Genomic DNA, 71,411 nt, shown 5'->3' with positions numbered 1-71,411 from the left:
GATACAATGGCAAGCTTCTTCACACCTCATTTCAAGGGTTATCTTGACAATGTTGAGTTAAACACTTATAGCTCATTTTCTAGATTAAACACTAGGTTCACAAGCCCATAAACATGTCATATGCTACCACTAGATCATTTCAAACATAGAGGAAAGTGGTACCATACAAGCATCAAATTTATTTGATTTTCATGAATGAGCCCAAGACATGTGAGGAATGACTAGCTGCACTACAAGTCCTTAGCAATGGATGAATGACATGTCAATCAACTTTACCTTGCTTTGCTCGAAGAGAAGGCATGTCACATATATGGGGGTGCATCAACACATATTTGAGAAGTCAAGTATGTTCAATTCATTCCTTAGCTTGCAAAACATCTTCTTATCAAGTGGCTTGGTGAAAATATTGGCAAGTTGATCATCGGTGCCCACACTCTCAATGCTAATGTCCCCTTTTTGTTGATGATCTCTTATGAAATAATGGTGGACATCTATGTGCTTTGTTCTTGAATGTTGAACCGGGTTGTTCGTAAGCTTCACGGCACTCTCATTGTCACATAGCAATGGCACTTGTTTGAACTTGACTCCAAAGTCACTCAAAGTAGCCTTCATCCAAAGTAATTGAGCACAACAACTACCGGCCAAAATGTACTCCACTTTGGTGGTTAAAAGTGCTACACTATTTTTCTTCTTTGATGACAAAGACACAAGTGATCTTCCCAACAATTGACATGTGTCCGATGTGCTCTTCCTCTCAATTTTGCATCCCGCATAATCGGAGTCCGAATATCCAACCAACTCAAACTTTGCTCCCTTAGGATACCACAATCCAACATTTTGTGTTTGCTTCAAGTACCTCAATATTCTCATTGTTGCCTTCAAATGACTTTCTCTTGGTGAGGCTTGAAATCTAGCACACATGCATACACTAAATATCACATCCGGCCTTGATGCGGTCACGTAGAGTAGGCTTCCAATCATAGACTGATACATCTTTTGATCCACCATATTGTCACTAGCATCACTATTCAAGTTTCCATTTGTCCCCATTGGTGTACTAATTGCCTTTGCATCATCTATTCAAACTTCTTGAACATGCCTTTGATGTACTTGCCTTGACTCACAAAAGTTCCATTCTTCATTTGCTTGATTTGAAGACCAAGGAAGTAATTAAGCTCTCCAATCATGGACATCTCAAACTCATTAGCCATCATCTTTCTAAACTCCTTACAAAAATCTTGATTGGCTGATCCAAATATGATGTTATCAACATAGATTTGCAACACAAACAAGTTATTGTCTATCTTCTTGGTGAAGAGAGTGGTGTCAACCTTGCCCATTTTGAATCCCTTTGAGAGTAGAAAATCTCTCAATCTCTCATACCATGCTCTTGATGCTTGCTTCAAGCCATACAAAGCCTTTCTTAACTTGTAAACATTGTTGGGTTTCTTCTTATCTTCAAAACCAGGTGGTTGCTCAACATACACAAGCTCATTGATGTACCCATTGAGAAATGCACTCTTCACATCCATTTGATACAACTTGATATTGTGGGCACAAGCATAGGCTAATAAGATCCTAATTGCTTCCAATCTTGCAACTGAAACATATGTTTCTCCAAAGTCAAGACTTTCAACTTGTGTGTAACCTTGAGCCACTAATCTTGCTTTGTTCCTTACTACTATCCTAGCTTGATCTTGCTTATTCTGAAAGACCCACTTTGTTCCAATCACATTATGATCCTTAGGCCTCTCAACTAACTCCCATACTTGATTTCTTGTGAAGTTGTTTAGTTCTTTATGCGTAGCATTTACCCAATCAACATCCTTCAAAGCTTAATACATCTTCTTTAGTTCAATAGATGACACAAATAAGAAATGCTCACAAAATGATACTAATCTTGATCTTGTTTGCACACCTCTTGAAATATCTCTAATTATGGAATCCAATGGACGATCTCTTGCAATGTTGGTTGGTTGGAGCACGTGACTTGATTGCTTGCACTTGGTTGATCATTTGATTGAGATGATGAACTAGCCACTTGTTGTTGATCTTGCACTTGAGCACCACTTGTACTAGTTTGATTTTGATCTTGAGAACCACTAGCTTGCACATTTGAGTTAGAGAGCACTTGATTCTTGTCATCTTCAACATCAATCACCTCTCTAGGCCTTATATCACCGATATCCATCTTCTTCATTGTATTTGCCAAATAAGTGCCCTTTATATCATCTAGATTCTCATCTTTATCTTAGGAACCATTGGTTTCATCAAATTCCACATCATGAACCTCCTCAAGAGTACCGCTAGCCAAATTCTAAACTCTATAAGCCTTGCTAGTAGTGGAGTAACCAAGCAAGAAACCTTCATCACACTTCTTCTCAAACTTGCTCAATCTAGTTCCTTTCTTCAATATGTAGCATTTACAACCAAAAACCCAAAAGTATGCAATATTGGGCTTTCTACCATTCAAGATCTCATATGGGGTCTTCTCCAACATTGGATGATAATAGAGCCACACTACTACATTCAGACTTACAACAAGCGATTCGTAAAGCCCATCACTAGAGCTTTTCGGTCTCAGCAGTAAGCTATTAGTGGTGATGACATTCTCATTACAGGAAGTCTGCAATTGGCGGTGATAATAGCTTATCACAGCCGATTCGTATTACCAGCCGGCGATGATTTGAATTTTCAAAATTCCCAAAAACGGGCCAAAAATAGCAAAAAATTTTGTTTCTCCTGGGAAGCCCCCCACTAGCTCCAGCTTCATGGTACCGGGAAGTTGCTCCAGCTCCAAATCCACGCTATTTTTCATGGTACGCAGCGCTGGGATTCGAACCTGAGATCTTTGTTCTTTGCTTCTCTAACCACTCCACCCCTAAGTCACTTGTGTCTATATAGCATATCTATTCCCCTAGTATTCACTTTTCTGGATTTAAAATGAATATTTAGAACCCTAAATGGCTTCAGAGGAAAAAGTCATAAGCCACAAAATTGTTGTTCTAATCGAGATCTACAACTTTGATTTTGGTTGTTTCGCCATCCGAGGCCGTTTAACAAATTTCAATTTCAAAATGTCAAAATAGACTGTTGGGACCCCAAATGATTTCAAAAGAAAAACTCATCAACTACAAAGTTGTTATTCTCATCGAGATCTACAGCTTTGGTTTTGGTCGATTTTCCATCCGAGGTTGTTTGAAAATTTTGGTTTTTAAAATTTTAAAACTTCAGATACAAATTTAAGACTATAAATGATTTCTAATGAAATAGTTGTCAACTATAAAGTTGTATATCTCATCGAGGTCTACAACATTGGTTTTGGTCATTTTTCCATCTAAGGTCATTTGTACAATTCAAAAATTTTGAATTTCAAAATTTGAGCGCTTGAAAAAGAATTCTGGGACCGCAAATGGTTTCAAATGAAAAGTCATCAACTATAGATATAAAGTTTGTTTTCATTTGATTTTATTAAAAAATTATGAATTTTATTATGCTACAACATGGTTATCACCGTCGTATCATACAACAAGCTGGCGATGAAAAACATCTTCACCGCCGGTTCATATTGTAAGGCGACAGTGATGAGGAGCACATCATCACCGCCGGTTGGTCGTGCAAACCAACTATGATGATGGACTATCACTGCCGGTTGGTAATATGAAGCAGCGGTGATAGTTATGAACTAGGACGTTGTTGGTATTTATTAACGCACACAGATAAATCCACAAGCGCACGGATACCGCTGTAGCTTTCACTCAGAAGTATTCTAAGTATCGTATCCACTGGGAAACGTGTGAGACTAACTATAACAGAATCGCCCAATTTATACAAGATCAATTACGGTTGTCCCCGCTAACACGTTGACACGCGCATACTTTCACTTATATAACCCCGTTAGTCCGCCGAGTGTCCTGAAAGACCTCGATAAATCAACATCACAACCAAGATTACGTGATTAAGCAAATACACATCACATACGCAGGGTTGCAGTGGAAATAATATTACAAATGGGTTCACAAATAATAGTACAAGTTTGGGTTTAAAAACCGCTTAGTGAAAACAACATAGCTTTCAAATGATTACATTAATATAAGTTTCAAATATATTGCTAGCATAAGTGACATCCTCAGACAAAAGCATATAGATGAGAACTAAACATAGAATCACCGAGCCCACTGGCGGTTAGCCACCATCTTCAGCAGGCCAACAACTTCACCTACAACATGGTGGGATAAACCCTAAGTACTCGAATGTACTCAGCCAGACTTACCCGTCGGAAACCAAAACAAATGACACCAAGGATTATGCAAGGCTTTATCAGTGGATCTAGCTGGACAACCTTTTTGCATAAAAGCTTGAGTAATCATTAGCATTATTCACCTGTACTAGCAGTAACTTTTAGTCATTACCTACCATCTATATTAGCACCTGTACTAATCAATCACTTGATTAAGTTGCAAACAATAATAACCATATCAGGTATTTCATGGCTCATTATCATTATCATCATCATCATCATCATCCTTTAACCATATCTTTAAATTTAGTGAATCTACGTTGCCGCTGCTCAGTCAAGTTCTCACTATCCGGGAGAGATGACGATTCGAATCGATTCCAATCCAGCTGGAGGGGTATTCCTAAACACAAACTCTGCTTCCCCCGTCAGGGTCGCAATCAAGTCACCTTTGGCACAATTCAGGAGTTGCGAGTCCGAACAGATCGGCATTCTTAGAGAATCACTCTGCCAAGGTTGCTTGGGACTCTAACCCGCCTTTGACTTATGCCAATGGCTCTCCACACATCCTTACTACCTCCAGAATGCGCGCCACTGCTCGCGTTCCCGGCCTAAGTCGAGCTACTAGGCTTTGTGGTCAGAACGAGTTATCCAGCCAGCTAAGTGTTAGGCTGCGTTCAACATGACATGAGGACATACAGCGTATCGGTCCTTAAACAACACAGACGGGGATAGATTCACACCCAAGACCTCCATGCCTTGTTGCTACACTACTGTCATCCTGTCTGGTCTCTTTTTCATTATTAACACATGGTTCTTTTCTATGATAGCAAATATAGTCAACCATGACCAGAGCTCATCCTACATCTCGCAGGTGACAGGAAATCACCCGACTTCTACCGGTCTATGCATAGTTAAGCATCATTCGATCCTACACTTAATTAGGATTCATAGGATTTTATCTGGCCTAGGTAAGGATATAATGCAACAATTGGTTCCAACCAATTCCTATACTTAATGCATCATTAACAATAAAAGATACTTAAGATATTTGTAAAAACATGGGAGACTTAGAATGCTCCGGGGCTTGCCTAGGATCCAACACAAGTCAGTTCAGTTAGCTTGCACCGTCTTGGTGACATCTCCGGTCCTAGCACTTGCTTAGTCCTTCCATCTTCGGGATAGATCCACCAAACTCAATCTTCGAGTTCAGCTCCACATCACATCCTTCACGTGGTTCATCTAGCGTACCAAAATGAGATGCAAGATGCATGTGTATGAATGTGATGAATGGTAACACAAGATGCATCACATAAGCATTCAAGACAAACACAAGGTTATGCAAGACATAGACACCAATAGCTATTTAACTAACATCACACAACTAACTATAGAGAGCAAGCACATCAAGCATGACACAAGTTTAACAAGGTCACAAGTATCATAACTTGACCATCAACAAGGGCATAAGCCACACTTAGCAACACATGGAGTAAACAACCACAACTAGCATATGTCTATTTCTGGACTGGAAACAACAGCTTCATGTTTGGATCATAACTAGAGTTATACAAATCCAATAGCCATACAACAAGACATTCTGGAAATCTTATGGAATTTTCTACAATTCACCTTTAATCATATTAGCATGATTCTCTAGTTAACTAAGTCAAATATACCCATTTATAGAAACAGGTCCACAATTGACAGAGAGCAGCCATTTCTGAAACCCAACTTTAAACAGGCATAACTCACAAACCACAAGGTCAAATACCACCAAATTTTAACAGCAGCTATATACATGAATTATCTACAACTTTGTTATTATCACCAAAATCTTATTCCAAAGCTAACTAGGTCAAACATGCCAATGTTTCAGATCTGCACCGAACTAGGACAGAAAAGTAGTAGTAGTTTCAAAATAGCATAACTGGAGTTACAGACATCAAACAAGCATGAACCTTAGCTTTATAGAAATATTATTAAATTATCTAAAACATGTTTATTATCATCACAAGGTGATTCCACCATTAACAAGGTCAATCAAGCCCAATTAAACACCTCTGTCTAGACTTGGACAGATTCTGCCATGTAACTTCAGACAGTTGTATCTAGAGATCTAGATCACCAAAAAGGGTGTTCATAGACATTTCGGAAATCTCAACAAAAGAACTACAACTACTCAATTATCCTCTATGTGTGATTCAAATCCTAACTAGATCAAACACTAGCATCTTTCAGATCTGCTCAGAATACAATCAAAACCTGACAGAAGACTTAAAAGTCATGTAACTCCTAAACTATCAGGCCTATGGTCTTACAATTTGAACACAAGCAATATTATGAAATTTTCTACAACTTTTGTATTCACTACAACCATAGCAAACATCATTTACACCAAGAAAATAATTGCACAAGCAAAACTACAAATGCAGCCCAACAGCAGTGGTACAGAAAACTGATAGGAACTTCAGAGAAGCATAACTGGAGTTCTAGACCTCCAACAAACATGAACCATAACTTTTTAAAAATATTAGGAAGTTACCTACAACTTTATTATTCTCATATTAAGATGATTCTACAGTTAGAAGGGTCAATTAATCCAATAATTGCATCTCTGTCCAAAACATAGATAGAAACTGACATGCCACTTTAAACAGCTATAAATGGAGTTATACATGTCCAATAAATGTGGTTATAGACTTTTTAGAAATCATAGAAAATTCTAAACAACTTTGTTATAAACACATAAAGCTAATTCTACCATTAAAAAGGCCCCACAGTACCAACAAGGCAACCCTATCTGGGTTTGGACAGAAACCGCTACAGAGATTTAAGCAACTATAACTCAAGATCTACTTAACCAAAAATCATGATATTTAGCTTTTTGGAAAGCGTAATAAAAGTAATACAACTCATGTATTGTCATCAAGTCATGATTCATAACTTAACTAATCCAATTAATTCAAACATGCAGACCTATTCAGAATAGGAGCAAAGCAACACATGGCATTTGTTATTTTTGTAAATCTTAAACCATCATACCTAAACTCCTGAAATTTTTACCAGAAATCAACCATCCCCTTAGTAGAACTCCACAATAATTTCACATTTATTTGAGCACAATAACTGCAGTTATGAAAAAGACAAGACACAACTATTATTAAGAACCTAACTGCACAAATTGATTTTCACAGCGAAAACTTTAAACTAAATCATGCAATATTATAGATCTAGTGCATAGATAACTTAACAAGGATTCCAAAAAGTCCTCATTTACTATTTTACAATTTGTCTATTAATTATTACGATTTTCCAAAGTTTAGCACAGAATATGCATAAAAGGAAAAGATAAAAGAAAAACACTTTTACGTAGGGAACCCTAAACGTTTCACGAATCGAACAAGCCCAAGAAGGTAAAATCTTGTCTCTGGCTATTTTACAAGTGGAACCTTGATACTTGTTTCTATTTAGACGTTAGTCCTTCACTCTTTCTTCTTCACGGAGTCACAGCAGAGCACGACACAGGAGGTCGTCGGGCCGGCCGGTGAGGTTGTCGTCCGTGGCGGGGAAGAGATGCAGGAGCATGTTGGAGGCTGCCACACCTACACATGGCCCAAGCCCGGCCAGCCATAGCTGGCTCTGGCCTGGCCACGGGCGCTACCCGCCAGCCGCGACGGCGGCCTGCTGTAGGTTGGCTCCGGCCATTGCTGTGGCCAGGGGAGCGGCGTGCCATGGTGGAAAAGGGAGAGGGGAGCGGCGGGGTGGAGCGAGAAGCAAGGCATGGCGCAGCAGAGGGGCAAGGCAGTGGGTGGGAGGAGCTCTGCCACTTGGCAATGGTGACCATGGCCATGGCGAGCGGTTGCGCGACAGTAGGGCGAACGAGAGCCCTGGGAGAGCACGGGAGGCCAGAGGAAGCGAGCGTGAGTGAGGAGGGAGCATGGAGAAGCTCGAGCGCTTGGTTTGGAGAAGCAAGGGCATGGGTGCACACGTCGGCGATGGTGGGGGCGAGCTCACGCATGGCTGCCACGCTTACGGACACGCGTCGCCCATAGAGACAATTCAGTGAACAGGTAGCGTGCGCCGGAGTGTCCGACGTGTGGCGCGCTTTTGGGCCAGATGTGGGCCAAATCAGCTATTGGGCCAAAAACGAAGTTTGCTCTACACGGCCTGTTCTACGTTTCTTATTTAAGGTGCCTGATCATTTGAGCTCTGTAACAGCGGGTAATTAAGCCTCAATATGATAGTGTCAACATGTTGATAACGGTCACGGGAACTCGCCTTCGGAGGTCAAAACTCGGTGCAACTTTTTGTATGCTCTTCTCCATAATATAACCTTCAACTTTTATTTTTGGACCAACTCAAGTTGCTTAGCAAAATTTGGAGAACGCGGGATGTCAATGTCGATGTCGGTGAATTCCGGACTGCAAACACTGTCGGGTTGATTTCAGCTTTTCTTTTAGACTTTGAGCCTTGTTTTGATCCATTTTGAAACCGAATCATGACTTGGTATTTTAAAAAAGTTTGTTATAATCAAACTTTTATTCAACTTTCATTTTTGGTCAAACCTCATATCTAGTCCAGAAGTCAACTTTATTTCTCGGTCAACGCAAAGCCCTTTTTGATATAGAATCTAGGGTTTCCATTATTTTTGGATATTTTCTCCACCTTTGCTCAACACGAACCCTTCATAACTTTTGTTGTAGAGTTCAATTAGAGTCATTTGGGCCAGGTTTCAAGGTTTGGTTGACGATCAAGAATTCCATTCACTTTATAAAATAATTCAAGCAAGGACATAACTTGTCATTTCATGTGACTTCTTGATTCCAAACTTCACAAAACTTTTCCATGGATCAATATAGATGGATATTGATGTGAGACACATGAAAGAAGTACATCCAACATTACTCAAGCATACTTTTTAGAAAGGACAGCATGTAAGCAATGGTGCATGGTCCAAGTTTAAGTGGTGGCTCATTTTCATATGTTTGACCTAACATCTCCATCACCACTTAACATGCCATGGTTGAGTTTAAACCCATTGCTTAACTGGTGACAAACACCTAGGGTGTTACAACCCTCCCCCCTTAAAGGAATCGTGTCTTGAGATTCAGGACGAAAGACTTTTATGGAAGAGAGACACGTTACTAGTTTCCAATATCAGCGATAGCTTTAGGCTACTTAGCTTCAAGCATCAGAGGGACCAAATTGGTCGAGACAACTTTCTATACTTGTTCTTTGTAGTAAATTTTTGTCAAAAGAATTTCCTTCATTGGCTTCCATAAAGCATTGTAACATTGGGAGGAATCCAAGATAGCACTGTCCTGCGTACTTCATCCTCGATGTACGAAGAGTGATACAAGCATAGACCAAATACTTGTAACATCTACTTCCCTAGTGGATATAGCACAGACCATATGTACTTTGCACTAGACCGCAGTCTGTTGATGGATATTCCTTACAACGGTGCTATATTTGTTCATAAGGTTTGAAAAAAAATAGTTCTCTATTAAAGTGGCTTGAGCACAACTTTCCATAAAGGATGTGATCATAGATGCGGTAAACATCCTTTGAGGGTATGAGAAGCTAGCTAACCAATATCCAAGCTAGTTGTAGCGGTGCAATCACTCAGATGTCAACTGATGGAAAGCTACATAATGTTCCATGTGTGCAGTGCTCTTTCTCTGATAACAACACTATATTATCTAGGTCCGTTGAGTGAAGATGAAGGTGATAGTTGACTCTGACTACCCAGCAATTTTGATGCTCATTAGCTAAGGGAACCTTAGAATCTAAGTGGCAACAGGAATCTGGGTTAAGTTGATGCAACCTCTTGGGTAAAACACATGGAAGGTACCAAATGACAAGGCAACATTGGAAAACCTTGCCAAGGATGATGGATAGCGAGGCCTAGAGTATAATAACAGTTGCAAGTATTTCCTCAAACTAGGGAATTAGTTCACTACTATGCATTTTGAGTATGATTCTCCTTCATGGTGCAGTTGCACAGCAAGTTGAGTTGACTTGCACTATATCAAAACCATCTTTGTGGAACTACTTTTGACATTGGGGCTTTATTTCTAATGTCAGTCAATATCTCCAAATCACAATTTGAAATCTATTGTTTAACACCTTTCAAATTGCTTCCGATTTGCAAGGGTACAAATTGACTCGTAGAACACCTCGATTGCTCAAACATTGTTGATAGAAGAGGCCAAGAACAAGGTACAAAGGGGTCCAAGGAGCCTTCTTTAGGGCATCTAAAGGATTATCTGGTAACAATTATTGACCGCATTACATACCTTGGCATCAATTGCAAACACAACTTTCAAATGCGAAGGATGATCGCAGTCACAAAGAAATTACAGATTCCATACCCTTTTGTTTTCTGTCCATCTCACAAACTACTACTCCATTATGCACAAATTTTCGTGGGCATGTAGATCCATGGGTCTTCTAAGTACGCACCAAAATTTAGCTCAAACGGACACCGTTTGACTATCCAAACAATTCATCTACCAAAACTGCTCTGTTCTGAAATGGCAGCAAACCGAGCTGACAAGACATCTCTCAAATCCGATGTTTTACTTAACCAATACTCAAACCAACTTAATACATTGAAGGGTCCTAAGCGAGGAATGAGATCACCAAGTTTGGGGCTAATCCAACCATGTTTGAGTCACTAATTGCCGGCTTGAAGATAACCAATTTTAGTGTCGCAAAAGCTGGATAGATTTCTTGTTCTTCCTTTTCTTTGCTTCACACATTGAGGTGTGTGTTCTATACTCTCGATCTCTTTGTATAGCAGTAGTAGCAGCTCTTTTCTCTGAGGATGTAGACTAAGGTTTTCCATATGTGGTTCTCAGGAAACAACTTAAATAGTTTGATTTAGACACCAACTTGATGACGCACAAGCATTGGGCTTGTGGCTATGTTTTCAGGACACAAAGCATACTCTTCATGGAGGGACTATCCTACAGAGATAAGGGACCATTCCTATATATCCTTCGGCACTTCGTCCACTAGAGTCCGAACACATGTGTTAGTGGCACCTAGGGGCACAAAGATGCTGACTGAAACTAGGGATGTACTTTCACTAGCTCCTTACATAGCCAATACAACATCTTGTACTATCTGTGTGATTGTCCAAGATGGAATTGACTTGATAGCACAGGTTTTGGAAAACAAAGCAGTAGTTGCATTGTTAAACGGCTTGCTGTTACATTGCTTAAGCTCTATGAGACATAGCCTTCGTAATTAGCAAAAAGTTGTCACCTAGCTGGAGGTTAAGCTTCCGACTAGTAACTAATCAGTTGTCTCTCAACACTACAAGTTCTAAATCTTCACTCTTGCCAACATAGTTGTGATTGACGCATAACAAATGGTCGCCATCGAAGTCAGCAGGCAAGGGGTCACACTAGAGATGGTTGATCTCAACTGTGCGATCTGCATGCACATAATGATCAAGACTTGGATAGCCAGGTCATAATCATAATGTGACGTTCGATTCTTATCCGACTAACCATTTGTCCAACATTAAGTGTTGTGTGCATTTTTGATCCAATGGGGATGACATAAGTTGCTCACTAGATGACTGACATCATTACAGGGACAGTCACGTAGAGTCACTTATCTACCATCTCTTGTAGTCTGTTAAGTTCATATCGGTGACCTGTTTTTCAAAGGTTATCCTTTGGACGACTCTAGAAGGAAACTCTACTACTTTTGGTCTAATATAAGGATCTTCCGATTAGATATGGAGAGATAACCAAGGAAGAGCTCACATGAAAATAACACATCGGTGCAGTTCTGCAATGGATCATGACTAGAAATCTCGATACCAGCGTGTGCCGAGCAGCACACCCTTGTGTGTGCACCCACAGGAGGCTCTCGGTTTCGTCACGGCACCATAGATCGCTAATCGTGGCACCATTACTGAACATACAACCCACAAGAATTCTCACGGGGCATAAATTTCATGGCATAGAAGCAAGCACCATGCTAAGGAGGAATAGCAAACCAACATAGTCACAAGGTTAGGAGTCAACAAGGAGGTGATCTGAAGATCAAAACATAGTGCAAGAGAACATAGCTTAATTGCCGAAGACAACTGAGCAGGGGACTCTTGCATAATTTCATATACGTCTTATGTCCACCAAAGTGTTTACCGAATAAAGATTAACATGAGATTTGGTCTTGCTAAGCAGCAACATGAGATCAAGACTGATAAACATCCAGAGACTTGAAAGGGTTGGAGGCAAAATAAACAAGATTCGAGGGATAGAGCCAAGGCACTGACTAGGGATTCAGTTGATAAAGCAATGACATGAGCTACGAGGAAAAGGTTCCAAAGCCAGGATAGACAACGATTAGTGTTGCACTAGATCATCAGTAAAAGAAGGAGCAATGAGATCTAACAAGGATTTTTGTAGTAGGGTCCTCCCACATAGGAGCGGGACAACCACGAAACATGCAAGCATTCAAGGGAACTAAGCTTGGGCCTAAGGTAAAGCAAAAGCATGGATATAGGTCTTCGAAGCGCAACGTTCAAGGGCTAGCAACCACATGTATAGGCTCAGGTTCCTAAGAGAGAACTTAATTGGAGACAACAACCATGAGATTATCAAAACTTGGACGTTGTTCCAGGATAGTGCTCTTCAACACTCATAATCTTACCGAGGACAAAAGGGTGACAACTATGGCACTACCTAGATAACGAGCATCCACACATATATCCTGTTCTTAAGCGAGCATTTCGAAACACTCAATCCAATTAGCTTAAGCGACTATTACTAAGCACAAAGCTTGCACCTAACAAGTACTCACCTACAACAACACCACTACACACAAACATGCGAACATGGTGGTAAGGTACTGTTATCTTTTATTTCCTTTGGAAGCCAACATACAAGATGAAACTAATCACACACTACCTTCAAGCATAGCTATTCAAGCGGCATGGAAGAAGAAATTTGTCTAGCTTCACACAGGGAAGATAGTAACATCACATTGATCACAAGTTACTCAGTATTAGAACAAAGTGAGGGAAGCATATTTATGCACAAGCACAATCATGATGCATGCTTGTCCTATTTGTCCTCACAAAATTGCCAGCCTAAAGTGGTAATCACGTTCTATGTCGGTGGCATAACACGTACTCTCTCGATATATGGCTAGTCGTCAGCTATATTTAATCTACACATTTGTGGTTAGCGTACCTGCAGGCAAATTCATTGCAGCCCATCCCCACAAGAGATAAATAAGCACATAATGAAAGTAGTAAACTAAGATAATCTCCATATATACATCCCCAGATATATATACTTCGGTATCCATAGCTACCTAATAAATATACCCGCAATTAAGTACCTTCATATATACATGTGTGTAACATGTAAATATTCCAGTAACCACAGCTAACTCTCCCCTAGACCAATAGTTGGACGGTCATGCTCTCACAACACACACTTACCTAGACGTAGAGGCAATTGATCCATACATTACCACCCAAGCGGATGGCATCCATACTATAGCACGTTGTATGGACGACGAAAGTAAAAATCCCCATGTTAGTACTTAGATAGCCACCTAATAGTCCTTAACTGGGCATAAAGGAGGATGTCGCTAGCATAGTTTTGCAAATTAATTTTTGACAAATTTGTCTGTAGCTAAAGTTTTAGTCAAAATAGGCTTTTTAAAACCAAAACTTTGTTTTTAAAACGACGCACATGACAGTATTATGCTTAATCTTGCTCTGATGCCAGCTGTAACAGAATCGCCCAATTTATACAAGATCAATTATGGCTGTCCCCGTTAACACGTTGACACGTGCATACTTTCACTTATATAAACCCGATAGTCCGCCGAGTGCCCTGAAAGACCTCGGTAAATCAACATCACAACCAAGATCGCATGATTAAGCAAATACACATCACATACGCAGGGTTGCAGCGGAAATAATATTACAAATGGGTTCACAAATAATAGTACAAGTTTGAGTTTCAAAACCGCTTAGTGAAAACAATATAGCTTTCAAATGATTACATTAATATAAGTTTCAAATATATTGCTAGCATAAGTGACATCCTCAGACAAAAGCATATAGATGAGAACTAAATATAGAATCACCGAGCCCACCGGTGGTGAGCCACCATCTTCAACAGGCCAAGAACTTCACCTACAACATGGTGGGATAAACCCTGAGTACTCGAATATACTCAGCCAGACTTACCCGTCAGAAACCAAAACAAATGACACCAAGGATTATGCAAGGCTTTATCAGTGGATCTAGCTGGACAACCTTTTTGCATAAAAGCTTGAGTAATCATTAGCATTATTCACCTGTACTAGCAGTGACTTTTAGCCATTACCTACCATCTATATTAGCACCTGTACTAATCAATCACTTGATTAAGTTGCAAACAATAATAACCATATCAGGTATTTCATGGCTCATTATCATTATCATCATCATCATCATCATCATCCTTTAACCATATCTTTAAATTTAGTGAATCTACGTTGCCGCTGCTCAGTCAAGTTCTCACTATCCGGGAGAGATGACAATTCGAATCGATTCCTATCCAGCTGGAGGGGTATTCCTAAACGCAAACCCTGCTTCCCCTGTCAGTGTCGCAATCAAGTCACCTTTGGCACAATTCAGGAGTCGCGAGTCCGAACAGATCGGCATTCTCAGAGAATCACTCTGCCAAGGTTGCTCGGGACTCTAACCCGCCTTGGACTTATGCCAATGGCTTTCCGTACATCCTTACTACCTCCAGAATGCACGCCACTACTCGCGTTCCTGGCCTAAGTCAAGCTACTAGGCTTCGCGGTCGGAATGAGTTATCTGGCCAGCTAAGTGTTAGGCTACGTTCAACATGACATGAGGACGTACAGCATATCGGTCCTTAAACGACACAGATAGGGATAGATTCACACCCAATACCTCCATGCCTTGTTGCTGCACTACCGTCATCCCGTCCGGTCTCTTTTTCATTATTAACACATGGTTCTTTTCCACGATAGCAAATATAGCCAACCGTGACCAGAGCTCATCCTACATCTCGTAGGTGACAGGAAATCACCCGACTTCTACCGGTCTATGCATAGCTAAGCATCATTCGATCCTACACTTAATTAGGATTCATAGGATTTTATCTGGACTAGGTAAGGATATAATGCAACAATTGGTTCCAACCAATTCCTATACTTAATGCATCATTAACAATAAAACATACTCAAGATATTTGTAAAAACATGGGAGACTTAGAATGCTCCGGGGCTTGCCTAGGATCCAACACAAGTTAGTTCAGTTAGCTTGCACTGTCTTGGTGACATCTTCGGTCCTAGCACTTGCTTAGTCCTTCCATCTTTGGGATAGATCCACCAAACCCAATCTTCGAGTTCGGCTCCACATCACATCCTTCATGTGGTTCATCTAGCGTACCTAAATGAGATGCAAGATGTATGTGTATGAATGTGATGAATGGTAACACAAGATGCATCACATAAGCATTCAAGACAAACACAAGGTTATGCAAGACATAGACACCAATAGCTATTTAACTAACATCACACAACTAACTATAGAGAGCAAGCACATCAAGCATGACACAAGTTTAACAAGGTCACAAGTATCATAACTTGACCATCAACAAGGGCATAAGCCATGTGGCAGAACCTCCTAAATTATAGGACCCACATGCACCTGTCACTGTCCAACGACCTCTGACGACTATGCATATGTTCCTAGTAACTTAAGAAGACTGTTGGGTGTCCCCGTGGAACCCTGAATCATCCACGATTTCCAAGCAGGATCCCATTACAGAGTCATTGCAGTATTACAACAGTTTATTCAAATAGATACATCAGAGTAATATAGCGGAAGTCTTACAATAACTTAATTTACAAAATAGTAGTTTCAAACCTTATAAACTAAGTTCGATTAATATTCCAAACCGTAGTAGTGGAGTGGCATTATACATAATACAAAACACACAATAGAACTGCCCTGCCCAAGGGCCACACATTTACTTCTCATCGTTAGAATGAACGATAGTCATGCAGCACGATCCAAAATAGATCTGCTCATGAGGCTCACCTGCAACAAGGGGTCAACGAACCCTGAGTACAAAAGTACTCAACAAGACTTAACCAAAATAAAAACTGATAGAACTCAGGAATGTCGGCTCATGGGATTCAAGGTATGGCTTTAACAATAATCAAAGTTCTTTTGCGTAAAAGCTCTTTAACAAAATTCTTTAATTCAAAGGTAAAACTCTATAAGTACCTCATATGAATCTGCCATGATCCGTAATGACATCATGAACTTCATATCAATCTCTTTCGCAAACCTTTCTCAAGTTCCAGTTATTAATACTACGATGATGAACAGTGAGTTGAGTCTCCATAACCGAGGAGCAACGACGATTCGAACCGATTAAACCCAGCTGGGAATTCTAGACCACACGACATATGCAGGTCCCTGACCTCCATATACCAACCTACCCTCAGATCCTCTAAAATAAGAACGGGTCTGCGCCACCCGAGAATACAGTACTCCACCATTCCAGCCCATGGCCACGTGGGTACACGCTACTCTCGCCATCTCTCCACTCCCAGTGCGCGAGTAGCCATTTTCATAATAGAATAGCCGAGCAAAGGCTTACCGGAGTATGTGGTTAGTACTACAAATTCTCACCTCATGCAATTCAACAACGGACGTGCCTTAATCGACACAGGCAGAAAGAACCCGCTCACAAGACCTCCATGTCTTGTGGCTCACACGCACCGAGTCCGCCCGGTCTAGATTTATTACTCCACATTCCCATATCACATGATAACATAAGTTAACCAAAATTCCGTTTAAAGTTCGCAGGTGACAGGTAATCACCCGACTTTCATCGTTCTAAGCATAGCTAAGCAAAACTAGGCATATATGAATTTAAAACTGGTAATATGGTAATTATGGAATAACAAGGTTGGTAATGCACCAATTTGTTTTTCACTTGACTCCTAATCACTTAATGCAGTAAAGAGAAACAAAAGCGAAATCAATTTGTAAAATACAAGGTAGGGTTGTATGCATCCGGGGCTTGCCTTCGTTGATGGAAAAGTCCGGTTCCTGCGACGTTCCACAAGTATTCGATCCAACCTCAATAGACGGATTAACTTCCTCAACCACTTGATTAACTACCATGTGTTCACCTTCGTTCACTACACGTAGTAACAATGCCATGTTTAACATGATGCAAGATATAAAACATGATGCTCGATGATGGATGCAAAAGTTAATAACTTGAATACAACTTTCCTTCGCGGTACAGTTACAAATAAATATCATAAAGCATTTTTAGTCGTTCTTCTAATAAGTCAAAGGTTCACTTATTATACATGCTTACCAACTAAAGCCTCATCATGAAAATACATGTATAAACAATATACAAGAAAATGTATAACTTTTACTTTTTACCCAAGAGGTTGCATCTAAGAAGCAATCAAGTTTATTAACATGCATTTACTAACGAAATTCTTAACTAAGTCATTTAGAATTATTAACTAAAGGGCGAACCTAAACATATCAAGAAGGTAATCACTTGGCCATGACACAGCAGGGGTGGGGTGTTTCATGATCTATAATCAACTCCAAAATCATTCAGGACATCTCATGATCTATGTTTATCATTTTGACAATTATTAACTAATAATTAAGGCATATAAATAAGAGTATAATTAAACATCATCAAATTAATCCCAAACTTTTTGTGGAGGCAGGCTTTAACAATAAACAAATACAATAAAAGTTTCATGGTCACTGGATATTTATTTTGGCCTATAAAAATTACACAGCAAGCATTTCTTAATTAAAAGGACTAATTTTTAAGCATCCAAAAACTGTTGATTTTCATGGTTTCATATTTTTCCTAAATAGTTTACATCTTAGAGAGGTCACACAAAAATTTTCATAATATTTAAAGCTCTATTTAATTCTACACAAAAATAACAAATCACAGCACTATTTAAAATAATCATGGACTTTTCATTTAGCATCCGCTACAGGACCATCGTCTTCCTCCCAAAGACGAACGGCGCAAGGAACACGGCGGCGATGCTGCGTTCTGACGTGTCCTGTGGACAAGACGAGCAACAGGTTTGCTTGTGAGCATCACGGCACAGAGGTAAGCGCAAAACAAGAGAGAAAGGAGCGAGAGCAGCCGGAATAGACCGACCACGGTGGAGGCGAGCTCGGCGGCCATGACGGATGGCCGCGGCGTGAACAGCGGCGATGTCGTTCCCGCGTGCTCGGTGCGGTAGAGGTAAAATGAATAAGTCAACGAGCAACACGGCATCACGGAGAGCTCAGAACCATACTCGGAAGGAGGAGATAGGCACCAAAGCGCTCTGGCCACGGAGAGGTGGAGCTCGGCGTGAACGGCGGGCGCAGCCGTTTACGGTGAGGCGAGGCGCTCAGGCGATGCGCAAGGGAGAGGTGAAGCTTTCTACGCGCTCAATTCGGCCAAAGGATGAGCGGTGGAGGTGGTGTGCGCCGGCAAGAGTGGGCGACAGCGACGGCGAACAGAGGGAATGAAAAGGAGGAGAAAAAGAAACGAACGGCGACAGCCAAGCTATAAAGGACGGCCAAGAAGCAAGAGGAAGCCACGCCGCGGCCTTCTCCACGCCAGCACGACACCAAAGACGGCCACGAACGCGCCTGGAAGCCAGAAGAAACTCGCCGTCGTGAGGTGTCCGCCGCGGGTACTGTTCATCGAATTTACAGAATTGCCACTCGCTTTGAATCCCAATTTACTCCCAAATTTATGTGGCAACTCAAAAATCTCCAAAAATAAAAGTTGCTCCAAATTTAAAGTTCTACAACTTTTCTTTTATAACCACCCCCTAATTCAGTCTACATTTTGAAATGCAAATTTGAATTCAAAAAGGGAACATTTAAAGAATCACGCCTTTTCAAATTACTTCAAATTTCATAAAACAACTCTGAAAACTCCAAAAACCAACTTTGTACGACTCGACAAGCTCTACACTTTTGCTTTTAGGCTCAACCCCAAAATGTGCTTAGATTTTGAAATGGGTTTTCCAGGGTAAACTTAAATGCTGGAAATTCGGGTTTTCAGAAATCCAATTAAACACAAATGTTTTGAAATTGTTTCATCCATACAAGTCAACACATATCATAAAACAATATTCACACCAAGCATTGCAACAAAAATTATTAAACTTTTATTAAGGAAGAATTTGAATTGTTTAATAGATTCCCACATTAAAATTCACAAAGTTTCTTAATCACTATTATTTCATATAACATATAACACACTTCATAACAACATTTACATGCTATAAATTAAACATGAAATGCATTCATGAGTTGATACATGATGATTATGCATAATGATGACATGATCACCTTTTAAGTACTTTATAACATCAGGGATGTTACAAGCCACACATAGCAACACATGGAGTAAACAACCACAACTAGCATATGTCTATTTCTAGACTAGAAACAACAGCTTCATGTTTAGATCATAACTAGAGTTATACAAATCCAATAGCCATGAAACAAGACATTCTGGAAAGCTTATGAAATTTTCTATAATTCATCTTTAATCATCGTAGCATGATTTTCTAGTTAACTAAGTCAAATATACCCATTTATAGAAACTGGTCCACAATTGACAGAGAGCAGCCATTTCTGAAACCCAACTTTAAACAGGCATAACTCACAAAGCACAAGGTAAAATACCACCAAATTTTAATATCAGCTATATACATGAATTATCTACAACTTTGTTATTATCACCAAAATCTTATTCCAAAGCTAACTAGGTCAAACATGCCAATGTTTCAGATTTGCACCGAACTAGGACAGAAAAGTAGTAGTAGTTTCAAAATGGCATAACTGGAGTTACAGACATCAAACAAGCATGAACCTTAGCTTTATAGAAATCTTATTAAATTATCTAAAACATGTTTATTATCATCACAAGGTGATTCCACCATTAACAAGGTCAATCAAGCCCAATTAAACACCTCTGTCTAGACTTGGACAGATTCTACCATGTAACTTCATACAGTTGTATCTAGAGATCTAGATCACCAAAAAGGGTGTTCATAGACATTTCGGAAATCTCAAGAAAAGCACTACAACTACTCTATTATCCTCTAGGTGTGATTCAAATCCTAACTAGATCAAACACTAGCATCTTTCAGATCTGCTCAGAATACAATCAAAACCTGATAGAAGACTTAAAAGTCATGTAACTCCTAAACTATCAGGCCTATGGTCTTACAATTTGAACACAAGCAAGATTATGAAATTTTCTACAACTTTTGTATTCACTACAACCATAGCAAACATCATTTACACCACGAAAATAATTGCACAAGCAAAACTGCAAATGTAGCCCAACAGCAGTGATACAGAAAACTGATAGGAACTTCAGAGAAGCATAACTGGAGTTCTAGACCTCCAACAAATATAAACCATAACTTTTTGAAAAGCTTAGGAAGTTACCTACAACTTTATTATTCTCATATTAAGATGATTCTACAGTTATAAGGGTCAATTAATCAGCTATAAATGGAGTTATACAACTTTATTATTCCAAAACATAGACAGAAACTGACATGCCACTTTAAACAGCTATAAATAGAGTTATACATGTCCAATAAATGTGGTTATAGACTTTTTAGAAATCATAGAAAATTCTAAACAACTTTGTTATAAACACATAAAGCTAATTCTACCATTAAAAAGGCCCCACAGTACCAACAAGGCAACCCTGTCTGGGTTTGGACAGAAACCACTACAGAGATTTAAGCAACTATAACTCAAGATCTACTTAACCAAAAATCATGATATTTAGTTCTTTGGATAGCGTAAGAAAAGTACTACAACTCATGTATTGTCATCAAGTCATGATTCATAACTTAACTGATCCAATTAATTCAAACATGCAGACCTATTCAGAATAGGAGCAAAGCAACACATGGCATTTGTTATTTTTGTAACTCTTAAACCATCATACCTAAACTCCTGACATTTTTACCAGACATCAACCATCCCCTTAGTAGAACTCCACAATAATTTCACATTTATTTGAGCACAATAACTGCAGTTATGAAAAAGACAAGACACAACTATTATTAAGAACCTAACTGCACAAATTGATTTTCACAGCAAAAACTTTAAACTAAATCATGCAATATTATAGATCTGGTGGAGAAGGGAGAAGGGAGCGGTAGGGTGGAGCGAGAAGCAAGGCATGGCGCAGCAGAGGGGCAAGGCAGTGGGTGGGAGGAGCTCTGCCGCTTGGCAATGGCGGCCATGGCCATGGCGAGCGGCTGCGTGACAGCAGGGCGAGCGAGAGCGCTGGGAGAGCGAGGGAGGCCAGAGGAAGCGAGCGTGAGTGAGGAGGGAGCATGGAGAAGCTCGAGCGCTTGGTTTGGAGAAGTAGGGGCGCGGGTGCATGCGTCGGCGATGGCGGGGGCGAGCTCACGCATGGCTGCCACGCTCACGGACACGCATCGCCCATAGAGGCAATTCAGCGAACAGGTGGCGTGCGCCGAAGTGTCCGACGTGGGGCGCGCTTTTGGGCCAGATCTGGGCCGAATCAGCTATTGGGCCAAAAACGAAGTTTGCTCTACACGGCCTGCTCTACGTTTCTTATTTAAGGTGCCTGATCATTTGAGCTCTGTAACAGTGGGTAATTAAGCCTCAATATGATAGTGTCAACATGTTGATAACGGTCACGGGAACTCGCCTTCGGAGGTCAAAACTCAGTGCAACTTTTTGTATGCTCTTCTCCATAATATAACCTTCAACTTTTATTTTTGGACCAACTCAAGTTGCTTAGCAAAATTTGGAGAACGCGGGATGTCAATGTCGATGTCGGTGAATTCCGGACTGCAAACACTGTCGGGTTGATTTCAGCTTTTCTTTTAGACTTTGAGCCTTGTTTTGATCCATTTTGAAACCGAATCATGACTTGGTATTTTAACAAAGTTTGTTATAATCAAACTTTTATTCAACTTTCATTTTTGGTCAAACCTCATATCTAGTCCAGAAGTCAACTTTATTTCTCAGTCAACGCAAAGCCCTGTTTGCTATAGAATCTAGGGTTTCCATTATTTTTGGATATTTTCTCCACCTTTGCTCAACACGAACCCTTCATAACTTTTGTTGTAGAGTTCAATTAGAGTCATTTGGGCAAGGTTTCAAGGTTTGGTTGACGATCAAGAATTTCATTCACTTTATAAAATAATTCAAGCAAGGACATAACTTGTCATTTCATGTGACTTCTTGATTCCAAACTTCACGAAACTTTTCCATGGATCAATATAGATGGATATTGATGTGAGACACATGAAAGAAGTACATCCAACATTACTCAAGCATACTTTTTAGAAAGGGCAGCATGTAAGCAATGGTGCATGGTCCAAGTTTAAGTGGTGGCTCATTTTCATATGTTTGACCTAACATCTCCATCACCACTTAACATGCCATGGTTAAGTTTAAACCCATTGCTTAACTGATGACAAGCACCTGGGGTGTTACATTAACTATAGTCTAACTTAACTAGGGGTAGCAACAAGGTTAGGATAAACAGGAGCGTAGAGAGAATAACTAAGGTTCTCTTGTTATGACTTTGGTAAGATATGTGTTCTACTATTTAACTAGGGACATTACTAGGGAAAGACACCAACAGACGATGTTTTTCTTCGTAACCGGATTCTACTTGGCCTACAAACGGAAGGTGCACTATAGAGAATTCAACGAGGCTATAAGAGTCACCCTCGCGAGCTACCATCAATCCGGAATGCAGGGTGCATCCACAATTAACCCAAGTCTAAGCACTACGCTTACACTTATGATTAATATTTTACTCCCTCTAGAACAGGAATAAAGCACTCAAAAGAGTCATCCTAATGAACAATATAAACAAGATGCTTACTTGAATCAGAAGTAGATTACTAGAGAAATCTCATAGGCAAGTTCAGATAGAACTTGGATCCACCAAGGTACAAGCTATAGAGAGAGAGCATCGATAGGCCGGCACCTCCTCCGAACTCTTCCCTTACTCTCTCTCTATTGTGTACAAAGAATAGATCCTAACTAGATGACTAATCTCTCTTGATGCCCTGATCCTGAGATGAGGATATGAATTAGGGTTTTAGGATGGCTCTACTGGAGGGGGTACAAGGCTACATATATAGGGGGTAACGTCAATTCGGGACCCTCGGATCAAACCAACTGAAGAGGATAACGTAGATACAATCTAAGAGGCGGTGGAGAACCATCATTCGAAGCAGAGGCTGACTGGTGGGGTCACTAGGCTGGCCAGCCTACAGGTGGGGTCGGTCTGCCCCACATGTCATCCCCTTGTGGTCTTCTTCAGTGGTTTGCCTTCTGGTGCCTTCTAGAGTATTCCCATGTAGGTATCATTGCGAATAAATGTGATTTGCTTTGATGAATAGGTCCTACTTGACGGTTTTTTGGATAAACCCTGCTGAAAACACAGATTCACCAAAACTCATGGAATTTATTAGTTTAAACCCCTAGACCTATGTTTGGTGATGAAATTAAGTATATATGAAGGTTATATTAATGGTTTATAATTGATGTTAATGACCATCAACAGATGTTCTTATGAGCCGGCGGTGATAGTCTCATCACCAGTGGTTTGTATTATGAACTGTTGGTCATAAGCATCAGCATAAACGCATATTAGTCCACTTAGATTATCACTCAATTACTAAAATCAAATAAGGATCTTTCAACGACGAGAACAAATGCGTAAACTTTTTAGTCGCAACAGGGAAGAAAGAGGCGAAGGTTTTAGTCTGTACGGTGTTTATCTGGTTGTGTTTATTCTTTCTTTCAAGTTTTCAGGCTTCTTTCATGTTTCAGTTGTTTCAGTCCAGGGACTCTCCAGCCTGGTGTTTTACCAGCAATAGAGTTGGGTAGGTATCGCCTGCGGGCAGTAGTGTTGGAGAATTTAGAGTCGTGGGTGTAACTCTGTATTTTTCTTTTTTCTCTCATCTAATAAAAATCCAGCAAAATCTTTTACCGCCTTTCGAAAAAAAATGTGGAGTTACGTAAAACACAAAACCAAAACACGGGGCTATCGATCGAAAAACATGAGTTCGAGAATAATACGTTGGCCACCGAGTTTCCACCAACGCATCGAGCAAGGCAACAAACATACACTGCAATTTCTAGCCACATTAACATTGACAACATATCAGCAACATTTTTCAGCGAACTAAAAATGTTTTTTCCTCACAATAAATCAGCATAAGCATCAGCATAAATCATATTTCAGCGAAACGAACCGGGCGCGTCAACATGATATAATAATAATAATAATAATAATAATAATAATAATAATAATAATAATAATAATAATAATAATAATAATAATAATAATAATAATAATAATAATAATAATAATAATAATAATAATAATAATAATAATAATAATAATAATAAAATAATAATAATAATAATAATAAATAATGTTATAATAAGATTCTACGAATATACATGGATGGTGTATGGTTGCTCGGGAAAAGTCCTTAAAATTGCACTTCTGTCTTCGTGTATGGCACGCAGACAAACTGTGATCACGAGATCCAGCTTTCATGTATGGTCTAGCCTGCATCAGATCAGATCTTGTTGATCTTGGCTGCCACGACGAGCGGATTGTTCTTGGCGATCTTCTCCCGGTCCGCCGTCTTGAAGTCGAAGTCGCAGTCGTGCTTCTCCGCGTACCGGTGCAGGGAGCAGAACGTGCCGCCGCAGCGGCAGGGGAACCCCAGCAGCCCCACCTTCTTGCGGCACGACGCGCACCTGTTGGGCGCCGCCGCCTTCGCCACCGGCGCCGCCTCCACCGCTGGTGTAGCACTGGAAGTTGCAGCAGCAGAGATCTGGGCCGCCGGTTGCTCGTCAGCGAGGACGACGACCTTGTCCGCCACGGCAGGGGCGGCGTGGACGTCTTTGAGGAAGTCCCTGTAGCAGCCGGAGCACATGTTGTTGGTCGCCGCGGATCCGAAGAAACCGCACCCGTTTGCCACGCACTTGATGGCGCCGCCGCCGCGGACGGATGGTTCCTGCTTCTGCGTCTCCGCCACGAGGCAGCCGCCGTTCTCCTTCTCTGTTGACCACGTCGGCGCTTGAGCAACCGGCGTGGCCGTGGCCGTGGCCACTGCAACGGCAGCGGTGGCGTCGTCAGGATCTTGGCCAGCCAGCTGCTCGGACACGTGAGCATCAGCAGCCTTGGCGGCCTCAATCTTCTTCTCGTCGACGGGAGTAGCGGCGGCGTCGGCGGTCTTGATCAGGTGCTCCTTGTAGCACTTGGAGCAGAGGTTCTTGGTCGCCGCACTCCCGAAGAACCCGCAGCCGTTGGCGCACATCGGGGCCGCACTGCTGCTGCCAGCGACCTCCTGGCTCTCCGCCATGTGTGGATCTCGATGGACCTACCGATCGGTCCGCCGCTGCTAGAGGATCGGATGGATCGCAGGGCGGGCAGGGCACGTACGTGACGTGCGTGAAACTAGCTACTCCGTAGTTCGCTTGCTAGGTGAAGACGACGAAGTTGTTTCTTCGTGGAAGTGAAACCGGATGCGGATGGTGGCCCCTCGCGTCGCGCCCCCTATTTATCGTGAGGGCGCCGGGCAGCGGCGGAAGTCGGAAGCCAAGCGCGAGCCGACTTCCGGTGTCGGTCGGTGCGCCGTGTTTGAACAGAAAGGGTCGCGTCAGATCCACGGCAGGGATGCACTAGCTGATCAACTAGAAGGTGCTAGTTGTGTCCTGAACATCAGGACGTACCCGCGTACGAACCAGAGAAGCCCCGCGTGACGAAACTCGGAACTCCAAGTCGGACCCTACCCTGCCACGGACGGACCAGACCACGAATCGGAAGTCGGTTGGCGCTTCGCCTTGATCCCGTTCCCGTGTTATAAGAGGAGGCATCCACGCTCCGCACTCACGAACTCTCCGCTCGTTCATGAAACTAGTCGCGCACGAAGCGATCTAGGTTTCACACACGTGCACAGAAGCGGCGACGAAGAAGATCGATGGCGGCGGAGGGGCAGGAGGTCGCCGGCGGCGGTGCGGCGGCACCGATGTGCGCCAACGGCTGCGGGTTCTTCGGGAGCACGGCGACCAAGAACCTCTGCTCCAAGTGCTACAAGGAGCACCTGATCAAGACCGCCGACGCCGCCGCTGCTCCCGTCGACGACGAGAAGAAGATCGAGATCGCCAAGGCTGCTGCTGCTCACGTGTCCGGTCAGCTGGCTGGTGGTCAAGATCCTGACGTCGCCGCTCCCGTCGACGAGAAGAAGATCAAGGCCGCCAAGGCTGCTGCTCATGTGTCCGAGCAGCTGGGTGGTCATCAAGATCCTGACGCTACCGCTGCCGTTGCAGTGGCCACGGCCACGCCGGTTATTGCTCAAGCGCCGACGTCGACAACAGAGAAGGAGAACGCCGGCCCCGTGGAGACGGAGAAGCAGGAAGCATCCGGCGGCGGCGGTGGCGCCGCCATCAAGTGCGCGACGAACGGGTGCGGTTTCTTCGGGTCTGCGGCGACTAAGAACATGTGCTCCGGCTGCTACAAGGACTTCCTCAAAAACGCTCACGCCTCCCCTGCCGACGCTTTTGCCTCCCCTGCCGCAGAGGACAAGTCGTCCTCGCTGCCGAGCAGCCGGCGGCGGCCCAGATCTCTGCTGCAACTTCCAGTGCTGCACCAGCGGTGGAGGCACCGGCGGTGAATGCGGCGGCGCCCAACAGGTGCGCGTCGTGCAACAAGAAGGTTGGGCTGCTGGGGTTCCCCTGCCGCTGCGGCGGCACGTTCTGTTCCCTGCACCGGTACGCGGAGAAGCACGCCTGCGACTTCGACTTCAAGGCGGCGGGCCGGGAGAGGATCGCCAAGAACAACCCGCTCGTCGTTGCCGCCAAGATCAACAAGATCTGACGATGCAGACGACGAAACGTTGCCTATCTCCCTTTGATCCTTTCCATGCACTTCGGAACCATTCCCGTCACGCGAAGTTTTTTCACAACACAATACCGTATTTTTTTTCCGTCCATTAGGTCGATGTAACACTCTTGTGCAATCATGTTGACGAGTTTAGAAATTGCAATGCATATTTGTTCGATGGATGAGTCTTGCACATCGTCCCTGAATTACTGTAATAATGGAATACTACCAGTTGCTGGATGCGATCCCTTATTGTCTACTAGGTGTTTTCTACTATGAGCTAGTGTTAATTACTAGTTACTAATATAAGTCATAAATTCTAACACCACTGAGATTGTTTATGTAGATTTTCGTAGTCATAAACTGGTCTGCATTTCTCGGTGTGCAATCAGACGCATCAGCCCAGTATATGATAAAACGATGTGTGTTTTCAAATTGGTGACGTATTTGCAATTTAGTGGAAAATCGTCAGGAATAGTTCTATGTTAAACTTCTCCAGCTGCCATCAAGTTTTTTTAAAAAATATATATATATATATTATCAATATTTACTACAAGTTCAAATAAAAGCATTCTTAAGACATAATGGGAAATTCAATGAAATTAAGTTGGTGTTTTTAAATGTGATCAAAATTAGCAAAGTTTTACTCAAGACAATGAACTATATATCTCCTATCAAGTGCCCAATACCAAGATCAGGAGCAATAGTCATGGGGAAGAGGGGACGAGGCCGTGGGGACTTAAAGCAAGATTAATTGGTTATATGTATACTTTATAGCCTATCTATCAGTCCACTCATATAGTAATCGGCTTACATATAGCCTATTTGTTTCTCTCGCAAAATTTCTTCCCTCTCTTCTCACTTCTTCCCTCCACTCAGCATACAGCCTACCTATTAAGACCCAAAGTCAACCCCATATATTAGAGTTGTCCTAAATAGATGGTGAGCTTCATAGTTTACTTATGCCAGGAATACGAGTGCAACAATATCACATAGCCTAAACTAATGCTATGTGCCTATGTGACAGCAATAGAGATGCAAACTGTTGTATTGCAGTCTCGTAGCATCAGTGGTGTTTAAGGCAAGAGAATATACACGACCATTAGACTTAGAATTGCATAACCCTGCCATCCATGATCCATGGCAGAGAACTTTCTATTGATCATTAGACACATGATATCTCAGGATTACATCATCCGATGGACACCCATGCACAAAATTGTAATTACATCGACAACAGTTTAGCAACATTACATACAGCATTGAGCATGCACAAAGGCCACCGCAACCCATATCCTTCTATCATATACAGGGGTTGCTGCCCAAACTCAGCAAGCTAATTCCGCAAGGCAACATGCTGGAGCGTAGCTGGCCACCGAGTAAGAAATCAATTTAGGAAAATCTACATACATGGTCAATAGTGCTCTGCTGAAGGAAGTCCACCCACTCCCAACGCTGATGTGTGCGACTCATCGGCTGGCACTTGTTACGATGTACCTGCCTTTCTCCATGTCGTAGATCGTCCTCAGCCGAGGCCTTCTCCACCTTAGGATGGAGAATGCTGTAAATACAACCACAGTAATGAACAGAAGCGGAACCAAGCCAGAAGAGTGGTTGTTTAGATATGAAACTGATGAATCTGAGTACTCTGTTCGGTTCATCGTCGTTTGCACAATGAAAGCACCCAATGCCCAGTCAACAGGCACGCCATGGATTTGATTTACAACATCAATCCTGAAACAAAACTCATGTAAATATCCAGGTTTCAAACAAAGAATAGAACTGTAGAAAAGGGTTCACCTCTTATGATCCAGTGGCATTTTAAGTGTATCATGTAGTAGAGCAATAATATATGCCGAGGAAAAGCAAAAAAGAAGCAGCTGTCCGTCATCAAAAGGGCTGTACTTCTTCTTAATCTTTGACCAGTCCCCATGGCAAAATTTCTCCCCAGCCGCCATCAGATTAAAAAGGAAGGACTTTGAGTGCAGACCAAAGAACTGTTAAGCGATAAAATATAAAAATGAATATTGTACTAAAGATGGCAGAGTATTGAACATAAAAGAAAATGGACAATCTTGACCCAAAGAAAGACTCCTGTCATTATGCATGCATTATGTTCAAATTTAACTTTTTGAGCCCCCAACCATACAGAAAGAATTAGACCTTTGAAGTATGGTAAAAATTTTCTGTTGCTAAAAATTTCCCTTCCAACTCTGGTACAAATGCTGCTCCAAGGCGGCATTCATGATATGTACATCCCTCTGCAAAAAGAACACACTCACCTCAATTATGCCATGAAATAAACGGAGAATGGGAAACTGCACCAAAAACTGTAGTCACTCAACTGTTTAATATATTAACAAAAGCTGCAGAAATTCAACAGATTAAAGATAAACATGGGAATTTCTCAAACTAGTTTATTAAAGTTAGCAAATGAATTAATAACAACTCCCCATGCACACTAATGCATCTTTCAGTCAAAGATATCAATAATTTTATTTTGATTGACGAGCCTAAAAAAGGTGTTACTAGATGTAGGTCATCACAGCCACCTTCACTTCATTTCATACAACAATAAGCTAAAGCATGGAAAAAACTCTCTTATTTTAGACAGATAATATAGAAGTGTATAGCTTACTCCTTATCTCCTTTAAACACTAGATGGCTGTGTTTTTGGTCACATGGTCAACACATGAGGAAGTACTAGGGATTCAGGCTTAGTTTACCAAAAGGCTTGCAGGTTTGGGGAGTTGAGCTAACCTGGATAAATATTTGTAACCTCTTTAAAATAACCTGATCTGGAGGTTGAATAGCCTAATGAACCAGAATTTTGTTCTCTTACTGCTAACACACCTAGTCTAGCCAAACAACATTATAGCCTAAGCAAATTCACTGCCAAACACAAAAGGTAGCTATTAGCCTATTTGAGCTAAGATTAGTTAGCCTAGTTATTTTAACCCTAAATTGAGTGCAGTATATCTTGGAAGTCATGTAGTTTTTTTTCCTATAACAAAGGCCTAAGCAAAGTACTCCCTCCGTTCCAAATTGAAGTCGTTCTGGCTTTTTTAGATATACATAGCTTTTACTATGTATCTAGTCTAGACATAATATATATCTTGGTGCGCAGCAAAAGCTATGTATCTAGAAAAGCCAGGACAACTTACAATTTTGAACGGAGGGAGTAGCTCTTAGTGGACCAAGTCCCATTCTTCCCCCAGAATTCAGCAAACAGATATGACTATCGAAGAAAAAGGAAGCATTTCTGAAGAAAAATAAACATAATGATAAGACACTGAGGTATAGGTGCATTTGGCTACCCTTTCCTTTTTGCAGTAGTGTTAGCGCTGCAGATCTACACTCAGAGAAGTTCCCCACAGCATGAGCAAAAGGTCTGTACTCAACCTTCGGCTCAAGAACACTAACAGGAAGTTTAACTGATCCTGCTATGTGTGTAAATCCCCTTGGAGTGCAAGGATCTTTATACTTAGCTTGAGAAATCAAATGTGTGGCCACTGCATAAGCATAGTCAGATCAGATAAGACTCATGAAACATGCTGGAGTTATGTTAGCTTTAGGCCTAAAATATATATTATCAAAAAAATCATAGCATATCCACAAAGGTTGAATACAAGAAAAAGAATTGGCACAACTGTACTAAAATTATTCCCCAAGTGTAATAAATTTTAAATCATAGACGTGTTCTTGTGATATCTGATTATCTTACTTTAAAAACTAGAAATGCAATGAACCAATTGACTTACTTGAGCTAAGGCCAGGTGAGCTGAGCAAGTCATGGAATGATTCATATGCTACATTCTGCACACAAAATGAGAGAGAACAGTCAGCACATACAGAATAATAGCAAGGATCACTTAACTAGCCATCAAGTGGATCATTGCTAAGGTGCAGGTGTGGCAACATACTTTTCTTGTGATAGGCAATTTAAGAGAACATTGACAATGGATAATGTTTGTCTGTACAACTAATATTTACACACACAACTCACCAGACCAAGCTGCAAAAAGCTGTGGCTGTACAGGTTATATGAGACATCACCAAACTTAAGCACATGAGAGAACTCCAGAGGCACAGGTTCACTGGTAACAAGTGCTACCTGTTTGATAAAAAATAGCAAAACAGTAAGAACCCAACAAATTTTGCTGGAGGAGGATTGATTCCTTAGTGCGATGCAAGATACAGAACCTGAACAGAAGCCCCACCAAGTTCAATAATCCCAGTGGTGTCATTTGGATCACCGCCAAGAGTCCCCAAAGCATAATTTGCTGCAACCCATGCGTATATCCCTTCCTCAGCCCCTACACGGTATTTCAATGTACTTGCATGATCATCTTAACAAAGACATTGAATTACAACTCCACCCAGTTGTACTGAAATGTAAAGCTCCCAATTTCAAAATATGTACTTCCAGCTTCACATCAAATGCAAGAGCTCCAGGTCCACACATTTCCAGAGCAAGTCATTAAAATGAGAAAGAAGTCGCACAGTTTTACTACATGCCTGAGATCACGGTGGCCCATTCGTCCTGAAATTGGAAGCCCGACCCCCGAAGCACTTCCCTGCAAGACTGCAGGACGGACTCGGCCACTGCGGGATCGAGCAGCCGGAGCCCGGCAGTGGCCATGAGCCGCACCTTGGTTTGCCCCCAGCTCTCCCGCGGCACACGGCGCCGGGCAAACTCCACTAGCGGCGCCAGAGACAGCCCCGCGCCGCGTGGGTCGGCCGCGAAGGACGATAGCCCCGGGGTCGCCTTCATCGAGGCCGTGCGTGCCCAGTCCAGCTGCGGGAGTCCCGCCGTGGCGCGGTAGGCGATGACGTGGACGCGGCTCCCCGTGCTGCCGGCGTCGATGATGACGCCGTAGGTCGGGGGCACCGGGCGAGATGCTAGGAGGAGCAGGGCGAGCGCGGACGCGGCGAGGAGCGTAAGGGCGCCGGCAAGGCGGCGGCGGGAGCTGGGCTGTCGCCTATGGGCGCCCATCTTGGTGCGCGCGGCTGGGGAGGGAGGCGCGAGAGCTAGCGTTTGTACCTTGGGCTCGCCGCGGGCATTAGGGCGGCGCATCAGAGGACAGGGAGATCGGCCCCGGCGGCTCGCTCTGGGGCGCTGGGGCGCGGCGCGTCGGCGGCGAGATGGGTGCCGGACCGGCGCGCCGCTGTGGAGATGGTGACGGGATCCGGTGCGGAGGGTGAGCGTGGGGGGCGGATGTGGTGGGTAGTGGAGGGATATAATTGACCGTTCGAAATGGTTACAGCGGACACGTGGCAGCACGGGAGAGGTTGTCGTGGACGTCGGCTTCTCCGGTTGGAGCGCCCGTGGCGAGCTCAACGTTGTGCCGTACACTTTTCTGTTTCGTTTGAAGGGATTTCTTCGGCAAAGCAAACAAGAGATTCCTTTTGCAAGTGAATCTATATACGTAGTCTAATTAATCCGTGAATCAAATGTTTTAAGTACTATCAAAATAAAACACATTCATATTATAAATGAAGAATAAGACTTGTCTAAGTTTACTATTGTACGTACTTTACAAAAAAAAATATATATATAATGAATTTTTCAACCATTATAAAATTTCTCGAGTGAGTTTACTACTCCATATAAGTTTCTGAGCGAGTCATATCGCGTCGCGTAGGCGTAGGTTACCGGAACTCCGGAGGAAGGTTCAAAGCGGAAGACGGCCATATCCTGCTGCCTCGCGTCGCGCCCGTCCCGCGGGCCATGGCATCGTCATCTCTCGCCCGTGCTCACCACCCCTCCACCTCCACCTCTTCCGTCGCCGCCGCCCTCCTCGCCTCCGCCTCGCCCATTCACACGCGCCGCTTCCTCCAGCTCCACGCGCACCTCCTTCGCACGGGCCTCCTAGCCCTCTCCCCCATCACAACCACCGCCGCCTTCCTCTCCTTCGCGGCCGCCTCCCTCCCGTCCCACCACGCGCTCGCCGTCCTCGACCACCACCTCACCGCCCCGTCCTCCCTCCCCTCTACCTTCCAGTGCAACTCCATCCTCCGCGCCCTCTCCGATCCCTCCGATGCGCTGCGCTTCCTCCGCCGCATGCGCGCGCTCGGCCGCCGCGGGAACGCCTTCACCCTGGCCATCCTCCTCAAGCCCCGCTGCGCGCTCGCGCACGCGCGCCAGCTCCACGCCAACGTCGTGGCCGAGGGTCACCTCCGCGACGCCCTCCTCGCCACCTCGCTGATGAGGTGCTATTCTAACTGCAGCGACGGGAATGGCGCGCGAAAGCTGTTTGACGAAATGCCGGTGAGGGACGCGGTCGCATGGAACGTTCTGATCACCTGTTATGCGAGGAACCGGCGGACAAAGGACGCCCTGAAGCTTTTCGAGGAGATGAAAGGCCGGGGCAGTGGGGCGGAGCCAGATGACATCACCTGCATTCTGCTCCTCCAGGCATGCACGAGGCTGGGCGCGCTTGATTTTGGTGAGCAGGTGTGGGCGTATGCGGAGGAGCACGGTTATGGGGGGGAGCTGAAGGTGCGCAATTCGTTGATCGCGATGTACTCGAGGTGCGGGTGTGTGGATAAGGCATACAGGGTGTTCTGTGGGACTCCTCAGAAGAGTGTGGTCACATGGAGCGCAATGATCTCAGGGTTGGCAGCAAATGGCTTTGGTAATGATGCTATCTCTGCATTTGAGGAGATGATTATATCAGATGTTGCTCCTGATGAACAGACTTTTACTGGTGTTCTTTCTGCATGTAGTCATAGTGGGCTGGTTGACGAGGGTTTTAGTTTTTTTGATATGATGCGATTTGAGTACGGGTTGAAGCCAAACGTTCGCCACTATGGATGCATTGTTGACCTAATGGGTCGTGCTGGCTTGCTTGATGAGGCTTATGAGCTTGTGACAAATGAGATGAAGGTTGCACCAGATGCGACAATTTGGCGAACTCTTCTTGGCGCTTGCCGAATCCATGGTCATGCTGATCTTGGGGAGCGTGTAATCGGTAATCTAATTGAACTGAAGGCGCAGCAAGCTGGGGACTATGTTCTATTGCTGAACACTTATGCAGCGGTTGGGGAATGGAGCAAGGTATCCGAAGTCAGGAAGTTGATGCAGGAAAAAGGAATACAAACTACTCCTGGCTGCACGACTGTGGAACATAATGGTGAGGTTCATGAGTTTATTGCAGATGATGATGCACATCCAAGGAAGGTGGAGATTTATGAAAAGCTCAATGAGATAAATAAGCAGTTAAGGATTGCTGGTTATGTTCCAAATGTGTCATCAGAGTTGCATGATTTGGATTCCGAAGGGAAGGAAAGTGCCCTCACCTATCACAGTGAAAAGCTGGCAATTGCTTTTGCTTTGCTTGTGACACCTCAGCACAGGCCAATAAGGCTTGCAAAGAATCTTCGTGTTTGTGTTGACTGCCACAATTTCACAAAGGTGTTTTCTGGTATTTACAACCGACTAGTTATTGTCAGGGACAGAACACGGTTTCATCATTTCCATGGAGGAAAATGTTCGTGCAATGATTATTGGTAGTCCATCCTTGCTTGTTTGTTGCATTTGCAGCACACCACAAGGAAGTGAAGTTATCGCACATACTTTGGATACCAGAGCAACAGTAAATGTTTGAAGTGGCACCCAATCATAAGCACTATATGAGCTCTAATGTGATGACAAGAAGCTTTTCACACAATTGGTTTCTGGCTTGTCTGCTGTCGTGAACAAGGCCCTTTTTTGCCTAGTACAACTATCAGCACTTAAAGAACAAGGTCCAACGTATGTGGTCTTTACACTAGGACTACTGGCTCAGCAATCAGTATTCAGGATCTTGCCTACAACAGTAATATCGAATACTCAGATATTGGTTAATTAAGAGGATCATTTATACTGGTAATTGAAATACAAACATGTCTTAAAACATGATATGTTGTCCTTGCATTTAAAAAAACATGCAATGTTGTCATGCCTTGGAACATTCTTCTATAAGATAGAAAAAGTGACGACAAATCAGAAAAAGGAAGTGATGACAAATCATGTGACTTTCTTGTTAGTCTGTCAAGTTTGCCTCATCAGGCTTCACTGATGAGCTCAACGGCATTGTGCTTCAAACCTAGGAAATTCGTTTGGTGGATACTATTGAATATGTGATTGCTTAACATTTTGTAGACATGCATGGCTAATCAAATATACAGGTTGAGAAAGATAATGAACATGGTTGCACCAATTTTTTAGCATAGATTGTATATAGAATAGGAAAGATTCCCATGTCCAACTGTATCTGTTTAAAGGACCACTGAATTATATGCATGAGGAACAAACAATGGTGTTATGCTAAATGCACACTTACATGGTCAACTTGACCAGTTGAAACATACATTTTTTTTAGCAGAGCTGAAATCTGAGTATTTTGTTTTGATTGATCATATAATCTTTTTTACATTAATTCGTCCTTTGATAAATGACAGCAAGTTTTTGTTTTGATTGATCATATAATCCGTTTTACATTAATTCGTCCTTTGATAAATGACAGCAAGTTTCAAATGCTGCACCCATGTTTTACATATATCTGGGTAAAATCCAAACAGCATAAAACAGGTTTACATGGAAATTTTGTGGTTTGAACATACATAAACCTGTCTGCATTTGATCTAATACAAGTAGAGTTGGCATCCCTGAAATAGTGAAATCTGAACTGTCATGAAAACTGTACTCTTTATCCTTGTTTGAAATTTTGAATGCCTGGTTACTTTCATAAATTCTATCAACACCACGCCAAGTATCCATTCTCCACTGCATTTGGCACGTAGAGACTTGTCAAAATGAATATATGCTTGTGGGAAGAAATCATCACCTGTATATTTTGCTTCTTGGGTAACTGAACATATTTTGGTGCATAGATTAGTTCTGTCTGCACTTAATTCTATAATTCTATTGTCTCTGCTTCTTTTTCCATCACAGCAGCAGGTTGTACATACTGGACAACTGGTATTGCAACTCCTGGGGAACTTTGATGTCTTTACATGGAAAATGTTCTTGCACAGAATGGGATTATGGGACTTGGTTTTCTCTATCAGCAGATCCTGTAGACAATGGGATTTGCTGCTCAAGGAATGACCACAAGGAGCATGGTACATGCATGCATGTCCTGAATTATTCTTGCATTTTTTTTTCCTAGGACTGAGTCTGATTGGCGTAGCATAGCGGTGTTCCTCATGATCAGACCTTTGCTTCTCTTTCTATCTATCATGAGTGTGATGTCATTTACTACCTCTGTCAAAAAAAAAATTTGGTGTCATTCTACCTTTGTGCTAAATCAAACCATCATAAGTTTGACCAAATTTGTAGATGTACCGATATTTTAAGATACCAAATTAGTACCATTGAGTTTACCATGAAATCTGTTTTCATAGTATACCTTTTTTATGCCATAAATGTAGAAACTTTTCTTTATAAACTTTAGTGAAATTTAGGATAGTTGGACTTTTGACAAAACTAGAATGACATTCTTTTTGGTAGGTACAGAAGAGTGCCTACTTAAATTACTAATGATGGATCCTTTTCTGGACAGCAGCTGACCTGACTCCAGCTCTGCATCTTCGCTAAGTTGCCTTTTCCAAGCTCAGAATTATGCCCATTTGGAAGGCCAAGACGGAACCGAAATGCAGATTCTTCGCATGGACAATAGTGCACAAAAAAATTATAACTGCAAACAACTTGATGATGCGAGGATGGACGGATGACCCCATATGTAAACTATGTACAAATGAAGAGGCACCAAGGCACCTGTGTAAAGATTGCCTTTTCAGTAAGGAAGTGTGGGAGTTGATCAAGATATGGTTTAGTTTAACTGACCTAAGCTCCATAAACACAACTGGGTCGCTTCATAATTATTGGCAAAGATGTAGGAGAAAAGTTGATAAAAATCAAAGACAGCGCTTCGACGGGATCATAATCTATTTTTGGTGGAATATCTGGAAAGAGAGGAACATGCGAACTTTCCAACAAAAAAGTTTGAGCTCAAGACAAGTCGCAAGTTTATGCAAAGATGATATAAGTCAGTTTTCTTTGGCGACGGCTCCAATTCATAATACGGCGAACTAGCAGTAGACCTCTTCTTCAGTTAGGCCAAGGTTCTTGTTTTCGAAGTGTTCTTTCGTACAGATGTTTTTTCTGCCGTTTTACTAGTTTCCGTTTTGATTAGCATGGGACGCTGGGTGTAAATAGGGAGTTGTATTTGCTCTTTTTTTCTCTTTATATCGTCTAATAAAATCCGCGGCAAAGCTGTTGATGTGATGGCCTGAAATCTTTGGAATCAAACTGCAGTAGGCCAATTAGGTTAGCATATCTTAGTTTCATACTATGACTGATGGGACACGTCCAGTTATCCCAGCTGATCGGCAAAGCTGATGGTTGTTCAGTTCTCCTTGGACGTCTGAACTGAACACCATTGTCTCAAAGGTCTGAACAGGAATACGTACACACAAAAAAAAAAGAATTCAGTGTGTTCAATAATTTGAAGACTGCTTAGTTTACTTGCGTTGATGTGACCTTGTGATACATACTCTCATATATTTGTTGTTGCATGTCCTCTCTGGCAGTCGTATCCGGAGCGTGGTGGAACATTTTGATGTCTCCCGATCCGGTTGCAATCAATGACTGATCCTCGATCCGAACATCGATCAGGATTTGCCGTTGCTCTGCACTTGTATCATCGATCGGGCCGTGGTTGAGCCAAGGCGTCTGATTAAAGTCTGTCAGTTAGGAGCCCTGAACTAAGGTAGTAGCCAGGGAGATGCATGCTTCCGTAGCCAAACAGGAGTAATCGCGTGCACCTGCACGTAATCGGCATCGCATTTCAGTGTATCATTAGTCCTTTTTCGAGTGAGTGTCGTTTTCCATGTGAGGAAGACTTTAAGCTGGGATAAGAAGACGATTGGCAGAAGCAACAGGGTCGTCACGTCGTGTCCAACGCTGAACGTTTCTTCAACCACCCTTTGAAAAAAGTATGGTGTCAAGCAACGACAGACTGGCGCCTCAGACGAGAGATAAGCGAGACGAAGCAACAACAGCTTTTCTGTTGGATCACTAGTAGTGTTACGTTGGACCTAATCCTGACTTGCTGCGGCTTAATCCTTGTTGGATCACGGACGACAGCCGACCACGTTCCTCGCCGGTGACGTGTTCGATCTCCGGCGAAACCCGGTTGCCTTAATTCGCGCGCTAGTATAACCTTGCCGTCGTCGTCACTCGCTAATCCTAGGTCACAAGAGTCAAAATCCAAGTATAGCAAGCTAAAATAGCAAGGCCACACAATCAAAATCCAACCGTCAAGCAAGGTGCATTTTCACTCCCTCTCCGTAGTAATCAGTACTCCCTCCGTTTCAAATTATAATTTATTTTTTTACCCTAAGTTTGACCACTCGTCTTATTCAAAAATTTTGTGCAAACATGGTCAAATTTAAGTCATTCTTGAAGCACTTTTGTTAATAAAGCAAGCCACAACAAAAAAAAAAGTAATATTTAGCATAAATTTTTAAATAAGACGAGTTGTCAAACTTAGAGAAAAAAAAGTCAAACGAACTATAATTTGGAACGGATTTAGTAGAAAATTGGTGCAAAAGCATCCACACCGGAATAACAGCAATACGATATGGTAGCATTACTCCTGTGAAATGCTCGCGTAATGCCTGCCATGGCGTATGGTGCCTTCTCTCTCAGACTAGCTTCGTGGCATGGCTGGCGCGTCTCATATATTAGCTGCCAACTGAGACGTCCGTGCTCCGCCCGCCACGTACACAGCGACAACGTACATGATGATGATGAAGCTGCCGCTTGGCTCGTCCCTGTTTCCCACCGTGACAAGGAAGGCTCACCGGCCGGCGTCCGGCGACAGGACACGACGTACATACGCCGTTGCCGGCAATGCGTTTATATATGGTATGAACATGCACCCTAATAAACTGCCGCAGGGCATGCATTATTGGCCATGTTCACTTCTCTTATAATTCATACTTTTCAGTTTGTTTGTTTTTTAGCTGAAACAGTATTTTTCTCTCACAATAAATCGGTCAGAATAATATTTTAGCTTGTTTTTTCAGCGAAGGAAACGGAGCCTTTATCCCCAACGTCGATGGGTCAGCTGGGAAACGTGCCAACTGCCACAAGCGCAAGTACTACTGCTGCCGAACCTTGCTGGTCCATGCATGGGGTGGTATATCAGTCACGCTCACAAGGAAGCTAACTAGGAGACGTGCCAATGCAAGTTTTTCTCCTCCTCATTTTTTTTGGGTGAAAAAAAAATCCTCGAATATACGCTTCACCACTGACTAACCAAACAAACGCTTTGACTCCCTGCACTGCGAGCATGAGTATTTTTTCCATCCGTCCATTAATTTCAATTAAATGATACGTGGAAATGGATTGCAAATAAACAAAACCGTCCGGGAACGTACGCTGCAGGTCGGATTATTCAGAGCCAGTCGTCGTCCCGTGCCGACCACAACCAGGCCATAGCCATGCATGCATGTCGAGCTCGGCCTCCTCCCTCCTCCGACCTGTCACTCTCCAACTTGCCTTCCACACCTATCATCCCCACCAGCCGGCCGCGCCTTACCTTCCATGTCTATCTAGCCCCTTGCAGTTGCAGGCTGCAGCAAGCAAGCCATTACTCATTTACTTGCTTCTTGAATTGCACGATTAGATTTCCATTTCCTTTTCCTCCCGTGGGAATATGCCGCGCTACTGCCATGGTTGCCATACATGCGTGCGCGCCAACCGTCGCCGTGGATCCACATCACACCTCCCGATCCCACCCAAACCTTCCCTATAAATTCGCACCCCACGGCCTCGCAACCTTCATCTTCCACCTCGATCATCCCTGCATAAACCACGCAGCGGCAGCCTGCAAGCAACCGCCCATCTTCCAAGAACTAATCCGATCCGTATCAGCGCAGAGCCGCCGCTCCGACGGCCATGGCCGCCGCCCGCCTCTCGCTGTCAATCCTGCTGGTCGTCCTGGCCGTCGCAGCCGGCCAGCGCGCGGCGGCGCAGGACTACGACTTCTTCTACCTGGTGCTGCAGTGGCCGGGGAGCTACTGCGACACCAAGCAGAGCTGCTGCTACCCCAAGTCCGGCAAGCCGGCGGCGGACTTTGGGATCCACGGCCTGTGGCCCAACCGCGACGACGGCTCCTACCCGCAGAACTGCAGTCCCGACAACGCCTTCAACCCATCAAAGGTGCTTGTGATTCTTCTTCTTATTTGTTGCTTCGCATGTGTTTGATCGATGCCGCGGCATGTGCTGTTCTTGGATTTCGTGTGCCAACGAATCTTTGTCCTCACGTTATGGTTTATGTTGCTGGCGCTTCTGCTGTTTGACGAGGTCTTTCTGCTCTGCACTTCTGCTATTGGCAAATTTCTGGGGCATCCTTGTTTACGTTTTCTTGTTTGATGATCGTCTTCCGTTGTCGACGACGATCCTATAGCTCAAAATCATTTTTTTTTGTTCCGTATGGATTGGAACACAAACCACACGTTAGGGGTGATGTGAGATGAAGGACAGGTATCGTTCCTTTTGGCTTCACTCCAAAACATCCATTTGGATTGTTTGCCGTCTCCAGAAGTCACACTTGTGGCAACATTCTTTCTTCCTCATTACTACTGTCACCACTCTGTTCTGTTCTGTTCTGTTCTGTCAACGTCTAATTTGGAGAATTGATGCTGGTGAAATTTAATTTACCGTCACCTCGCAGTAAAAACGTTCTTTGCAAAGACAACCGCATGCCCAGTAGCTGCATTGCCCAAATAAGCATTCTTGGAATATTCGTTCCACCGGGCATCATCGTGGCCTCGTGGGTGGCAGTTGCCACACACAGTACACGCAGGTGTTGATGCAGGCACGCTGACATGTCGCGTAATGACAACACGTTGCAGGTGAGCGACCTGCTGAGCAGCCTCCGCGCCAAGTGGCCGACGCTGGCGTGCCCATCCGGCGACGGGCTCAAATTCTGGGGCCACGAGTGGGAGAAGCACGGCACCTGCGCCGCCAACGTCTTCGACGAGCACGGCTACTTCCAGGCGGCGCTGCGCCTCCGCGACCAGCTCGGCGTCCTCGCCGCGCTCACCTCCAACGGCGTCAAGCCGGACGGCGGCTACTACACGCTGAGTCAGATCAAGGGCGCCATTCAGGACGGCACAGGGTTCGAGCCCTACGTGGAGTGCAACCGCGACGAGGCCGGTAACAGCCAGCTCTACCAGCTCTACTTCTGCGTCGACGCCGCCGGCGACAGCTTCGTCGAGTGCCCCGTCCTCCCCAGCGGCAGGCCCTGTGGCAACAGGATCGAATTCCCGGCGTTCTAGGCTGGCTGACTAACTGTTCTCGTCAGTTGTTCCAATTCTCTGCAAGAGGATAACGGAATGTTCATTCTCCATTATTCAAAGTTTTTTTTTTTTCCTTTTTGAAAATAAAAGGAGCCGATCGATGTACTATATTTCTGTCTGCTGAAGAATTGGTGCAGACGGTATTATTATTTGTCATCACATTCAGTGATTCGGAGAACAATTCATAAGTTCAGTCACAGTCACACTAGTGTGTGCTTTCTTGTCGCACGCGCACCATCTTACCTGCTTTCAGCAGCTGCAGACCACACACACTCTATCTGACGTTGCGTCGCACATGCGCATCTTGTTGTCGACGCGACACGCCTTGCAATTCAGGCCGCGAATACGAAACCAAAGCGTGCACGGGCAGTTTTTTGCCGTCCAAGCTAGAACACGATATACTGAAGCGTAACAAACAGAAACGCCTTGACTGACTACCAAGTTCCAAGCAGAAAACATAGTAAAAGCCAGACAGAGACTCCGAATCAGGGAACAGGACAGCAGACACAGCACAACCAAATTCTTATACTACCTTTGTCTGGTGCTTGGTTGTGAACTCCGAATCTACCGAAACATATGCTACCTTCCAGCCATCCCTGTCCCTGATCGTCGGCATCAAGGTCTAACACAACAAATTCGACTGGGATTAGTCACCAATGAGACCATTACACATGAAAAAAAAAAGATAATAACTTCAGTAGCCAATGAAGCCAGGGCTTTTCTGTTGAACAGTGGGAAATACGACAACGCAAACATGGCACAGCACATATCACTTTCAATAGAAATGTTTTATTAGCTTTGTAGTTTGTAAACTCCAACAAGCTACAAACAGAACCACAATACAGACGGAGCAAAATTTATGTATGGTGTTAAACAAGGCCTGGTTTAGAAACCGGCGATAACTTGGTGGGAATGTCCAGTCCAGCCCCCATGTAGTAATAAGAAACTAACAACAGCAACCATCTGGAGCATCTTCCTACACGCTGGCACCCAAAAAAAATTCTAGGCTGCAAAACTTAAAAGCCATTCAAGATCATAATTCCTTTATTCTCTTGTGGACTGAGTTCCATTTCACTTGCTTCGCTTCAGACAGATGCAGCAGCTTCCTGCTGTTTGTTCGCGAAGGCGATACCCTTCTCAATGCTTCCCTTCAACTCGGCCTTCAGTGCCTCAAGTGCCTTGGCCTCGTACTCAGTCACTCCATCGAGGTCGGCAGAGATCACGGATTCAACACCGTTCTTGCCAAGCTTGACTCTTGAAGCGAAGAATGGCAGATCAGTGATCTCAGACTGAATAAATGTGCACTCATAAACATCTGGATCGCCAGCCAGCGCGCGGAGAGACGACTCAACAAATCTGGCAGCAGCATAGGCCATGGACAGGGTAGCAGACCCAGCACCAGCCTTGGCCTCCACCACCTCTGTCCCAGCATTCTGTATCCTCTTTGTCAGCTCCTCGGTTTCCTCATCTGTGAAGGTGACAGATGGCCTGGTCTTCGATAACAATGGCAGAATTGTGATACCGGCATGCCCACCAACAACTGGGACATCAACATCAATGAGCTTAAGGTTCTTCTTCTCCGCCACAAATGTGTTAGCCCTGACGACATCCAGGGTGGTAACCCCGAAAAGCTTCTTGGGGTTGTAGACACCCTTCTGCTTCAGAACCTCAGCTGCAATTGGCAACGTGGAATTGACCGGGTTGCTGATGATATGGATGAACGCCTCTGGGCAATTGTCCGCGACAGCCTCAACAAGTGACTTGACAATGCTCGCGTTGATGTTAAAAAGGTCATCGCGAGTCATGCCCGGCTTCCTTGGGACCCCAGCAGGGATGACAACAACATCCACGCCTTTCAAGCAGTTGGCTAACTCTGAGGACCCAGTGAAGTCAAGAACCTGAGCAGGCGTGTTGCAGTGGCTGAGATCTGCAGCAACTCCCTTGACATTAGCAATATCGTACAGATGCAGCTCGGACACCAGAGGAGACATCTTAATCAACAGGCCCAACGGTTGACCAATGCCACCGGCAGCACCCAGCACTGCCACCTTGTAAGATGCCTGTGGAGATATCTGAGATCCAGACTTTGCCTTGGGCACAATCCTTGGAGCAACAGCTGCCCGAAGGGACGCATTCCTGCCCAGGAATGACGACCCTGAGCCAAAGCTCGGCACCTTTAAGCCAGCGTAGCTTGTGGCTCCAAGGTTCCTTGCCTTTTGGATCAGCCCAGCTTGGGCTCTAACTGAGTTGAAGGTACCAGTTGACGCCATGTCTGACTGCAGCAACAAAGTTCCATCAGGTACATATGCAGGTGAGGTAGAAGATAATTCAAGACAGAGTGATAACTTGAAGAACTGGATTTAGAAGCAATAATAACCAAGAATGAAACATGTATGAAGCAGGTGATCTACATAGAATAGTAGAAAAAAAAAAAAGCTTTCTTCCAAGCATCAATAGTGTAGCCAAGGACACAGCTCCAATACTGGGAGTCGGAATATCAGATCCATCATGACCTTGAGTAACAGTACATTAACAATACATTAACATATATGGAAAACGTTCGTGAGTTGGTCTGACTCGCAGTAACAACGTGAATCACTCAACAGAATTGATCATATGACTGAGTTCCCCAATGGGGTATCGTACCTATGGACAGAACTCAGAGCAAACGTAATCCTATACCTGACTTGCGCACTCTCTTGGTTTGAAATCGATACTAACATTCCTAATCGCTAGTATCACTAACAAATCGAGCTACCCTGCTAGATCAAATTGCCTTCCAAAGCATAATCCGATAGCCGGCCAAGGTAAAGGTATCGAATGTACAGTACGAATTCAACAGGAAGGGATGAAAACCGAGCAGAAGGCGGAAACGTGCAGATCTACACATGCCCCTGGGGAAGGAGCGGTAGGGGAACAAGAAACGGAGCAGATCCCACCTGCAGCGACGGCGGCCGGGATCCAATCTAATCGAAGGAGAAGGAGAGGAGATGGGGCTTCGTCGGTGGCCTTACCCTTGCGTGCTCCCCTCGGCTGGGGCTTTTGACGGCTCCTTTTCCTGGCTCCCCTGGGGCTCGTTGCGGCAGCGCGGGGGGCGGGAGGCTCGTGAGCAGCGGCAACGGCCAGCAGGCAGGCAGGCGGGCACGAAAAAGCGCTCGTCCTTGGCCCGGTGGTAGAAAAGGGGATGTGCAGGGCAAGAGCGGCGGCGCGTGCCGTGGCTTTTCTATTGGCGCCCGACGAACGGACGGGGACGGAGGCGGCGAGGGCGACGTGCGCCTAGGAAACAACGGAAGGGATTCTCAACCCCCTGCCCGTGCGCGCGTGGACCCGGCCTTCGGCCGCGAGCGCCTTGATTTTTTTGGAAGCGAGGCTGCGCGAGTGGTGGCCCTGGTGCGCCGGGTATTCGGAGCGGCCGAGCGGGGTAGGTGTGGGGGGGGGGCGCCCGCAGCAGGTGCCGGCCAGCCAGGGGGAGGAGCCGACGGGATTCGGGAATATCCCACGACGTGGAGTGGAGGCGCCGTGCACGGTGGAACGCACGCAGGGGAACGCCGTTGCTTTTGCACACGTGTTTTTTTTTCTGGCTGCGAGCTGGTTGGCGCGGCGAGAGGGACGGCTCTCTGTCTCGTCTGTGCGACTGCGTGCGGCCCGGAAAGGAGAAGGGGAAGGCTGTTGCCGCGCCCGCGTTGGGGAGCTGTGTGTGGCTGTTGCCGCGCGCAACCGCACCATGGCCTCGTCGTAGAAACATACGGCTTGTTTGCTCGTTGCTTTCTGGGCTGGTTTGAATTGGCTAGTGCTGGTTTGTTGTGAGAGAAAAATACTGTTGGTTGGTTGGTCTTGGCTGGCTGGTTTTGGCTGGCTGAAACCAACAAACGAACAGGGTGATAGATTAGAGCAATATAACATATCAATTCAATAGAAAGATAAAAGAGAGTGAAGGGAGATCCAAATCAAAGATAGAGGAGGGGGATCACGATTCAACACATCACATACATATCGAGATTGATTGAACACATGACACGTCAAAGAGAGATTGATTCAATGATCTATAAAATATACCCAAATACAAAACATTGCTCTATCAGCAAATGAGGACGAAAAATTATGAATAAAGCCTGGTGCAACCAGTCGCATGACATCGGGTTACCATGGAACGCGAGCTAGTACACAACGGAACTTGCCGCCGCCACGCCTACCCGTGCGCCGCCCACCGGGGGCAGGACATCACCGCTGTAGGGCCTACCTGTGTGCTGCCCATAAGAGAGTCGTGGCAATTTGCTGCACATGCTAATCTGTGTTGGGGCTATTGGAATTAGGCAGGGGGAGGAGCCGGAATGTAGGAGGAGATATGGGAGGGAGTCGAAGATAGCATGAGATAGGGAGAAAAGAAGGATAGGGGGAGACCGCAGATATGCAGCTTGTTCGTTTCGGCTTATTCGTTCGTATCTAGTTTATAATCTACGGCTTGAATAGTATTTTTCTCTCATATCAAACCAGCCAATCGTACTTTCAGCCATGGCTTATAAGCCAATTCAGCCGAAACGAACAGGTTGATGAATTGGGAAGTTAACTGCATTGCATATTATCCGAATACTTTGTCACTACCAATCGCTAATATCATCATTGTTGGTTTTTAATATAAACCAGCAGTGGTTGTCTGTTACGTAGTATTGCACTTATTGGAGGTGTTACTGGTCCACATTTAGAAAGAAAAAAACACAACTAAATGAAGGGGGCATATCGTTTGTACCTATTGGAGGTGTTACTAATCCACATTTAGAAAAAGCACAACTAACCATAATGAAGGGGGCATATCTTTGCTGGAGACGATGGTAACGGAGATCTTCACAAAAAATCGGTGATTGTCTTTCTGTAGGCATAGTATGACATTGAGTGTTGAGTTTCTCTCGAACTTTACATGATCATTTTAAGTGTTTTTCATTTGCGAGACCCAACTATAGACGTAGCTGTTTACACACATGAGCGTACACTCATTCTTATGAACGCACGCACGCACACCCTACCTCTATGAGCACCTTCGAAGAACTGAGTTGGAGCGATAAATCTTGACATTGACGAAGTCACCATAGGCGCATCGCTGTCGACGGCATATCGCCTACCACTGAAAAAATAGTTCCGTTAAATCCTAGAATAAATTTAAAAAAATACGAGCATTCATATCAAATCGAGAACTTTGCCCGGGTGGACAGGTTCCATCCACAGGGAACCCAATTAGCGGAGCTATCTTCAGTTCACATCTTTTTAAGTGTTTAATCAGCACAAGTGTGGATATATATTATGTAATAATGGATGGTTGGATACAAAACTTACTCAAAGATCGAAATAAATTTTGTTTTTTAAAGAATACCGTATGCAGAGGCTTCATTATTGTTGCTCGTCGCGTGCATGCGCCATTTTTGTGGGTCAAGTGGCCATCGGCATCAGGAAACAGTGCGGTGATCGACAGTGGAGACACGTGTCCATGCATGCAGGAGTTGTGAATTGTGATGAAGATTAGGGCCCTAAGAGCATCTCTAAGAGTTCCCTAAATATCTTCCTAGTCCTTATATTTTTAGAAAGATGGGGAAAAACTTCTCTCCAACAACTCCTAATATTTACTCCTAATCTTTTAGGACTCGGGGAATTCCTCCCTGTTCCGCGTAACTTTACGTGCTGCTCCCGTCGCCCGTATCCGTCCCCCCGCGCGATTTCTCTCTTGCCACCATCATTTTGGCGTGGCTTCTTCCTTTGCGCCATCTCGTGTCGCCGTGCAGAGAAGGTTTTCGTCGCCGGCGAGCACACTGATGGAGGATATCGGCACCCGCCTTGTGTTGCTGGCGAAGGCCGCGCGGGAGCAGAGACTGCCACCGGCACCGAGGAAGGAGGAGGCGGCGGCAGAAGGGACGCTTCTTCAGCAGCAGTTTCTTGCGGAGGCGGCGGTGAGGAGCTGGAGGAGAAGGAGGCGGCCTGTTACTGGGCGACCGGGATCTCCTCCTTGGACTCAGCGAGGAGGGCGATGGCAGAGCCAACGGGCGCGGACTCGCCGGTGGGCACGAGGACGGCGGCGAGGAAGCCATCGTGGAAGGTCTCGACGTCCATGTTGGCCTTGTCGGACTCAACGATGACGACGGGGTCGCCCTTGGCAAGGCGATCGCCCTCGGCAGCGGTCTAGGAGACGATCTTGCCCTCTGTCATGGTGGAGCTGAGCGCCGGCATGAAGATCTCCCGGATCTTGGCCTCGACCCGGCATCGGCGGCGGGACGAGGACGGCGCCGGCACGCGCGCGCGGCGGTGGAGCGCGGATGCCGAGGGGAGAAGCGTGGACCGGAGGTTGAGGAGGCCGACCATTGCGGGGGTGTCGGGGGAGCGGAGGGGAGGGGGAGGGAAAGGGAGCGTGGCGGGGAGGATTTGAGAGGAATCTGATGAGATGGTGGTGGCTTGGCTACTCCTCACGGCTCCTGCTGTTGTTGCAGCTGGCGGGCGTTGCTGCTGCCTTGGGTGTATCGGAGGCGCGACGGATTAGCCGAGGATGACAAGGGGTGGAAAGGATGTCGTGCCTACCTCTGAGCCGATAGCGGCCATGAACCAGCGTGGAGATAATGTGGGCCTCAAATTTACTTTTTTAGATGACATTTATTAAAAACTCTTGGAGATGACTATCTTTTTCCATTCTAATATCTTTTTAGGAGTTGCCAAACTACAAGTTTTTAGAAGAAAAAAATTAGAGAACTCTTGAAGATGCTCTAAACCTGCATGCATGGCCAAGGCACCAGTGCTGCGCAGCCTGTGCTGGTGCTTGTCGGGGGCTTATTGCCTTGACAAAACGCCGTGCCACAAGAAAAGAGCGTGACAAAATGCCGTGGCTTCTCGATCGATCGCTTCGACTTTTCAATAAGGATACATGTGATAGCTGGAATACGAAAAAAGGTTGCAAAGGACTACCGTGTGATTGGAAAGACAGGTTTTCTAACAAGACCAAGGAGTGAACGAACGTGTCTTTTCTTTTCCCCTTTTCGTGAATCTAATAGCATAGTATTTTTCATATTTGTTTGTTATATTTTTCTTGTCATAACATTTTTCATATTTGTTGTTATAATTTTTTTTGTCATAATCGTTTTTCGGCTTTTTGTGTAATTTGTTTCCTTTTCGCAGTGAGTCAATGCCATAGTCAAAACAATTGTAGTAAGTAGTAACAACTTTTAAAAAACTTGTCATCTGAAAATAATGCAGTGATCGACGGTGGATCAACGACATGCCGTTCTTGGTAGCACGAATTATGAGTTTAGGACGATCCTTTTGGCACTCGATTAATTAATTTGTGTTGTTTGCCAGCATATAATCAGTAGTGCTAGCTAGACTGCTAGTAGTAAGGAGTAGTACGTAGCCTGGTTGGTGCATGTGGCCTCGTGCAGGGAGGCCTTATTACTTTTGACAAAATGCCGTGCCACATGTGGAAATAGGCACATGCAGGATAGAAGACACGGTAGGTCAATCAGGAGCTTATTCGTTTTGTCGTAAACGATCGTGGATTATTTATTATTGGCTAATTTAATATAAGAGAAAAATATTGTTCCAACTTATAATCCACGATCATATACAATCGTATAAGCCCAGCCGAATAGGTTGCTGGTCCCCCTGACCGGAGGATAAGATGGAGCCTTCTTGTAAGGCCTCAGCCCGGGAAAACGGCTAAGATCCATTTTACACGTTAAATGAACTACGCCTGTTAATTAACTCTCTTGCACTTTCGTCCTCGCTTCGCACAAAAGGGTAGTACCGGAGTTCAATAGCTTCCCAGAGCTCGGTTTTTAAGTTGGTTCTACAGTGCTCGGTATTCAGTCCGGTCCACCATCAGATCGGGCCAGCTTTTGGCCTATTGACGGGGTCTTACATACACTTAAGGACTCGACGTCCTCGTCGAGGACCAAACCAAACTACCCAAACGGAATAAATATCCAAGATCGACTCTCTTAGCCCACGTATATATTCCTAGCTCCTCGGTCCAAGTGCCATGCACAACCTGTCCGAGCTCAAGCCATATGTCCATAAAACCACGAGAGTTAGCTCTGATACCATTGTAATGCGCCCCAGCCTAAGAAGACAGCTAAGATCCACTCTACACGTTATATAAACCACACCTGTTAATTACTCTCTTACGTTTTCATCCTCGCTTCGTGCTTGTTCGGGAGGCCGTACGATCGTTTACAAGCAAGGCCGTACGATCGTTTACGAGCAAGCGAACAGACTAAAAAAATTCAAACCGAAGTTCAATAAATTCCCAGAGCTTGGTTTTTAAGTTGGTTCGGTTGACTCCCAAGTTCCGATGCGGTACTAATTCCTGTAGCTACAGTGTTCCGCGAAGCTACAGCATCTCCCCCCCCCAATGCTACAGTGCTCAGTATTCAGCCCAGCCCACCATCGAACCGGCTCATCTTTTGGCCCATTGGCGGGGTCTCACACTTCTCTATGCATCTCGCTCTCGCGTCAACTTTTCCAATATAATGCCATCTAAAAAAAGGTTCGACAGGGCAGGCCTGGCACATGTCGTGTGACACGAGTGAGGAGTGCACTACGTGTCACTTGTATGAAACGGCCCGGCCCCCAACGACTGTGGTAAATAAAGGGAGTATAGTAAGGGACCCTTTTTGTGTGTGAAATCATTAGCAAAAAAATGGCATGTCACATGTTCCACGGTGCATGCAAACAGCGACGTACGTACGTTTTGGCTTGGATCGTAGAAGGATCGATGGTGTATTTTGAGAATCCAAAAAAGATGAAGTGATACGCAAGCACGCTCAGAGAGCGAGGTCGTGGGAAATTGACGTCGCTGCCGAAGTTGGTTACAGGTGTAGTACGTACACGTCGCTCCCAAGAATCCAATCGGCCCGGCCTACGAATAATTGAATCTTAAGACAAATAATTGAATGCATGCGCCATGTAGAGTGTTGCCCATACGCTGATTATTCTCTCAAGCGTGTCAACCATTAATTGGGGCCCGATCGATTAATTGACAACCTGGCTAGTTTATTAGCTGCTACTAGTAAATAAATTTAATATATAATATGTTCGTGTGTATATGTAACTCGTCAATCACGCAGATCTTGACGGGTCGATACAAATACAAAAGCAAGCTTGACCTTCACACGAGATGAACCAAAGAGGACGATCGTCGATAACGATGGATCGATGGATGATGCCAATACGGCACATTCTGTCCATATTTGTAGCAACTTGCGCGCGTCTGCTTCCAAACAGAGGCATCACAACCTACTTCCCGGACGACACCTCTCCAACCCGAAATTCGCCTCCACACGAGCAGATCGTGCCATCACTTCGTCTCTGAACAAATAATGTGCGCTCCCCTGCACTGCACGTATACGTTTCGTGTCCATCCATTTGACGATGGCACGGCACGGCACTATACTTTTGCGCCATCCTGACAGTAAGCAGTTAACACCACAGCGAGTATATAAAGCTTAAAGTTTAGTTCCTATCTGATCGAATATTTAGACATATGCATGGAGTACTAAATATAGATTAAAAAATAATTAATTACATAATTTGTGATTAATTTATGAGACGAATCTTTTAAACCTAAGTAGTCCATGATTTGATAATGTTGTGCTACAGTAAAACATATGCTAATAACGGCTTAATTAGGCTTAATAAATTCATCTCGCGGATTACTAACGAATTCTGTAATTTGTTTTTTTATTAATATCCGAACATGTCATACGACACCTCCGTGTGACATCAGATGTGATACCCAAAACTTTACAGTCTGGATTTAAACAATGCCTTGCTACTGATTTTGGGGCGCGTTTAGTTCGGCCAACTTTGGAGGTGCAAACTTTGCACAGTAAAAGATTCTCCACTGTAGCATTTTGTTTGTATTTGTGAATTATTGTCCAAACATTGACTAATTAGGCTCAAAAGATTCGTCTCGCAAAGTTAAAGCAAACTATGCAATTAGTTTTTGATTTCGTCTACATTTAGTACTCCATGCATGTACCGCAAGTTTGATGTAACGGAAAATCTTTTTTTTTATATAGTGTCAAAGTTGAGAGTTTGGGGGAACTAGCTCGATGTCAATCATGCATTCGAGGAAAACTAGCTAGCTAAGCGCGTGTTGTGCCCCAGTCATGCGTCATGATCAGCAACAACACACGGTAGGGCGCGTGACGTCAAGCCACAAACGTCATGCTGCCGTGCACTACTCGCGTTTACACTACACTTGCGTGTGCGGTCTGTGTGCCCTGCGGCTGCGGGTGGAATATAATCACACACGGGACACGGCCCGGTGGAGCAGAGCCCCGCCGTACTCGAGGCCATAAATAACATATACGTACTAAGCCCTGGTTTAGTTTGACCCCAAAATCCAAAAGGTTGCTACAGTACCTGCCACATCGAATGTTTGCGGACCGTGTATGGAGCATTAAATGTAGACGAAAAGAAAAACTAATTGCACAGTTTGGTGGGAAATTGCAAGACGAACGTTTTAAGCCTAATTAGTCAATGTTTGGACACTATTTGCTAAATAAAAACGAAGGTGCTACAGTAGCCCCAAGATCCAAATTTCGCGAACTAAACAAGGGAAGAGGATTAATGTATTATGGAGCTGGCAGTAGCTACCTTCATTGGAAAGCGATCGACGGCCGCGCTCTACATTGATGTAATGTAGCTAATTCCTTCATTGATGGTATAGCTAATAATTTTTTTATTGTTTTATTTTCTTGCAACAATGCCAGGCCCCAAAACGGGTGTCGATCAGGAGCTCTCAATCTCTCGATGTCGTGTGCCCACAGGACGAGTTTTTTTTTTTTTTTTTTTTGAGGAAACAGGCCGAGCTTCTTGTTGGTGCGTACAAACATGAGTGTCCAAGGGACATGCATCTAGCCGCTTCGCAAGCGGCCGTGCGTGCCCTCAGTGGATTTCAAGGAAAAGGCGGCCAGCAGCTGCAGCGTCGTTGCAAATTAGTAACGCATCCTTAGATTTCAAGAAAAAAACAAGCACATACTCCTAGCAGTAGGCAGTCGAATAAATGGCCTCAAGATCTTATTTATTTACCCATCTGCTCGAGCGGCGACCTGACAATCTCATTACTGTGTATTTGTCGACGCGGTGCCCGGCGATTATTGAGTGTGCATGTGCATGCCACTTGCCACCGTACGTACCAGCAATGACCGTACCGGTTGCCCGCCGACCGGCGAGCGAGTCCTCTCTGTGTCTCGCGTTGACGAGGACTGGCGGTCGTCGTCGAGCCTCGGCACGCGATGCACGCCGGCAAGCCGCGCAGCCGCGCGGAAGCACACGCACGCGTAGCTTCAAGAGATTCCATGTGCGCATGGTTGGACTTGGAGTCGACGTGGCAGCGGTCAATCGTGTTGTTCTGCAAACGAACAACATTTTCCTCTCAAAACAAATTAGTATAAACCAAATTTCAGCGAAACGAACAGGGCCAATGCCGATTGATGGAGAGGCGATCGATCACTGACCATGCATGCAAGTGTGCACCTTGTGACCAAAGTGGTATTGCTTTTCGGCGCACCCCTTGTTTAGCTTTCTTTGTTTCTTCGTTTGTTTGTTTGAGGAAGGAGGGAGGAAAGCACATTTCTATATGCTCATTTTAGGCGTTTCGGCGTTGCCATTCAGGAAAAAGCAAGCTGCAACGGGGATTTCATTCTGAATATAATTATACTAGTGCTAGTGCAGGTTGGCTTTGTCATCGCATTTCTTTCAGAAATTGATTAAGTCCATGACGTGGCTTTTATTTACACCTTACCACCGACCGCACCGAGTGTTTTGTTTGGGGGATTGGCCTGGGACGACGATCGAGCTGACCCAACCCCAACGTCATCTCGCTGCGTGCATGGCGATGGACTGCCTCTGCGCATCGAGGAACTTGTGAGCTTTTGCATTGCCAAATCATGAGGACCACAGCCCACAGCTCTAGTTGCAGCGTCCACGGCACGAACTATGGGCTGTTCCGGCTATTTTATTGATAGAGAAAATACTGTTCTGACTAAAAAAATTAGCTGAAAATATGAATTATAAGATAAGCGAACAAAACCTTCAACTACTGCTACTGTATCTATCCATGTGTGGGGCTACGTATAATCGAGATCGAGACACTGCTCGCCATTAACACTAGTCCTTTTGTCTACCTCTTGGTCCGCTTGGATCTTTGGCGGTCTTCGCATGATTGGGAAGGGTGTGTGACTTTGGCCCTTTTTCGCTTGTCTTATGAGTTGTACTATTTTAACGAACGAATATTTTTTTTTTATAATAAATTAGCGAATAGTACTTTCAGTTATGACTTTTTAGAAAAATGAACAGGGCCATTGTGTGGCTGCTATTTGGATGTGTGGAACGGGTGTTAATGCACGCGCGTCCATGTTCTCTTCGAGGCACATCACAGTTTTTTTTTTCTGTACACAAGCTCGTTGAAGAAACATGTTTGAATTCCTTTCTTGAACTGAGCCCCCGATTACTTTGGTCTATTTCTGTACACAAGCTCGTTCAACAAAGGAATTCAACACAGACACGTTTTTTTAATAGTCGGTACTGTAGACTAGCTATATATTAAAAATCGCTGTAGGCAGAGGAGGGTACTATAACATACACTTAATTTGTGAGAAACGTACTCACTAACTCGACTTAGTTTCATCAACGTGGCATAGTACTCTGTTTACTTTTCACCACCATCATTCACCGGCGGTTCCCTTTCATGGGGACACAGCAGAAAGGTTTTTTATTTTTATTTTTAACAGTTTTGATAAACTAATTTTAAATCTAACATTGTTTTACTTTTTTTTTCTCAAAACTAACATTTTTGGCCGCGCCATGCATGGTGACGCGGCGAGAGGGGTGACGTGGCGACGACCGGGGCGCTGGACGGTGATATGGCAGGGTCTACCGTGCCACCGGTCTTGGCGCGGCACTGACGCGCCATAGCCCACGGCGCGGCAGGCCTAGGTAAATATCGCCCGCGAGCCGCCGCCCTCCCTCTGTCTGCTTGCCCGCCGCCGCCCCTGCTCGCCTGGCTGCCTGCCCGCCCGCCTTGCCTGCCCGCCTCGCCACCGCACGCCGCCCGCCGCTCGCACGCGTCCGCCGCACCGACCGCCCCACGAACGCCGGCGCGTCACGGTCGCGCAGCTGCCCGCCGTGCCCGCACGCCACCACGACGACGATGCCCGCACGACCACGACGACGACGCACCCCGACAGCGAGTAAGATTGATTAAAGTCCTAATTAAGTGCTAATTTCAATTTAGGCATTCCTGTAATTAGGTTAATTAAGCTCTTGTCTAAGTATAAGTTCTAACAATTGGTATCCGAGAAGCCGCTTAGCCTAATTCTTGAACCCTAAGACCTAATTAGTGTTTGGTTAAGATCTAAATAGCCTCGGATTTGTCCGATTCAAAGTTCTTTAAGCCAAATCAGAATATAGGGTTTCGCTTAAGCACCGAGAAGGAGGGGAGTCGAATCAACTTCAACACTAAGCCCTAGTTTTTGCCCAAATCCGAACCCTACGAATGTAAATTACCCAAATCTGGTAACAATCCCCACCCTAAGATCAGTAAGACGCTTTTCACTTACCTTAAGAACTAAGATGGCGCCGTCGGGCTCCTTCACGAGTGTCGGTGCGGGACCCACGAGATACCCGCAAGGAAGGAAGAAGATCTAGTCTAACTAGGATTCTTCCCCCGTAATCTTAGTAGTAGTATTATTCTGTAATCCTACTAGGAACTCTCATTGTAAACCGACTAGGATTCTGACCTCCTAACTATATAAAGGAGGGCAGGGTTCCTAGAAATAAACAACGCAACACAACACACTTTACAATCAATCCAATGCAAAGGCTAACGCCGACTGGACGTAGAGCTATTACTCGATCAACGATCGAGGGTCCGAATCAGGATAAATTGACTGTCTCTTGTGTTAACCGTCGAGTTCCGCATACGTTGAAGCCCGAACATACTGCCCCGGGAACCCCCGTGGCAGGCTATCGGTGGTCAAACATCGACAGCTGGCGCGCCAGGTAGGGGCCTTCGGCGACTTTGCATCCAAGAGCTCGATGGACCTCGACAACATGATCTTCTCGACATGATCAACCTTCATCTTCGGCTCATGAATCTGCGAGGCGGACAACAATGGCAAGCTCCAAAGCCATCTCCTCGAAGATTCGAATCACCACGAAGACCATTCTATTTCGGCGACTACGATAGGTCAACTCACTGGAAGATTCACGCAACTCGCGATGTCCAATTCGATCCAGATCTCGCGACTTTGTGCATCCAACTCAAACTCAGGTTCCGCGTCCAAAATGGAGTCTTACCCGAGATCTTCTGAGAAACCAAGTTCTTTTCCGATGGGGCTTAAGAACGCGGCCTTGGTCTATCAAGACTACAACTCAGGGTGCACTCAAAGTCTTTTCAAGAAGTCGGGTCCTCTTCCGTTTGGACTCCACAACATGGCAACATCTTATCAGACATGGCCCGAAGGATCCATCGATCCGGTGCTTAGAATGCCACTGAAAGGAGCCTAGGAAGATCTCGTGTTAACTATAACATCTCAAGACTGCATCGTCCACTGGCCAGGTTCCGTTCCTGAGGATAGAGGCACCCAACTAGTCGACAATGCGACAACAGCAATTCTACCCTACCAAGAAGGAGACTCGATCTGCGACCTTAAAGCCTCTACTAAAGTTATCAACTGCTCCGACAGTGTGGAAACCGATGCCGATAGCGGAGCAATTCATGCACGAGAAGTATTCATAGTTCGCCGTCCTTGATCACTATTGGTCCCCCCAGAAGCACCCGACGTCAGGTCATCAGATGAATCTAAGTCCAACATATCACCCTTCACCCAGGGGCACGATGGTGAAACCGAGAGTTAGAGGCAAGCCAGAGAGAGAAAGAACAAATTGAAATAAGGACGTAAACGCCGTGCTAGGCAGCGCAAGGAAGCTTGGATCAGATACGAGCCAGATCTAGCCGAGTACAATAGAAGAAAATCAGAGCGAGAGATCAAAGAAGGACGTGCAGCGAATACACCCTATGATAAGATCCGAGAAGCACTAGAAGAACTCAGGGCGACCTCACATCCCAATGAAAAACAAGAACAATTCCGGGACTTTCTCTAATCAATAGTCCTTAGGACGCACGATGGAAGGATCCACTCAAGACTACCTGCCAGGTCAACATCTCATGAGTAGGAAGATCAAAATCAAAAGAAGTCCGCTTTCGAGAGACTTGGGCCAAGTGGAAGTCACAACAGAGAAAGTAGAAGAAACCATAGTCAAAACGACCGAGTCGAACAACCAAGAAAGGTCAAAAGCAAAGCTCCTACTCGGATAGCCACATGAAATTACTCTCACCAAGACAACAGCTGGCAAGAAGGGGGTGCTGAATCAGAATACACAGAAGCCAGAACGCACAATAGATTCCCCTGTTTTGCGAACAAACTTGCTTCAATACGACTACCTCACAAGTTCAAGCCGTCCAACCACTCCAAGTATGATGGCAAGACCGAACCAAGGCAGTGGCTTAGGATTTACTCTCAATCGATTGAATTGGCCAGAGGAGACGATGACATCAAGACCTTGTTCTTTCCCATGGCCCTAGAAACCATGCCCCTTCAATGGTTTGACAAATTGAATCCAGGATCAATTAGAAATTAGGAGGACTTGCAAAGAGCTTTCTGTGAAAATTTCGCGAGTATCATTACACACCCAATCACCCATACAGAGTTAAAAGGACTCAAGTAGAAAGGAGGTGAAAGTCTTAGAAATTACTATCGACAATTTGGTGAACTACGAGCTCAAGTACATGACATCACCTAACGAGAAGTAATCGAAGCTTTCTCTCATGGAATCATGTCTAGGTGGCAATTTTAAGACTTCTGGAAAGAAAACCTAAGAAACAATGAAGAATTCAGACGAACGGTGGAAAAGATTATTACTGCAGAGGAAAAGACACGAGAAAGGTTCTCAGATAGAAACAACCGAGACAACCCGGACAAGCAAAATCATCGAAACAACTGACATCAGGAAAGAAAATGTGGACCAGTAGCAGTGACTGACAAATCAAGGAAGTTTTCCAAGCCTAGAAGGTATGATGACATTGAAAACATGCGTTGCTTCTTGCACCCCAAAGGAAATCACACCATCGGAGATTGCTACACCTTCAAAGATCGATACACAAGAAAAGATAGTAAGGAGAATACCAAAGAAGGCAATCAGAAAAAAGAAGACGACAACCACGAAGACAAGGGATTCCAAAAATCTAGGGGGACAGTAGCAGTAATCTTTGCTGGGGTTCCAGATTCCAAAAGCAAACATCAAGAAAAGCTAGCGTTATGAACCATCATGGCAGCAGAACCGGCTACACTAAGATATCTCAATTGGTCACAGTATCCAATCCAATTTTTAAGAGAAGACCAATGGACTAACGTAGGAAACAAAGGGCATTACCCACTGGTTCTAGATCCAACTATTGCCGGTATGACTATCACGAAAGTACTAATCGACGGGGGAGCCGGACTCAACATCATTTTTCAAAAACTCTAAGGAAAATGGGACTACAACTCGTCGGAGTGATTACACCAACAAGCGTGCTTTTGACTGCGATGTTCAGGCAATCCAAATTGCGGCAAAAGCACAAGCCACCGATGGAAGAAAAGAAATAGCCATTGTGGCAGCAGAAATGAGCCTAGAAGAGCTAGAGATACCGGCTAAAAAACTCAACATCCTAGCACCACCAAAAGAAGCCGACGTCAAGCAAATCGACCTAGACACCGGTGATCCCTCCAAAACGGCAACCATCAGCGCCCACCTCTCGGCAAAATAGGAACTCACGCTCACTAACTTTCTTCGGAATAATAAAGATATCTTCGCTTGGAAGCCGACCGACATGCCAGGGGTCCCAAGAGAGTTGGCTGAGCACAAAATTGATATTAATGAAGGCTTCAAGCCTATGAAGCAACGACTACGACGATTCTCACCCGATAAAAAGGTAGCAATTAAAAAAAATCACAAAGCTAATGGCAGCCGGATTCATTAGAGAAATCCTCCATCTAGATTGGCTAGCAAACCCAGTTCTAGTACAAAAAAAGAATACGGAAGTGTGGCGCATGTGTGTTGACTACACAGATCTCAACAAACACTGCCCGAAAGATCCGTTCGGGCTACCATGCATTGATCAGATAGTTGATTCAATAGCAGGATCTGCCCTATTATCCTTCCTTGATTGCTATTTAGGATATCACCAGATCGCATTAAAGGAACAAGACCAGAGTAAGACATCTTTCATCACTCCATTCGGTGCCTACTGCTACAAAACCATGTCATTTGGACTCAAGAATGCTAGTGCCACTTACCAAAGAGCTATCCAAACATGTCTTGGTGATCAGATCGGCAAAAATATAGAAGCATACGTGGATGACGTAGTAATAAAGACAAAAAACCTAGATACACTAATTGAAGACTTAAAACAAACCTTCAAAAACCTGAAAAGATGGAGGTGGAAATTGAACCCAAACAAGTGTGTATTCGGAGTTCCTTTGGGACAACTACTCGGATTCCTGGTCAGTCATCGCGGAATCGAAGCAAGCGCTAAGCAAATTCGAGCCATAACAGAGATGGGCCCTCCTAGAAGTGTCAAAGATGTGCAGAAACTAACAGGCTGTGTGGCGGCCCTCAATCGTTTCATATCAAGACTCGGCGAAAAATGGTTACCTTTCTTTAAACTACAAAAGAAGACAGACAAGTTCGAGTGGACAGAAGAAGCCAACGAAGCTTTCAAGAAGCTCAAGGCATACCTCACCTCCTCGGCCGTTCTCACACCTCCAAAGAAATATGAAGACATAATATTATACATTGCGGCAACTTCTACTGTGATCAGCACAGCGATTGTCGTAGAAATAGAAGAAGAAGGGCATGTATATAAAGTACAACGCCCCGTATACTACATCAGCGAAGTACCGTCAGAATAAAAAATCCGGTACCCGCATGTGCAAAAACTAATCTACGCCCTCCTGATCACTTCACGCAAGCTTCACCACTATTTTGAAAGCCACAAGATTACCGTGGTGACAGATTTCTCACTCGGAGACATCCTACACAACAGAGATGCAACGGGGCGCATATCTAAGTGGGCAGTTGAACTTGGTGCTCTCAATATCGATTTTACCCCACGGAAGGCAATTAAATCTCAAGCCCTGGCAGATTTTGTTGCCGAGTAGACAGAAATTCAACAACCTATGTCAAATACCATCCTTGATCATTGGAAGATGTACTTTGATGGATCACTCAAGCTAGGCAGAGCCGATGCAGGCGTTCTCCTCATTTCTCTAGATGGAAAATAACTCAAGTACATCCTTCAGATGTTATGGCAAGCTACAAACAATGAAACATAACACGAAGCCCTCATGCACGGGCTACGAGTGGCAATTACCCTCGGAATCAAGCGTTTACTCGTTTACGGTGATTCAGCAGTAGTCATCAATCAAGTCAACAAAGATTGAGATTGCACCAAAGAAAACATGGGCGCTTACTGTGCTGAAATACAAAAGCTCAAAAAACATTTTCAAGGATTAGAAATTCTACACGTCCTTCGCAATTCTAATATTGCGGCAGACGTCCTCGCCAAGCTTGGATCAGATAGGGCGAAGGTCCCATCCGGTGTATTCATAGAGGAGTTATCAGCTCCCTCTATCAAACAACCCAATGAGATAACCCCTGAAATCTCAGCTAGTGGCACCCATATTTTGGTAATCACCACTTCATGGACCCAGGTTTTTATTGATTACATCAAAGAGAATAAGTTGCCAGCAAAAAAAAGAGGAAGCCACCCGAATTGTTCACAGAAGCAAGAACTACGTCCTAGTATGAGACAAGCTCTACAGAAGAGCCACATCAGGAGGAGTACTCCTAAAATGTGTCTCATTTGAAGAAGGCAAAGAGATCCTAGATGAAATACACTCAAGTTGCTGTGGAAATCACGCTGCTTCAAGAACACTAGTCGGCAAAGCATTCCGCATCAGATTCTACTGGCCAACCGCTTTGAAAGATGCAAAAGAACTTATCAGAAGATGCAAATGTTGTCAAATGTTCACAAGACAAGCTCATGTGCCAGCTCACAATCTCATCTGCATCCCACCCGCTTGGCCTTTCTCCTGCTGGGGGCTGAATCAAGTAGGACCTCTCAAGAAAGCAAAGGGCGGTTTTGAGTATATCTTCATAGCAATTGACGAGTTCACCAAGTGGATTGAATACAAACCACTCACAAAATACAGCATAGCCAAAGCAGTCGAGTTCATCCAAGATATTATGCACCGCTTTGGCATACCCAATCGAATCATCATATATTTGGGTTCTCCCTTCATAGCAATAGAATTCCAAAGTTGGGCACAGGACTACGGCTTCAGCATAGATTACGCATCAGTCGCACATCCAGAGGCCAATGGATAGGTAGAAAGGGCTAATGGACTCATACTAGCCTGATTAAAACCAAGATTATATGAAGAACTAGTGGACTATGGATCAAAATGGATTGAAGAATTACCCAAGGTCGTATGGGGGCTACAGACTCAAATAAGCAGAGCCACCGGACACTCTCCTTTCTTCCTAGTTTATGGATCAGAAGCCGTACTACCTGCCGACTTGATCTGGATGTCACCAAGGATAGAACAATATGATGAAGGAGAAGCAGAACACACCCAAAGATTAGAGCTCGACAGTACAGAAGAAGTCAGAGTAAATGCTACCCTTCAAGCAAGATACCTCCAAGGATTAAGACACCACTACAACAAGAATACCCAGCCTCGATCATTACAAGTCGGAGACCTAGTACTAAGAATAATACAAAAAACCAACGGATGCCATAAACTACTCAGTCCATGGGAAGGTCCTTTTATCGTCACAAAAGTCACCGAACCAGGCACATACAAGTTGATAACTAAAGACAGAAAAGAAGTCAAGAATACATGGCACATCAGCCAGCTAAGAAGATTCTACGCATGAAAACAACTCAAGGAAGAATATATATACAAGCCACAAGAGATCAATGTTCATGATCAATAAAGATGGTGCCCCTCAACAACATATGTACTATTATGACTTATCAATGTTCATGATCAATAAAGATGGTTCTTTCTCGACAACATATGTCTTATTATGGCTTTTTCCGAGTCATTTCCAATGAGCATACCGACCGAGAGCAAAAGAGCTGAAAAGATGCTTGAGCCCGCCGATGAGGGTAGCTAATAAGCTAACACCCGAACCAAAAAGCAAAATGGCTGAAAATAGGCCTGAGCATACCGGCCGAGAGCAAAAGAACTGAAAAGATGCTTGAGCCCGCCGATGAGGGTAGCTAATAAGCTAACACCTGAACCAAAAAGCAAAATGGCTAAAAATACGTCTGAGCATACCGACCGAGAGCAAAAGAGCTGAAAAGATGCTTGAGCCCGCCGATGAGGGTAGCTAATAAGCTAACACCTGAACCAAAAAGCAAAATGGCTGAAAATACGTCTGAGCATACCAGCCGAGAGCAAAAGAGCTAAAAAGATGCTTGAGCCCGCCGATGAGGGTAGCTAACAAGCTAACACCCGAACCAAAAAGGAAAATGGCTAAAAATATGCCTGAGCATACCGGCCGAGAGCAAAAGAGCTAAAAAGATGCTTAAGCCCGTCGATGAGGGTAGCTAACAAGCTAACACCCGAACCAAAAAGCAAAATGGCTAAAAATACGCCTAAGCATACCGGCCGAGAGCAAAAGAGCTGAAAAGATGCTTGAGCCCGCCGATGAGGGTAGCTAATAAGCTAACACCCAAACCAAAAAGCAAAATGGCTGAAAATACGCCTGAGCATACCGGCCGAGAGCAAAAGAGCTGAAAAGATGCTTGAACCCGCCGATGAGGGTAGCTAATAAGCTAACACCCGAACCAAAAAAGAAAAATGACTGAAATTAAGCCTGAGCAAGACCCTCTAGCTCCTTGTTCCAAATAGCAAAAGGCTTGGGGGCACACTCATAAGATCCCAAGAAGCGCTACACGGGTTCGCTCAAGAAAGCACTCAGACGACACTTGTACCTACTCGGCAGAACCTGAAGGAACAAGACGAGGCTTCCAGAACTCAACCATGAAGTGCTCAGGGGCTGATTGTCGATCCTAGGATGTTTTTGTAACCAGGGAAAGGACCAAATGATGACCACATCCCAAGTTAAGCCGAAAAGAAGAAGCTGAAGATACTTGAGATCGCCGGTCCTAAGTCTTTTCAGCACTAACAAGAACACAAAGATCTATATCGAGTTGTTTACATGGCACAAATGAAAGCCAGAAAAGTACTCGACAGATCAAGAAAGTTTTCAAGACAACGATCTACCTAAACCGGATTGTTTACGAGACGAAGAAATACAGGCAAAGTTGCTTACAAGTCACAAATGAAAGCCAGACAAGCACTCGTCAAATCAAGAAAGTCTGTCAAGACAACGATCTATACCAAGTTGTTTACACGGCACAAACAAAAGCCAAAAAAGCACTCGACAGATCAAGAAAGTTTGTCAAGACAACGATCTACCTAAACCGGATTGTTTACAAGACGAAGAAATACAGGCAAAGTTGCTTACAAGTCACAGACGAAAGCTAGACAAGCACTCGTCAAATCAAGAAAGTATGTCAAAACAACGATCTACATATACCGAGTTATTTACACGGCACAAACGAAAGCCATAAAAGCTCTCAACAGATCAAGAAGACATCAACAAAAAAAAAGAATCTTCATTCAATCTTCATTCAAAAAGAAGTTTAGTGTTCTATTACAGAAGCTAGAGCACAAAGGTCAATTACATCAAGCATTGTCATCAGGAGAAGAGATATCAATGTTAAGATTATCAACAATCCTCCTGGCTAAATCTTCAACCTCGGGCTCCACCTTCTCAACAACATCCAGGTATTCTTGACTATCGGCTTCATTAGCAACCTTAGACAAAGAAAACTCCAGAGAAAGAACTCGAACCTAGGCGAGAACATTTTTGGTACACAGTTGGGCGCACCTCTTCACGAACTCCTAGAAACGGGTCAGCACTTGGGGAATAAACTGAGCCCAAGATTGACCATCATCCGCTGAAGTCCGGAGAAGACCGGCTACTGACCAAAAGGATTTCCACAAAGTATTCCAGTTCTCAGTAGCCGTCGCCAACTTGCCAGTCATGGCTTCGATAGTTTTTTGGGCCTGCACAAGATCCCTGTCAGCTCCACGCCTAATCAACTTAGCAAGCGCGAGTTCTTCTTCAGCTCGAGTAATTACCTCCTCAGCCTTATTATGGTTAGTATGAACAAGTGTCTTCATCTCCTCGATACCCCCCGAGAGCTTCTGCTTTTCAACTCAGAGAGCTAGGCCAGACAACAAAAGACAAGTTAGCAGAAAGGCAAGTTTGAATACAAAAGGAAACAAAAAAGAACTCATAATACCAGTGCACTCTTTCTTCATGGCCTCTACATTTTTCAAGGAAGATTAAGCAAAAAGTGGATACAACAAAAGACACAAAAAAGTACCCGCATAAGAAAAGAACAACTCACAACAGGGGGTGGGTTGTTAGCACTGTGCTCAAGGACAGCAAGCGGGACAACGCTTACTCCTTTCAGCATCTTCTGAAGATGCTCGAGTACCTCCTCATCAGTCAACTCAAGGGCAGAGACCATACGAGAAGGGTCCTCCACCCCAGAGTACTCAAAGCCATAATTTTCTCGCTCCTTTAGAGGTTGAACTCGACGGCGAAGAAAACTAGAAATAATCCCGAAGCCAGTCAAGCCTTGCTATTTCAGAGTATAAATCCTCTCAAGAAATGGCTTGATCGCCTGGACTTCAGCCATCATCACAGGATTCTTTTCCCATCGGTCATTAACCAAGGGACCAGATCCAGAATGAACGAAAAGAGGAGGAATCAAATTGGCAGCATAAAACCAGTCGGCACACCAATCCCTCATAGAATCAACCAGGTCATAGTAAAAAAATTTGCTCTTAAGACCCTAGCAAAACTGAATCCCACAGCCACCAAGAACATTGGTGTCATCGCGGCGGGGTTGGGGCTTCAGACGAAAGAAGTAACGAAAGAGAGAAAGAAAAGGAGGAATTCCAAGAAAAGTTTCACAAAGATGAACGAAAACAGAAAGATGAAAGACAACATTGGAAGCAAGATGGTTAAGGCTAATCCCAAAATAGCTGAGAAATCAGTGAAGAAAAGCAGAAGCAGAAAGGCAGAGTCTGGCACGGATAAAGGAGACAAAAAGAATAATCTCACCAGGACCTGGAGCAGGGACCCGATGCTTGCCTGGAGCTCTCCAATCAGCAATATCCTTGCTCTGAATTAGACTATCACTAACAAGCCCGCGAAGCTGATCTTCAGTCGTTGTTGGAGCTGGCCAAATCTTCTGAGCAACCCTCATGGCCATAAACTCTTGATTCTCAATCACGGAAAGTGATGCCTCCTCGTCTACAAAGGCCGCATGGAACTTGCTCGTTGATTTCTTCCTACCCATATACTAGTGGGAGCAATAAGGAACTAGGAGGCAATGATGATTTCGACAGTGGCACTCAGATGATGGCAACAATGGTGGCGGCAGAAGTTTGAAGACTAGGGTTTCAAGGGAAAATCAGAGCAGTAAAGAAAAAGAAGTGGAAAGGCCCTTAAATAGATTTTACACCAGTAAAAACGTGGCCCACCAGGCCCGTTTTAACACGGCATGAGGATGCAATGGTCCATTTACTGACACAGCTAAAATGGCGGATGACACAAATCCACACAACGGTATAGTTCAACAAGTAGATTTCAGACTTATCCATCCAGCACCACAGCGGAGTTATCATATTACTACAAAAAGAACTCATCAATAATGAAGCAAAGAAGGGTTACCTCACAAGGAACGCAACAACCCGGTCCTTACAAAAAGAACTCAGGAATCTCATCAACAACCGGGACATTAGGAGAATAAAGAATGACAACTCAGAAGACAAGATTCTTTCCATTATAAATGGTTTCAAAAAATAAAAGATTACACATCTTACAAGATCCAACGAACTCGATACTACGACAAGCAAGGTAGCAAAGAGGAACCTAGACACGGCTAGGCTCTGGAATGACTACATGTTCCAAATTGCTACTCGGTAGAACAAACCGCCCTCGGCTACACTGTTTTCTTCAAAGGACGGATGCAGCGCATCCAAGGTAGAAATTAGCAGCACGGCGGGACAACATGGAGCAGAGAAGGCCGGCAGGCATCTGTCTACCCAAGTCCGATGTGATGCTGGATATGGTGTTCATCTACACCGGATAGTCTCAGGGTAGGCGACGAGGATCAACCCAGAACTGCCAGATGAAGGAACGCATCCCACATCACAAGACTCCCTCCGACTACCGCCACGTACTTCCAAGTACAATGCTGCTGCGGGATTAGCCTACCTCTAATCCCTATTATAAGATTCCCTCCAGCTATGGCAACATACACAAGAAATGCAAAGTACGCCTGGAGGCTGCTCTACTTCACAAACTACCATATTCATGACTACGGAGACTTCAGACCACGCAACAAAATGCTCGATGAATCAAAACAGCACACATGGAGGATATTTATAGGCCAAAGAAGCAGTGCACGTGGACCGGGAGCACCAACGAAATAAACCTAACAAAGGACACAGTGAAAAGATAGAATTCAATGAAAGAGGACTCAGGCGTGAAGGAGCAGTACCCAAGAACGAGCATATTCGGAAGAGTATACCAGCACTGTACAACTCGTGAACAAACAGCATTTACTATCACCCACCACCATACAACTACATCTGACAACAACAGACTACCAGAGAACATGCCAAGAACCTATATACAAGTTCTTTTTGGATAAAACAACCCAGCAAGAGGCTCGGGGGCTACACTTAGAGGGTGCATTTTTTCCTTCAAAAAAGCGCACATCACACAGAAGACTTCCTCAAGACAACAGTTTTTCAAACAACATAAGATTCAAGACCCTCCAACTTTTTGTTCCAAATAGCAAGAGGCTCGGGGGCTACACTCAGTGAGTGCACTTTTTCCTTCAAAAAAGCGCACATCACTCAGAAGACTTCCTCAAGACAGCAGTTTTTCAAACAACATAAGATTCAAGACCCTCCAACTTTTTATTCCATATAGCAAGAGGCTCGGGGGCTACACTCAGTGAGTGCACTTTTTCCTTCAAAAAACGCACATCACTCAGAAGACATCTTCAAGACAAACCACTTCAAGGCCACACGGCAAAAAGAACCCAGACATAGCTATATCTGAGCTCTTTTTGACAAAGAACTCGGGTATATGCTCAGGAGCCTTTCGACAAAGAATTAGAGCGATTTCAAGAAAAGACCCTCCAGCTCCTTGTGCCAAAAAGCAAGAGGCTTGGGGGCTACACCCAAAAGGGAGTATTTTTTTCTTCAAAAAGGTACACACCACGCGAAGATCTCATGAAGCGCTACACGGTTTCACTTAAGAAAACACTCGGACGACGCTTGTTCCTGCTCGATAAGACCTGAAGGAACAAGACAAGGCTTCCAAAGTTCAACCATGAAGTGCTCGGGGGCTTGTCGGTGCGGGATCCACGAGATACCCATAAGGAAGGGAGAAGATCTAGTCTAACTAGGATTCTTCCCCTGTAATCTTCATAGTAGTATTATTCTATAATCCTACTAGGAACTCTCATTGTAAACTGACTAGGATTCTGACCTCCTGACTATATAAAGGAGGACAGGGTTCCTAGAAATAAACAACGCAACACAACACACTTTACAATCAATCCAATGCAAAGGCTAACGCTGACTAGACGTAGGGCTATTACTCGATCAATGATCGAGGGTCCGAACCAGGATAAATCGACTGTCTCTTACGTTAACCGTCAAGTTCCGCATACGCTGAAGCCCGAACATACTGCCCCAGGTATCCCCATGGCAGGCTATCGGTTATCAAACATCAACAACGAGTTCATCGACGGCCACAAAAGGGAGCCATGCCGTCGCCCTGCTATGTGCGCGCGTGGTCTTCGCGCCACGAACACCCACCATGCCACAGACGTCCGCAGGCATAGAAGACGAGGACAGCAAGTCCATACATAGAAATTGCTTATTTTCCTAGTGAAGTTATTTAATATGTCTATTAATGTTACTTTGAATACATACATGTGCTTTCATATTGTGTTCGTATTGCATAACAAGTAGTTTAAATTTTGTAATGCTACATAATGTTACTTTGAATATTGTTAATTTGAATACTCTAACCTTTTGTTTATCAATTTGTAACAGGATGGCCCCTTCTATGCAGCACTAGTTGTACCCCCTTCTTGAGGTGGAGTACGATGAGCCACACCGAGCACACTTCTTGGCTGACACCGACGTAGAGGTGCCTTTGCCTCCTTTGAGGCCCCGCACGCACATCAGGGCGCACCGGTGGGACGAGCGTTACGCACCGTACATACAGCATGCCGACTTCCTCGAGCTTGTCCGTGTTGTCAACTACGATCTTCCGCCCCTTGACCCAGCACTACTTACTGTAGCTGTAGACAAGTGCAGGTGCCTTTATTGTATGTAAATATTCTTATAACAAATTTGAGGTAACTAGTAGTCGTTCTATTCTTATAACAGGTAGAGCCCTGAGACCCACACGTTCCACCTACCTAGCGGCGAGATGACCTTGATTATGCAGGACGTGAAGGTTATCTTTGGCCTTCAGTTGGGGGGACTTCCAGTGACAGGTATAGTTGACAACAGTCACTGGAGGGAGCTGGTGGTTCAGTTCACTGGCTTTCTTCCACCGGACGACGAGATTTCCAAGAAAAATAAGTGAGCAATTCAAGCCTATTTAATAGTTGCATTGCTTTTCTGCAGCCATTGGGTCTTATTTTCTTTAGTGAATTTCGGGAAAAGTTCAGGTATTTCGTCGTCGTGGATCACAGAGCGCTTTGATTACTTGGACCCATAGGCTGATGAGGCTCAGATCGACATGTTCGCTAGAGTGTGGCTCTGGCACTTTCTTGGTGCTTTCCTATTCCCAGACATATCGAGCAACACCATCAGCTAGATCTTCCTTGACATACTACGCCAGCCATGAAATAACATAGCAGCATACAGCTGGGGCAGCGCAATCCTAGCATGGACGTTTTGATAGCTATGCATTGGTTGTCATCGCACCTCAGGATATGCGAACCTTGGGGGTTGCTCCTACCTACTCCAGGTTTGGTGTTGAGAACGATGGCCCGTTGGGAGGCCCCTTGTTACTAGTTTACTGATAAATACTTTGGTTCACTATATTCTTCGAGGCAGTTACATATGATGAAATTATTAATGGCTAATTCATTATCGTGTTCAATGCAGCATTGGAACGGGCAGGATACACTCCCTATAGCTCTATATATCTGGACGTAAGCATAGTTAGTTAGAGGGAATGCGAGGCACAAATACAGAGAGTACATGGACTATCTTGAGGTCCTGATACAACACCAGGTTACGCTCTCTTTACTATCATACACGTGTCTTGTTCGATGTACACAATATCACAACCTAACTCAATTACAAAATGTTTAGGTGCATTGGTGTCCTTGGAATGCTCTGAAGCTCCAGTACTATCTGAGTCCTGTCAGTAGGGATGAGTCAGACGAGTATCGCTGCAACGTCCCTCTTATTTTCTTTCACGTGGTCGAGATTCACTTGCCCATCAGGGTTTGCAGGCAGTTTGGAAGAATGACAGGCTACCCACCACCGCTTTACTCCGCCAACCAAGAATTGCACGAGTACGTTATCAATTAATAACAAAGCTACAATTCAGAGGTGTGTATGGTACAACTAACAATCGTTTTGTTGCAGGTATGATCGCAGAAAGAGGTACAAGACCAAGGATTAGCGCGTGACACACAACGCGTACATCTAGTTGTGGCAGAACAGGGACTGACAGCCAGTCGATACGGGTCCCCCACACGATCAGCACACCTTCGACGAGTACCTACGGTGGCTTCATAGGTCTATGAGAACACATATCAAGCCCCCGTACATTGAGGAGGCAATTGACGAGGATGACGAGGAAGATGTGTATGATGTTGCCACTAGAGACGACACACAACTACAGAGAGCCTCGCTTCAAAGATATGTGGTAAGATACTCGAATGGTACAATTTGTTATCTATTTGGTATTAAATATGTGTACTAAAACTGTCCAACCACGTTTCTGTACCTAGGCGACACAATTGTCAAGGATGTCCAACGAAGCATCGTTTCGGCTTCACGAGTCTAGAGGATAGGGGCCAGACATTCTCGAGGCTTTTGTGGAGGTAAACATAAACTTGTCTGTTTTAAAAATGTTTCTTTAGTGTATATGCGTTTGAGAAATGCACTAACTTTAACGTCTATTTATGCAGAAGGTGAAGCGGAGCTGCAGAAAGCTAGCTCGGAAGTTGAGCTGCATGGACACTTCTTGGGTGGAACCCGATTACCCGATGTGGTCCGGTGGCACGCCTTCTGGCTCTTTGAGGACACTAGCTAGCTATTCTCAGCCGGTGATAGGTGCCGCTTCCACAGTGCGTACACCACCACATCAAAGCGCTGGGAAGGAGCATGCAAACGAGGAGGAGGACGACGACAACGACCCCCCTGGGCTTCCGCATACAGCACCACCAGTGCGACGATTAACAACAGGACGAGATCAGCATGTCTCACCTAGGTGGTGTCCCGCTTGGTACCCAAGGAGCCTCACAGGTAGTAATAAAGGTAGTTTCTTTAAATACGTAGGCTCCATGAACTAACGATCATAAAGATTATAAGTAATCGTACATATCATATACTTGCAGGGTACGAGCCGTACGCACCGGCAACGCGACCACACCGACGTTGGCTACACTCCGAATGTGTTGCCTACAAATTCGAAGAGACAGAAGCGTCCAAGGGATCCTTACACTCATGGGAATTAGTTGTTTATGTCGAACAAATATAGTCGTCCGAAACTTGCAGACTCATGAACCAATGAAAATATTATGTGACTACTTGTCAACTTGCGCACATACTCCATTTATTTGTTTCATTATGTCGAACAAATATAGTCGTCCGAAACTTACAGACTCATGAACCAATGAAAATGTTATGTGACCACTTGTCAACTTGCGCACAGACTCCATTTATTTATTTCATATTCATTTCAATGCGTCGCGACAACACTGCCGGTGAGATTAACTAGCAACTAGTTCGGGAACCGATAGTCCCGGCGTATCTCGCCGTCGGTGGCCGGCGTCTTGGCCCCAATTCTCCCGAGCTTGGTCATCGACGCCACGAAATCGCCGAAGAAGGCACCCTGGTTGGACGCGTAGTAGTCGACCGTGCTGCGCGACCTCATGTCGGAGTAGAGCACCTGGTCGGAGCCCAGGAGGCCCTTGCCGACCTGCAAGTTCCGATAGAAGGCGTTGTCGAAGCCCACTGACGAGGGGTCGAGGAAGGCGAAGGCGTTGGGGTCGGAGTTGCAGGTGCCGTTCAGCTGCGACGCGAAGCCGGGGTCCATGGTCGCGTCGCTGCCGATCCTCACCGACAGCAGCTCCCGTTCAATTGCAATAGATGCTGGTCTTATGTCTACGTCCAGGTCTTGTCGCGTCGTGGTCTATGGCGTGGCAGACCCTACCACATCATCGGTCAGCGTCTCGGTCGCCTCCACATCACCCCTCTCGCGCCACCATGCATACGCGCGGCACAGGCGTTTCGCCGCACCATGACAATAGACGTGGTTAAAAGTTTTAGTTTTAAAAAAAAATTAAACAATGTTAGATTTAAAAT

At 44.5% G+C, this 71,411-nt stretch overlaps 6 protein-coding genes and 1 pseudogene across 11 annotated transcripts; 3 read left to right on the top strand and 4 right to left on the bottom strand.

The window, feature by feature from the left end:
- Positions 1 to 24,796: 24,796 nt before the first annotated feature.
- On the bottom strand, positions 24,797 to 25,887 carry LOC136500702 (zinc finger A20 and AN1 domain-containing stress-associated protein 9-like). The gene has a single exon (XM_066496117.1). The coding sequence runs from the start codon at positions 25,715 to 25,717 to the stop codon at positions 24,926 to 24,928; it is 792 nt and encodes a 263-aa protein (XP_066352214.1). The 5' UTR covers positions 25,718 to 25,887; the 3' UTR covers positions 24,797 to 24,925.
- A 342-nt stretch (positions 25,888 to 26,229) lies between these two features.
- LOC136500701 (zinc finger A20 and AN1 domain-containing stress-associated protein 12-like) lies at positions 26,230 to 27,485 on the top strand (annotated as a pseudogene).
- An 866-nt stretch (positions 27,486 to 28,351) lies between these two features.
- Positions 28,352 to 32,465, bottom strand: LOC136500663 (probable apyrase 6). Of its 3 annotated transcripts, XM_066496073.1 has the most exons (9): positions 31,756 to 32,464; positions 31,441 to 31,553; positions 31,244 to 31,351; positions 30,999 to 31,053; positions 30,555 to 30,749; positions 29,401 to 29,498; positions 29,038 to 29,234; positions 28,885 to 28,971; positions 28,352 to 28,798 (listed from the first exon to the last, which is right to left on the bottom strand). In XM_066496073.1, the coding sequence occupies exons 1-9, from the start codon at positions 32,312 to 32,314 to the stop codon at positions 28,630 to 28,632; spliced, it is 1,581 nt and encodes a 526-aa protein (XP_066352170.1). In that variant the 5' UTR covers positions 32,315 to 32,464; the 3' UTR covers positions 28,352 to 28,629. The 3 variants fall into 3 exon arrangements, with proteins under 3 accessions (XP_066352170.1, XP_066352168.1, XP_066352169.1); XM_066496071.1 differs by having other exon boundaries at positions 28,352 to 28,971; positions 31,756 to 32,465; XM_066496072.1 differs by having other exon boundaries at positions 28,352 to 28,971; positions 29,401 to 29,500; positions 30,563 to 30,749; positions 31,756 to 32,465.
- Positions 32,466 to 32,898: 433 nt separating this feature from the next.
- LOC136500737 (pentatricopeptide repeat-containing protein At3g47530-like) lies at positions 32,899 to 37,510 on the top strand. Of its 4 annotated transcripts, none has more exons than XM_066496157.1 (3): positions 32,899 to 35,107; positions 36,179 to 36,345; positions 36,786 to 37,510. In XM_066496157.1, the coding sequence occupies exon 1, from the start codon at positions 32,969 to 32,971 to the stop codon at positions 34,751 to 34,753; it is 1,785 nt and encodes a 594-aa protein (XP_066352254.1). In that variant the 5' UTR covers positions 32,899 to 32,968; the 3' UTR covers positions 34,754 to 35,107; positions 36,179 to 36,345; positions 36,786 to 37,510. The 4 variants fall into 4 exon arrangements, with proteins under 4 accessions (XP_066352254.1, XP_066352255.1, XP_066352253.1 ...); XM_066496158.1 differs by having other exon boundaries at positions 36,176 to 36,345; XM_066496156.1 differs by having other exon boundaries at positions 32,899 to 36,345; positions 36,789 to 37,510.
- A 2,293-nt stretch (positions 37,511 to 39,803) lies between these two features.
- Positions 39,804 to 41,792, top strand: LOC136498942 (ribonuclease 1-like). The gene is made up of 2 exons (XM_066494642.1): positions 39,804 to 40,453; positions 41,149 to 41,792. Exons 1-2 carry the CDS (start codon positions 40,190 to 40,192, stop codon positions 41,572 to 41,574), a joined length of 690 nt encoding a protein of 229 aa, XP_066350739.1. The 5' UTR covers positions 39,804 to 40,189; the 3' UTR covers positions 41,575 to 41,792.
- Positions 41,793 to 42,364: 572 nt separating this feature from the next.
- LOC136498941 (malate dehydrogenase, chloroplastic-like) lies at positions 42,365 to 44,997 on the bottom strand. The gene is made up of 2 exons (XM_066494640.1): positions 44,610 to 44,997; positions 42,365 to 43,871 (listed from the first exon to the last, which is right to left on the bottom strand). The coding sequence occupies exon 2, from the start codon at positions 43,863 to 43,865 to the stop codon at positions 42,681 to 42,683; it is 1,185 nt and encodes a 394-aa protein (XP_066350737.1). The 5' UTR covers positions 43,866 to 43,871; positions 44,610 to 44,997; the 3' UTR covers positions 42,365 to 42,680.
- A 25,830-nt stretch (positions 44,998 to 70,827) lies between these two features.
- LOC136499912 (peroxidase 51-like) lies at positions 70,828 to 71,142 on the bottom strand. The gene has a single exon (XM_066495402.1). It carries the CDS (start codon positions 71,140 to 71,142, stop codon positions 70,828 to 70,830), a length of 315 nt encoding a protein of 104 aa, XP_066351499.1.
- Between the last annotated feature and the right edge of the window lie 269 nt (positions 71,143 to 71,411).

This window comes from Miscanthus floridulus, chromosome 13 (assembly GCF_019320115.1).
Source record: "Miscanthus floridulus cultivar M001 chromosome 13, ASM1932011v1, whole genome shotgun sequence".
Taxonomy (NCBI): Eukaryota; Viridiplantae; Streptophyta; class Magnoliopsida; order Poales; family Poaceae; genus Miscanthus; species Miscanthus floridulus.
This window is presented reverse-complemented; position numbering and strand designations above follow the sequence as displayed.

Excerpts from the sequence above, each read along its gene's own strand:
- LOC136498941 (XM_066494640.1), bottom strand. The coding sequence starts at position 43,865 with ATGGCGTCAACTGGTACCTTCAACTCAGTTAGAGCCCAAGCTGGGCTG.
- LOC136500702 (XM_066496117.1), bottom strand. The coding sequence starts at position 25,717 with ATGGCGGAGAGCCAGGAGGTCGCTGGCAGCAGCAGTGCGGCCCCGATG.
- LOC136500663 (XM_066496071.1), bottom strand. The coding sequence starts at position 32,314 with ATGCGCCGCCCTAATGCCCGCGGCGAGCCCAAGGTACAAACGCTAGCT. Across the intron at positions 31,352-31,440 it reads TTGGTGGGGCTTCTGTTCAG|GTAGCACTTGTTACCAGTGA; the intron begins GTTCTGTATCTT and ends TTTATCAAACAG. Across the intron at positions 30,750-30,998 it reads CTCACCTGGCCTTAGCTCAA|TGGCCACACATTTGATTTCT; the intron begins GTAAGTCAATTG and ends ATGCTTATGCAG.
- LOC136499912 (XM_066495402.1), bottom strand. The coding sequence starts at position 71,142 with ATGGACCCCGGCTTCGCGTCGCAGCTGAACGGCACCTGCAACTCCGAC.
- LOC136500737 (XM_066496157.1), top strand. The coding sequence starts at position 32,969 with ATGGCATCGTCATCTCTCGCCCGTGCTCACCACCCCTCCACCTCCACC.
- LOC136498942 (XM_066494642.1), top strand. The coding sequence starts at position 40,190 with ATGGCCGCCGCCCGCCTCTCGCTGTCAATCCTGCTGGTCGTCCTGGCC. Across the intron at positions 40,454-41,148 it reads ACGCCTTCAACCCATCAAAG|GTGAGCGACCTGCTGAGCAG; the intron begins GTGCTTGTGATT and ends AACACGTTGCAG.